This window comes from Heloderma suspectum, chromosome 3 (assembly GCF_057233095.1).
Source record: "Heloderma suspectum isolate Gila_16-S chromosome 3, 16-S_ref, whole genome shotgun sequence".
In the NCBI taxonomy this organism is placed as follows: Eukaryota; Metazoa; Chordata; class Lepidosauria; order Squamata; family Helodermatidae; genus Heloderma; species Heloderma suspectum.
This window is the reverse complement of record NC_139460.1, coordinates 183829822-183901910: the sequence shown is the minus strand read 5'-3', so window position 1 is coordinate 183901910 and position 72089 is coordinate 183829822.

The following is a 72089-nucleotide window of genomic DNA, read 5'->3' as shown; positions in this document are numbered from 1 at the left end:
CTTGATAGGGCATGCAGGAAGGTAAATAGGGAAATACCTAATGGATTATTAGGAAGGTAGGGGGAATATTTGCTTCATCCTGACATTAAATATTCATTGGGGAACCTCTATAACAGGGGTGGGCAACTTCGGGAGGTCCGGGAGCCACTTTCCACACCCTGGACCCATCCCCCCAGGCTGCACTCTGCCACCACCACCACACCACTGAAATCTGGTGGTGGTGGCAAAAAACTTGCAGTATGCCCCTGAATTTCAGCAGCAAACCACTACTGAAGCTTCAGGTGGTCAGGTTTAGCTTGAGAACAAGTTAAATTTGCCCTTTGGAAGCCTCCGTAACTGTTTGCTGCCAAAATTCAATGGTAAATGACCCATTTTTTGCCACAACCATGTTTCGTAGTGGCAGGGACAATGGGGGGCTGCACACAGCTTGCAGGCTGTGTGTTGCCTACCCCTGCTCTATATTCTGATGGAATACGATTTCTTTCTAAAAGCTGATTATGACATATATATGTATCCTGCCCTGGGATTGTAAGGTGAAGGGCGGGCAATAAAATTATATACAAAAAATCACCAAAGATATGCTTACTATTGAACATCATAGTACCTATAAATCTCTTGCTATCATCCCTTTTGGCCTCGAGATCCACACACCCAGGATATAGCCATCTCTGAAAGGGTGTCTCTCTCTTTAAGCTGTGAGATGAAGACACATGAAATGAATATGTGCCTTTTGTAATCCTTGATTGAACACTATCTACATAAAGTGGGAATCCTAAAAACAATATTACAACAAGAACTTCAAAACCAGGAAATGTGCCCAAATATGCCAGACTTTAGCTCTTAAAAAAAAAAGTATATTTACAACCAAACAAATTACTTTTCTGAGATCATTCAGAGAAAAAAGTTAAAACTCAAAAGGGATATCTTGTGTTACAATCTTCCTATGCTCCCTAATAATAGCAAGATTAGGAACTCCATCTTTAAACACATTTTTATACACACATTGAAGATAGTAAATCCTAAGAAATGTAAAAACAGAAGATGTAGATGACTTCAACGCAGTGAGACTACGCACCAAAAGTTCTCCCAAAAGTGGATCTAACAGGTGACAGAATTTCCCCTACAGAAATGAAACTGCTGTCTAAAGGCCTTCACTTCTGCCCTATACCTAGACAGCATGATCTGGCCCAAATAAATCCTGATGTTAAAGCATTTGAGAGAAGATGCAGGTTAAAAGAATATTTTCAAAATGATAACAAAACTCATATTTTGAGCCCATGTCGTACGCCTCTTTCACAATTTCTGCCCCAAAACACTTGGACTCCAAACCCAAATAGAAATCCAGTATTAGAAATCTTCCTTGAATCAGTTAAAAAAAAGAAATGATGAACACAAACCTGGAAGTGTCTTTTACAATCTAACAAGAGAGGAAAGAGAGGCCCTCAACCAACTTTGAATTAGAAATGACATAGTCATAAAACCTGCTGATAAAGGAGGAGCTGTTGTTGTGATGAAGACTGAGGATTATATTTCTGAAGGCCTGAGACAACTAAATGACAGCAGTATATACAAACCCCTTGATTGTGTTATCACAGCTAACCTAAATTTAAAAATTGGCAATGTAATCCATAAATTCCTGCATAAAAACTTACTGGACAGAGAAAATGCTGATCTTTTAATTAACCCCACACCTACAGCAGGACAATTCTACATGCTACCAAAGATCTATAAAAAACCCAACTGAAGACAACCTACTGTTTCATGCAACAACACTGTCACTGAAATAATTTCACTATATATTGATTCCATCATTCAACTGCTAGTCCATAAACTTCCTTTGTATATTAAGGTATATTATATCACTACAGATTTCCTTATGAAGATTGAAAGACTAAATCAGGAATGTTGGTTTGACAATCACACCATCATCACAACCTTCGATGTTACTTCTTTATACACCAACATACACCACAAAGATGGCTTCTCTGCCTTAACACACTTCTTAAACAGCAGAACCTCTAATGAACCCAGTATTGGAGTCTTAACATCCCTGGCTAAGTTTGTATTTACTTGTAACAATTTCATGTTCAGTGGCAATCACTATTTACAACCCCAAGGTACAGCAATGGGAACATGTATGGCCCCATCGTATGCCAATCTGTTTATGGGACAACTTGAAGAAACTGTCTGCAGAACTTTTTCCCACAAGCCTAGCATATAGTGGCATTACACAGATGACATTTTTGTCATCTGGGACTATAGAAGGGATAGCTTGGAGATTTTTAAGTTTATCAACACTGTCCACTCAAAAATAAAATTTACCAGTAACACCACAACTGAAAACCCAAAATTACTCTACCTAGATGTCCTCTTAACCATTGAAAACCATCAAATTGTCACAAACTTATATTGTAAACCTACAGATTCCCACCTGTACCTTAACTTCCAGCCATGTCATCCAAACCACCTAAAGGAGATATTATATATAGTTTGGCTCTTAGGATAAAATACATTTGTAATAACAAAAAAAAACTTAAGAAGATGTAACAAAGTTAAAGAACATCAACAATGTAGATACCCTAGTCATATCATTGACTACAACATCCATTGAGCATCAGTAATATCCAGGGGTACCTTTTTTGTGAAGGAAAGGCTAACTCTTTGAAAGAAAATCACATTCCATTTGTCGTGGACTACAATCCTGCTGCCCCTAATTACCACAAGATAATTAAAGATAGTAACCCTATTATATCCTATTGTGCTCATTTAACGGAAGCCATTAATTCTCCACCATACATCGCAATCAGAAAACCACCTAATCTGTGTAAATTGTTAGTTAAAACTGCACTTAAACAAGATATTTGCAACCCACGATCATACCATAGTAAATCAATATGTTGCACTACCTGCAGTTACCTCCAAGAAGCCACTTCTTTCAGGAGCACAGTTACTAACAAAACTGATTGCATTAGACAATCATTAACATGCACTTCTACTAATGCGGTTTATTTAACTGAATGCTAAAAAAATGGATGTTGTATGCAATATGTAGGGAAAACTGCAACAGACCTAAGAACAAGATTCTGTGACCACAGATCTGTGATTCTTACCAAAAAGCAGGAGCAGCCTGTTGCAAGACATTTTAACTCCCCGTCACATAATTATTTATTTATTTCGTTTCATTTCTAAACTGCCCAATAGCCAAAACTCTCTGGGTGGTTCACAAAAATTAAAACCTAGAAGCACACATAATCTCTTGGATTTACAGTTGCTTCCAATAGAACAAACAAAAAACAATGACGTGCTTGGCAAAAAGGAAAATGTCTGTATCTGTAGACTGAGAACTTTTAGTCCCAGTGGTCTTAATCTGGAGGACAATTCATAAGCATTATACCACTTATACCCCTGTTTTTTCTCCTAAGAAACTTTCATCTCCAGGTATTCCAAACTGCCACTCCTGATATCCATTTGACAGCACAGTTACTGATGAGGGCAGAAGCTGAAACTTCTAGCTTAAAATATATTTTTGAATATTCTGTTGTTTGTCTTTCTATCTTTCATACACACACACTTATTATTTATTACATTTTTATACTGCCCCACAGTCGAGGCTCTCTGGGGGGTTACCAAAGATTATATTCTTCAATGTCACCTGCAAAATTCTATCCTGAACAGGTGGGGCACGGGGGGCTTGACTCTCTTGGTGTGGAATGTGTGGCAAAGGTGAAATAATTACAGGAGCCCAGGTGAATACCTGGAGATACCTTCAAGGTGACTGGGGATTCCCGAGACTTGCCATTCAGGTCTGTGGGACCTGGGAATGGGGCTGAGGACCTTCTTTGGGGCCAATCTGCCTCACCCAGCCAGAACTGTGGGACCTGGAGGGGTAGTGATCCAGAAAGGTCTCCTTCAACACCTGTACAAGTTTGGCCAAGGGGAGGGTAGTATGGAGCCAGCTAACATCATGCCAAGGGCCAAGTGAGATGTGTCCTGAATGAGCAGTCAGAGTTCCCATGGTGCTTCTCTCTTCATATTCCTGCACAGGGTTAGGTTGTTGTTGGGTGGTGAGCCATTGCCCCTATACAGCTGCGCATTTGTGAATAACTGTGCATTTCAGATATTAAATTATCTGAAAATAAGTGCACCTGTACCTACAAAACTCTAAGAGGAGGCTGAGAAACTGAAGAGAGAAGCTGTGGCAGCCACAGCAAGCAACACTGTTGGGGCACCTTTTCATGGGGAATGGCGACCATCAGATGCAAAGGACACATTGTTCTTCCATCAACTCCTCAGAGTAGTGGGACAAGGGTGAGGACAGGGTAACTTAGCCTCCTTTTGGTGCACAGCCCCTTTGGGAGGGCTGGGGGAAAACCTCTGATTGATGGGTAAAAGCAGCCCAGTGCAGCTCAAGAGGCCAACACTAGGGATGGTGTGGGAGCCCGATTCAGTCTGGGAAACCAGCAGACATACTCCTGCCTGAACCCCAAAGCCCCTGCCCCTGCTTGTCCCCTCCCCGGCCATGCTTGGCGAATGGCCTGCACTCACCCGGCGGCCTTGTCAAGCTTTGTGGTCACCATTTTTTGAGAAATAAAATGGAGGTTGCAAAAATGCGCAAATTTGCACACACTTGCGTATGCGCGGGAATGCACATTTTCCCCAAAATGCATATTTTTGCACACACACTAATGTGTGCCTTTGCAAAAGTATGCATTTCGTGCATGAGAATATGCGCATTCACAAAAAGCGCATTTTGCGCATACAAAAACATGAGCATTTCTAGGACCGCCATTTTTATTTTTTTTTAAATGGCAACTGTGGAGCTCGATGAGGCCACTGGGGTGAGCGTGGGCTGCTTGCTGAGTGTGGGAGTGTGGGCTCGAGCAAGGTCCAGGGACTGGCAAGTGGGGTCAGGGGGTAGGTGGGCTTCCAGAGAACCCAGATGAGTTTGCACATCCCTATCTGACACACATTAATACAACAAGTACTATGCTTTGATGCCCGCCTTTATTGAGGGGAAAGACAAAGAGGAGAGGAGCATGGGAGAAAAGTGGGGCAGGGTGGGGTCCAGGGATGTTTTCCTGTGTCCTACCATTCCTTCCCCAAAGCGGCAAAGAGAGACAGACCACTGAAAGAGATTGGAGTGAAACTACCTGCAAAATAACTCTTTTTCTGTGCAGCTCTTCAGGTGCACATGTGTTTATCTGAGTTTGAACAAAAGGATCCTGAAACACCCCACTTGACCTTACCACCCCCACCCACCCCTAGCACAATAACAACGCCATATATTGGTGTGTGGCACAAAATTGCATTATAAACACAGATGATACAGCACGCATGGCTCAGCAAACACCTCCCACTTGAACCACAATTGCAACAGTATACATTGGTCCATGGCACAGAATTGTGTTATAAAAACAGAGAATACTGCACAGTACTCATTGATGTGTGACCACACAGCACCCATTGTCTTTCCAACAAATACCAGCGCAGTGATGTTTTGGAACTGAAAGAGCCTCCAGTGTAGACTCCACCAGAGTAAATGTTTCGGAATGGACAAACTATGCTACTTTTTTTTTAAGCTGAAGTAAGCAGCATGCCCCCCTCCCCCAACCATTTCACCTATTGCCACCAACCCCTAACCCCCCCCCCCCACATTTTGGGGCCAAAATGTTTTAATCAAAACATTTTGGCCAAGGGCATATGACTGAATAACCTTTGCTGAGCGAGTGATAGAGGGAATGCATTGTTGTTGGTTTTCAGGAACTCTTTAGGGATGGGTGAACAAGCGATTTTCATGATTGCTGAGATTCTCTGAATACCACCATGAGGCACTCTTTGCCTCGTTTCCCAGGTTCAATTATGCTCTGTTTTTGCTTTGTTCAAATGGGAAAAGTGCACATTTAGAGTGCATCCAAATGCACACTCCCCCCCCCCACAGAGTAAAGTACAAAAATGCACATTTTTGAAAAAAAGAAGCTTTTTTAGAATGCAAATGTAATTTTGGGGAAATGCAAGCCCCCCCCCCCCAGTGTGCCTGATCTCATTCATGTTCAGGATGGTGAATGAGACATGTTCACATAATTTACGGACATACAATTCTCATATATCCATAGAGTCTGATATCAATCCCTGGGAAAATTCTGCAGCATATTCTAAAGAAATCCATCTGTAAGCACTTTGAAAACAATGCAGTGATTACTCAAAGCCAAACTTGGATTTGTGATTTGCCCAGAACAAATCCTGCCAGATGAATCTGATCTCATTTTTTGATCAGGTCACCTCCCTTGTGGACTGTGGGGATGCTGTGGACATAATATACCTCGACTTCAGCAAAGCTTTCGACAAAGTGCCCCATGATATTCTGATGAGCAAACTAGCTCAAAGTGGGCTTGATGAAACAACGATCTGGTGGATCCATAGTTGGCTAGAGAATCGGACTCAAAGAGGATCTTCTTATCAATGGGATCTTCTCAAAATGGGGGGAGGTAACGAGTGGGGTACCGCAGGGCTCAGTCCTGAGCCCAGTGCTCTCCAACATTTTTATTAATGACTTGGAGGAGGAGGTGCAGGGAATGCTTATCAGATTTGGAGATGACACAAAATTGGGCGGGATAGCTAATACCTTGGAAGACAGAAACAAAATTCAAAGTAATCTTGATAGACCGGAGCACTGGGCTGAAAACAACAGAATGAAATTTAATAGGGATAAATGCCAAGTTCTGCACCTAGGAAAAAGAAACCAAATGCACAGTTACAACATGGGGTATACTTGGCTCAACAATACTGCAAGCGAGAATGATCTTGGAATTGTTGTAGATCACAAGCTGAATATGAGCCAACAATGCGGTGAACTCAGTGGCATGGAGCACTTTTTATCAGCTTAGGCTGGTATACCAACTGTTCGATTACAAGCTGAATATGAGCCAACAATGTGATGTGGCTGCAAAAAAGGCAAATGCTATTTTGGGCTGCATTAATAGAAGCATAGCTTCCAAATCCCGGGAAGTACTAGTTTGCCTCTACTCAGCACTGGTTAGGCCTCATCTGGAGTACTGTGTCCAGTTCTCGGCACCACACTTTAAGAAGGCTGCAGACAAATTGGAAAGGGTTCAGAGGAGGGCAACAAAGATGATCAGGGGACTGGAAACAAAGCCCTATGAAGAGAGACTGAAAGAACTGGGCCTGTTTAGCCTTGAGAAGAGAAGACTGAGGGGAGATATGATAGCACTCTTCAAGTACTTGAAAGGTTGTCACAGAGAAGAAGGCCAGGATCTCTTCTTGATCATCCCAGAGTGCAGGACACGGAATAATGGGCTCAAGTTACAGGAAGCCAGATTCCGGCTGAACATCAGGAAAAACATCCTGACTGTAAGAGCAATACGACAATGGAACCAATTACCTGGGGAGGTGGTGGGCTCTCCCACACTGGAGGCCTTCAAGACGAGGCTGGACAGCCATTTGTCAGGGATGCTGTGACTTGGATTCCTGCATTGAGCAGGGGGGTTGGACTCGATGGCCTTGTAGGCCCCTTCCAACCCTACTATTCTATGATTCTATGATTCTATGAACTATGCCCTTATCTGGACAGGGATAGCCTAGCTACAGTTATCCATGCTCTGATAACTTCTCGTCTGGATTACTGCAATGCGTTATACATGGGGCTGCCTTTGAAAATGGTCCGGAAACTTCAGCTGGTCCAAAATAGGGCAGCAAGATTGTTAACAGGGACTGGCCTGCGAGCTCATATTACACCAGTACTTTTCCAGCTGCACTGGCTGCCAGTCCATTTCCGGGCCCGATTCAAAGAGCTGGTGTTAACGTTCAAAGCCCTTAACGGCTTTGGGCCAGGTTACCTGAAGGATCGCCTCCTCCCATATGTGCCTGCCTGGACCTTAAGATCATCATCAGCGGCCTTTCTCCGTGAGCCTCTGCCAAAGGAAGTGAGGCGGCTGGCTGCTAGGAGGAGGGCTTTTTCTGCTGTGGCACCCGGGCTCTAGAATGAGCTCCCTAGTGAGGTTCGCCTGGCACCTATATTGTATTCTTTCCGGCGCCAGGTGAAGACCTTTTTATTTTCCCAGGCATTTTAGCATTTTAGCTTTCTAAATTTTTAGCTTTGCTGTTTTAAATCTGTATTTTAAACTCCTGCACTGCTGCTAGGTTTTATTGTGGTTGTATTGTTATATTGTGGTTTTAATGTTCTATATATTTTAAATTGTTTTATTGTGTGTTGTTTGGTTTTAATTTTGTGAACCGCACAGAGATCTTCGGCTATTGGGCAGTATAGAAATAAATAAATAAATAAATAAATGTGGCTGCAAAAAAGGCCAATGCTATTTTGGGCTGCATTAATAGACATACAGCTTCCAAATCTCATGAAGTACTAAGTCCCCCCTACTCAGCACTGGTTAGGCTTCATCTGGAGTGATGTGTCCAGTTCTGGGCACCACACTTTAAGAAGGATGCAGAGAAACTGGAGAGGGTTCAGAGGAGGGCAATGAAGATGATCAGGGGACTGGAAACAAAGCCCTATGCGGAGAGACTGAAAGAACTGGGCATGTTTAGAGGGGAGATATGATAACGCTCTTCAAGTACCTGAAAGCTTTCCACAGAGAGGAAGGCCAGGATCTCTTCTCGATCATCCCAGAGTGCACGACATGGAATAATGGGCTCAAGTTACAGCAAGCCAGATTCCACCTGAACATCAGGAAAAAATTCCAGACTGTTAGAGCAATATGACAATGGAACCAATTACCTAGGGAGGTGGTGGGCTCTCCCACACTGGAGGCGTTCAAGACGAGGCTGGACAGCCATTTGTCGTGGATGCTCTGACTTGGATTCCTGCATTGAGCAGGTGGTTGGACTCGATGGCCTTTCCAACCCTACTATTCTACGATTCTACAAATAATTACTGATTATTAGTTATTATTTATTCACTTATGCCATTGTAGTGTTTGCTTTCACTGCCTTCATTTCATGTTGGGTCTTGTGTCACAATAAACCATTTAATTCATTTCCATTATGATACTGAATCTGTGGTTTCTCTCAGTGGTTCAGCTTTGCCCAATGGGCTGTGATATAAGTCCCAGATTAAAATGTGGGGCTGCCTTTGAGAACTGTTTAGAAACAGTTAGAAACAGGGTAGAATAGGAACAAGCGAAGAGGATCTAAAGAGCCTCTTGTTGAGGGTGAAAGAGGAGAGTGCAAAAGCTGGTTTGAAACTCAACATTAAAAAAACTAAGATCATGGCATCTGGCCCCATCACTTCCTGGCATATAGAAGGGGAAGAAATGGAAGCAGTGACAGATTTTACTTTCTTGGGCTCCAAGATCACCGCAGACGGTGACTGTAGCCATGAAATTAAAAGACGCTTGCTTCTTGGGAGGAAAGCTATGGCCAACCTAGACAGCATAGTAAGAAGCAGAGACATCACCTTGCCGACAAAGGTCCGTCTAATCAAAGCTATGGTTTTCCCAGTAGTAATGTATGGCTGTGAGAGCTGGACTATAAGGAAGGCTGAGCGCCGAAGAATTGATGCTTTCGAACTGTGGTGCTGGAGAAGACTCTTACGAGTGCCCTGGACTGCAAGGAGGTCAAATCAGTCCATCCTAAAGGAAATCAACCCTGAGTGCTCATTGGAAGGACAGATAATGAAGCTGAAGCTCCAATATTTTGGCCACCTAATGCGAAGAGAAAACTCCCTGGAAAAGACCCTGATGCTGGGAAAGACTGAAGGCAAAAGGAGAAGGGGACGGCAGAGGATGAGATGGCTAGATAGCATCACGGATGCAATGAATATGAACTTGAGCATGCTCTGGGAGAGAGCGCAGGACAGGAAGGCCTGGCGTGCTATGGTCCATGGGGTCACGAAGAGTCGGACACGACTGAACGACTGAACAACAACAAGAATTGGAACAACTGGCAGTGCAGCATCTAGGTTGCTAACTGGTATGAGCATTAGGGAACATATCTTGCTAGTTCTTAAAGAACTACACTGGCTGCCAATTTGTTTCTGGACACAAGTCAAAGTGCTGGTCTTAAATTTTAAAGATCTTAAATTTTAAAATTTAAAGATGCAGCCACATCACATTGTTGGCTCATACTCGGCTTGTGATCTACAACAATTCCAAGATCCTTCTCGCTTGTAGTGTTGCTGAGCCAAGTATTGCCCATCTTGTAACTTGCATTTGGTTTCTTTTTCCTAAGGTGCAGAGCTTGGAATTTATCCCTGTTAAATTTAATTCTGTTGTTTTCTGCCCACTGCTCCAGCCTATCAAGATGTCTTCGAATTCTGTTTCTGTCTTCCAAAGTATTAGCTATCCCACCCAATTTTGTGTCATCTGCAAATTTGATCAGCATTCCCTGCACATGCTCCTCCAAGTCATTAATAAAAATGTTGAAGAGCACTGGGCCCATGACTGAGCCCTGTGGTACCCTGCTCATTGCTTCTCCCCAGTTTGAGAAGATCCCATTGATAAGCACTCCTGGAGTCCGATTCTGTAGCCAGCTGTGGATCCACCTGATAGCTGTTTTATGTAGCTCACTTTTAGCAGGTTTGCTCATCAGGATATCATGGGGCACTTTGTCAAAAGCTTTGCTGAAGTTGAGGTATATTATGTCTACAGCATTCCCACAGTCCACAAGGGAGGTGACCTGATCAAAAAATGAGATCAGATACATCTGGCAGGATTTGTTCTTGACAAATCCATGTTGGCTTCGTATAATTGCATTGTTTTCAAGGTGCTTACAGATGGATTGCTTTAGAATCTGCTCCAGCATTTTCCAGGGTATTGATGTCAGACTGACTGGTCTGTAGTTCCCAGGTTCCTCCTTTTTGCTCTTCTTGAAAATAGGGACAACATTAGCCCTCCTTCAGTCATCTGGCACTTCACCCATCCACCATGATTTCTCAAAGATAATAGACAGCGGTTCTGAGAGTTCTTCTGCCAGTTCCTTTATTACTCTAGGATACAGTTCATCTGGCCCTGGAGATTTGAACTCATTCAAAGTAATTAGGTGTTCCTTGACTATATGCCTATCGATCTCAAGCTGCAATCCTGCCCCTTCAGCCTGTACTTTGCCTTTGCCAGGGGGATCATAGACCCTCTTTTGGGAGAAGACTGAGCTGAAGTAGGAACTGAGCACGTCGGCCTTTTCTTTGTCATCTGTTATCATTTTGCCATCCTTATTTAATAGCTGAACCACCATTTCTTTCCTCTGCCTTTTACTATGCACGTATCTGAAGAAAGCCTTTTTGTTGCTTTTAGCATCCTCAGTTCATACTCGGCTTTAGCCATCCTGACACCATCCCTGCAATTCTGTGCTACCTGCCTGTACTCTTGCTTTGTAGCTTGGCCTTCCTTCCACTTGCTATTTGTGTCCTTTTTAGTTTTCAGGTCATCTCTAAGCTTTTTGTGAAGCCACATTGGCTTCTTCTGTTGTCTTCCGCCTTTTTTTCTTGTTGGAATTGTCTGTAATTGTGCCTTTAGAATTTCCTTTATTTAAAACTCCCACCCATCTTGGACTCCTTTTCTCATTAGAGTCACTTGCCATGGGACCTTACGTATCATTGTTCTGAGTTTATTAAAATCGGCTTTCCTAAAATCCAGGGTACGCGTTTGGCTACACTTGGCTTTTGCTTCCTTTAGAACCAAGAACTCAAGTATACCATGGTCACTTCCCGTAACTGCTACTTTATCCACCAGGTCATCTCTTTTGGTTAGGATCAAGTCAGGGATAGCTGATCCTCCAGTTCCTTCCTCCACTTTCTGTAGGAGTATCAGCAACACAAGTCAGGAAATTATTGGAGGGGCTATGTTTTGCAGAATTTGTCTCCAAACAAATATCGGGGAAATTGAAGTCCCCCATTTCTAGTACTTCTTTGAAACACTGGCAATTTGCTTTTCAAAAGTGTCATCCTCATCTTCTCCTTGATTGGGTGGCCGGTAGTAGACTCTGACCACCAGGTTCCTTTTATTCTTTGCTCCATTTATTTTGATCCAGATGCTCTCGATGGGGTTACCAAGCTCATCCTCCTGTATTTCTGTGCAGAGATAAGTATTTTTCACACACAGTGCAACCCCACCTCCCTTTCTGTTCCTTCTGTTCTTGTTGAACAAGTTATATCCTTCCATTGCTGTATTTCAGTCATGAGAGTCATCCCACCAAGTCTCAGTTATACCTATCAAGTCATAATTTCCCTCCTGTATTAAGAGTTCAAGTTCGTTCTGTTTGTTTCCCATACTCTGGGCATTAGTATATAGACATTGAAGACCATGTGCTTCATAGTCTGACTTTTTTCCTACATGTGTCTGAAGACTATTATTGGACACTATTAGAGCTGTTCTATCCGTTGCGGTGCATGAGCCTTTGTCCATTGTTACCCCCAACTTCACGTCTCCCTTCCCCGTAGCATTCAGTTTAAAGCCCTCCTGATGAAGTTCTTCATGCTGTGTCCAAACACATTCTTCCCAGCCCTTGTGAGTTGCAACCCATCCCTTGCCAACACAGTCAGTATAAATATTACTGAGCTAGATGGACCAGTTGTCTGACTCAGTGTAAGACAGCTTCCTATGTCCATTCAGCAAGCTTAATCCCTGATGATCTTCAGAAAGGGACTGATAATACTGCTGCTCTCCTCAGCTTTTGATATGACTCAATGCTGCTGCTGTTTTTATCCTGGAAGCATTTATTTGTTTTAATTGTTGTAATTGATTTAACTGCTCATTTTTACTGTTTTTACTATGATTTTTAGCCACCTCATGAACCAGTATGATTAAGTGGCAGGATGAATACCCAAGAATGCCATTTTGGACCTTTTAGAATGTGCACCGGTCTTCAGCTGAATCTGGAAAGTGGGTGGGGTGTTCTTCCAGATTCATTTATTTATCGTATGGCACATTTACAGTGCATTACAATAAAAACACAGAGCATAATAAATATGAAATGTGAAATATAAAATTCTTCCAGACACTACTGGTGCTTGAGTCACCACCCTTCTGAACCTGATGAACGATGGTCAGTATGGAAGCACTGTACTAGGGTGGAGAGCAGCCGGTATAAAACAGCTCAGTGGACAAGATTGCAGTTTCCACACTGGCAAAGTGACCCCAAATGTTAACATTGATCTGTCTTTGCACGTGTGTGTGTAAGTTGTGGAAATGTGCATCACATACCCTTTCTCCCACCATTCCAGCCCCTACCCCCACCTCTACAAAGGAGATCATTGTGGACATGGGTCTCTCTTCCTGTGCACTGAGTTGATATTGCAGTGAAATGAGGAGAGGTAAAGCTGCTGCGTTGAAATGTGTTTTGAAGAATCAGCGAATGCATCTGAGCAGCCCCTTTCCCATCCTGCACTAACAAATGAAGCTCCTTGTGCCGTCAAAGTAAGATTGATCGCTCCTCTGGCATTTCATATTCAGTGTTCTGAATATGGAGGGAGGGGTGCGTTCCCCAGGGATGCCAACCTTGCTACTTCGCTGTTTGTCTCTAGAGAGCTGCTGAAGGCCTGGCAGTGGAGGCTCAGTGGAGAACTCTTCCTCTTCTGACTTCATCAACATTTAGTCTCTCATTTCAGATCTTGGCAGATGGAATTCTGTCTGCCAGCCAGGATGGATGACCCAGCCGCACCTCCTTCTTGGCTCCTCATCAGAGGCACTGAAATTGTTTTCAAAATTAAAATAAAAATAGTCCAGTTTTTATGGACACTGGAACCTGTGATATATTTTACTTAAGAATTTTGCAGAGAAAAGAATGGGGAAAAAATCAAAAATAAAAATCCCAAAGCTGATGTTTTCCAATTAGGTCTGAAGCTCTGCGCTTAACGAATGGGAAGCAGGGCCAGACAATTTCCCTTTGTGTTTCACTCCTGCTCTTTCTTTTTTCATAACATTCAGGCTGTGGGCTGTGGGAATGAGCAACCAAAGAAGTAGTTTGCGAGGAAAACAGGATAAGCTTATAGGTGTGTGTTGGTCTGATTCAGAAATGGTGTTATGTTTCAGTTATGTTGTGCTCAATCCTCTTACCCTGCTTTCCCCATATGAGCCAGCCCCTCATCAACCTGAAAAAAAAAGGCTGGGGTGGATAGTATGCAAATGACCCAAAGTTTATAAAGTAGGTGGGTTGGATGTGGGGTATCAATAGTATGACAGGCAGAGTTGAAGAATCCCACTGAAATGCATTGCGGTGCATTTTATTAGCTGAGGGCTTAGTCCCATGCAGTGTCTCACATGACCACTAGGGGCACTGTATGCACGTTCCAAGCATCACCAGTAGGGGGAGCCCACAGGCTTAGGCCTGTGAACCCAAATGGCGGATGGTGCACAAAATGGCCACCATGCTTTGGACTTCTGAATCCAAGTTGGTGCACAGGCCTACTGTTTAGGGAAGCTGAGGGAGACATGATAGAAGTGTACAAGATTATGCATAGTGTGGAGAAAGTGGATAGGGAGACATTTTTCTCCCTCTCTCATAATACTAGAACCCAGGATCATCCCATGAAGCTGAATGGTGGTAGCAAGAGCAAGAAGCTCCCCAACATGCATCACTTTACACTTGCTTACATTGGGGTGGGTTAGGGTATTTTTAGAAATATGATGTTTTTAATGTAGAATTTTATTGTTTTTATTATTGTACATCGCCCAGAGTGGCTGGGTGGCCAGCCAGATGGGTGATTAATAAATTTAATAAGTAAATAAATAAATAAATTGAACCACATTTGCAATTTTGATGCCTATTCACCCAGTTTGGAGATATCTTTTTGGAGCTCTTCTCAACCCCTTTTTGTTTTAGCCACCCTAAATAATTTGGAGTCATCAGCAATCTTGGCCACCTCACCGTTCACTCATAATTCCAGATCATTTATGAACAAGTTAAAAAGCACTGATCCCAATTCTAATCCCTGTAGGACCCCACTGTTAACATCCCTCCATTGGGAGAATTTACCATTTATTCCTATGTGCTGCTTTCTGTTCTTTAACCAGTTACCTATCTATGAAAGGATCTCTCCTCTTATTCCATGACTGGTAAGATTTCTCAGGAGTTGTTAGTGAGGGATTTTGACAAAAGCGTTTCAGAAGTCCAAGTAAGCTTTGTCTACCAGAACGCTCCTGTCCACTTATTTATTGATGCACACAGTGCCAGTGCACACACTTGCACCACTACCCCCTATTGCCACCCTGTCACCCCCACTGCTGTCTCCTATCCCCCATCACTACCACCACACATCCCACCACCACCCCCATTTGCCACATCTCACCCACCCTGTCCCCACCCTATTGTCATCGCTTGAGCTCTCTGAAGAGTCGCCTCCGCCACTTTCACTGGCAGACATGGCTCTACTGAGATCCCACCCACCTGCCCTCTGGCTTGCTCAGAGCAATGTAGAAGGCAGGGGGCTGCTCTGGAGAGCCTCACTGGCAAATGCCACAACAGGAGAGCAGCAGTTCTTAGCTGGCCCTGCCCTCAAAGTCTCTACATGGTTAATAAGACAGGACATAACTTTGTGGAAGTCAAGTTGATTCTTTTTCTGCAGGAATTGTCATTCTGTGTGCTTGATAATTTTATCTTTAATAACACTTTCTACCAATTGGAATGGATATTAAGCTAACCAGTCTGTAATTGCCCAGACCCATTCTCCCTGGATCCCTTTTTAAATGTGGTGCTACATTGTCCACTTTCCAATCCTCTGGTACAGAGGCTGATCCTAGGGACATGTTACATAATTCTGTTGGAACATCATTTTCCCATTTGAGTTCTTTAAGAACTCCATCATGGATACCATCAAAACCTTGCCTATGAACAGTGTCCTTTACTGATTAAATTAAGAGGGGCAGCCCCCATGGAACTCTGAATACATGTATCTGGAACTCCATGAGGTCAACTCCTCTTACTTTAATCCCAGCCAGACCTTTAAACGTAGTAAACATAGTCCAGTCTTCAAATGTTCACACCAGAAAAATAGATCAACTGGTTTCAGGACCACCTGGGCACCTCTCATGTCACCTTTTATTTTGTATACTTCTATCTGACTGTGTCCCAGATGCATGGCTTTGTCACTGGAGGTGAGCTGCTTTATCACTGTGGGTCTTCATACTTGGTGACTCGCATTTTTATCCTACTCAGGTTCAACACCTGAACATGGCTATTGAGGGATCAATTCCTTTCTGGGATTCTTGCTGATATTAGAGTCTAGGACTTTTGATAAGCAAATTGTAGATTGGCTATCTCTGCTTGTGAGCTTTCAATTGGTATCTCATTGGCCACTGTATGAGACAGAGTTCTGGACAAGATGGACCTTTGTATGATGCAGCATGGGAAGTTCTTATATTGTGACCAGCTGGCTCCCTCACATGTCTCTGAAGATCTCATGCATCAGTCTTGGAACATATTTTCAATGCCAGCTTTGCAAAATGTGAGATGGCTACAAAGGAGAGAGGCATCTGAGAATGTGCAAAGTTCATATTCCTTCCCATTATGTAACAGCCATCTCCCCCCTCCCAAGCTGGAATTGGGGTCAAAGATTTGAGGTGAAATTATAAAGTTTCCAGATAGGTTTGAGACACAACATTTCTCTGCAGTGCCAGGCGAAGTCATTTGGTGTCTGAAGCAGAGCCCTTGTCCATGCACCCCCTCCCATCAGGGCCAACACCTTAGTAAGTCTTGCTGCACCATTCAGAACCAATTCCTGCCTCCACCCATCCTTCCTTCTGCCTTCCCATCAACTTTGCCACCTGAAGCAGGCTGCTTTGTGCTGACTAGCCCTGCCTCTCAGGTTAGAAATTTATTTATTTATTTATTCATTCATTCATTCATTCATTTCATTTCTATACCGCCCAATAGCCGAAGCTCTCTGGGCGGTTCACAAAAATTAAAACCAAACAGCACACAATAAAACAATTTAAAATATATAGAACATTAAAACCACAATATAACAATACAACCACAATAAAACCTAGCAGCAGTGCAGGAGTTTAAAATACAGATTTAAAACAGCAAAGCTAAAAGTTTAGAAAGCTAAAATGCTAAAATGCCTGGGAAAATAAAAAGGTCTTCATCTGGCGCCAAAAGGAATACAATGTAGGTGCCAGGCAAACCTCACTAGGGAGCTCATTCCAGAGCCGGGGTGCCACAGCAGAAAAAGCCCTTCTAGTAGCCACCCGCCTCACTTCCTTTGGCAGGGGCTCACGGAGAAGGGCTGATGATGATGATCTTAAGGTCCGGGCAGGCACATATGGGAGGAGGCGATCCTTCAGATAACCTGGCCCCAAGCCATTAAGGGCTTTGAATGTTAATACCAGCACTTTGAATCGGGCCCAGAAATGGACTGGCAGCCAGTGCAGCTGGAAAAGTACTGGCGTAATATGAGCTCACAGGCCAGTCCCTGTTAACAATCTTGCTGCCCTATTTTGGATCAGCTGAAGTTTCCGGACCGTTTTCAAAGGCAGCCCCATGTATAACGCATTGCAGTAATCCAGACGAGAAGTTATCAGAGCATGGATAACTGTCACTAGGCTATCTCTGTCCAGATAAGGGCGTAGTTGGTATACCAGCCTAAGCTGATAAAAAGTGCTCCATGCCACTGAGTTCACCTGTGCCTCAAGTGACAGTTCTGGATCCAAGAGCACCCCCAAACTACGAACGTGATCCTTTAGGGCGAGTGCAACCCCCTCCAGAATAGGTTGAATATCACCTAGCACTGTATATCTGTGAAAGTATCTATCGAGGCTTCCCTAGTGGGGGACACATCAGACAGATATTAATGTGGGGTATGTTGCTGTTTCAGACATCCCCCGTCCCAAATTATTAGTGCTCCCCACTGGGACAAAACTATGAATGTTCTTTATGGGCTGGATTTCACTGTCTTGTAACAACTACATTTGCTTGGTGGGTTAAAGAAGGAGATATATTCCTTCTCTCTGTCTCTCTCTCTCTCTCTGTCTCTCACACACACACATACGCACATACACACAAATGCTCGAACAATCCAGGGTGACCAGGGGGAAAAAAGGATGATGTGACCGTGCACATAGTTTTTCCATCAAAGCTGGTGGAAATTGTAACAGACAGATCAAGTGTCGTCCTGTTTCTGTGTCAGGGAGTTTTGCCGATTCCTTGAACCATGCAAGAGAGGGGTCAGGCAGTGAAAAGGAGGTGGTGGGGGTGGAGGGATGACCAATTCAATAGTGCTATGACATGATCACTGATCTATTTAGGTTCACTGGTTTTTACCTCCAGAAGATCCAAAAGGTTGGAAAGTCATAAGGTGTTATCAACCTGCAACAGGGTAAAGGTAATAGGGGATGAAGCCACAGTGCTTATCAATGGGATCTTCTCAAACTGGAGAGAGGTAACGAGTGGGGTACCACAGGGCCCTTGGGCCCAGTGCTCTTCAACATTTTTATTAATGACTTGGAGGAGGAGGTGCAGGGAATGCTGATCAAATTTTAGGGATGTATGAAAGTCACTTACCTTTTCGAAGGGTGACATTCGCGGTGGCGGGGAGGCGCTCCGTCCCTCCCCCCAAAATTCTCTCCGGCCAGCTCCGCTCTGCGGAGATTCCACAGAGCCGCCGGCCGGGGCCACCCGCAGACGGACATCCAGCCGCTGGGCAGCCTGCAGGGACGCAAATGGCGGCGGCCATAGCCGCCGCCATTTGCGTCCCTGTATTTTGCCATGATAGGCTATGTAAGTATTTACGTAGCCTATCACGGCAAAACAACAACAACAACAGCAAATGCAAATGGCAGCGGCTCCGGCGGCCGCCATTTGCATTCCCTTTTTTTTCGCCATTTTAGCCTACTTAAATATTTACGTAGGCTATTATGGAAAAAAAAGAAAGAACGCAAATGGCGGCCACTACGCCATTTGTGTTCCTTTTTTGTTGTTGTTACCATAATAGCCTACGTAAATATTTACGTAGGCTAAAACGGCAAAAAGGAACGCAAATGGTGGCGGCCGTAGCTGCCGCCATTTGCGTTTCCTTAGTTTTGCCGTGATAGGCTATGTAAATACTTACATAGCCTATCATGGCTTCCACAGGGACACAAATGGCGCAGCCGCCATTCGCAAGTCAGTGCGAACGGCAGCAGGTAGGTGCTCCATTCCGGGCCCATTTCACGGGGTGGGGGGCGGGGGGGGCTTTGTTCTGCCACGGATTTCGGGGGGCCGAATGCACTGGCATTCGGCCTCACCGAGATCCATGGCGGAATTCTCTGACATCCCTATCAAATTTGCAGATGACACAAAATTGGGTGGGATGGCAATACCTGGAAGATAGAAACAAAATTCAAAGAGATCTTGATAGGCTGGAGTGCAGGGCAGAAAATAACAGAATGAAATTTTTGTGAACCGCCCAGAGAGCTTCGGCTATTGGGCGGTATAGAAATGAAATAAATAAAATAAATAAATAAATAAATAATAGGGATAAATAAATTCCAAGTTCTGCACCTAGGAAAAAGAAACCAAAGGCACAGTTACAACATGGGGGATAGTTGGCTCAACAATACTACAAGCAAGAAGGATCTTGGAATCGTTGTAGATCACAAGCTGATTATGAGCCAACAATGTGACGTGGCTGCAAAAAAGGTAAATGCTATTTTGGGCTGCATTAATAGAACCATTGCTTCCAAATCCCGTGAAGTACTAGTTCCCCTCTACTCAGCACTGGTTAGGCCTCATCTGGAGTACTGTGTCCAGTTCTGGGCACCACACTTTAAGAAGGAAGTAGACAAACTCAGAGGAGGGCAATGAAGATGATCAGGGGACTGGAAACAAAGCCTTATGAGGAGAGACTAGGAATGTTGGCGAATTCCGCATGAATTTTAAATGGGATCGAATTCTGACAAATCCAGTCTGCCGAATCCTCCTCGGAATGGAGCAGCCCAGATGACCTGGACTGGAGCTCACGTGGACCCCCCTTTTTTTTTGTCCGCCAAATGGTGGATTTTACAAAAATAATTATGAAAAGAAATCCGTAAATCGGAAATGGAGGAAGAAGAACGCGAATGGTTTTACCTTTTTTATGAGGCATTTTCCCTGTGACCCGAGGCTTTCTTTCGCTGGGGCTGAGTCTTGAAGTCCACGGAAATCCTCCGTCTTTTCTGTTTATTGTCTGTGGAGGTGAGGTCAGGTGAGGTGAGGTCAGTTGAGCTCAGGTCAGGTCCGGTGAGGTCAGGTGAGGTGAGGTCAGGACAGGTCAGGTCAAGTCAGGTCAGGGGAGGTCAGGAAAGGTCCGGTGAGGTCAGGTCAGGTCTGGTGAGGTGAGGTGAGGTCAGGACAGGTCTGGTGAGGTCAGGTGAGGTCAGGTGACCGGAAGTTACGTGGGGAATCCCCTCGAAGGGCTTTACGCTTTTTACGAAAATAAATAGGTATTTTCCCTATGACCCGAGGCTTACGGAGACCGATGGTGGGTGCGCGGAAAGGATTTTTCGGCGGTACTTATGGAATTATTTATGTAAGTTCGGGGAGCCAGAAAAAAACGGAATCCGGGGCTTGCGGACGGCAGAACAGGGTGGCCCTCGGCTCTGCGGAATCCTCGCAGAGCGGAACTGCTCCGCACGGATTCTAGGGGGGAGGAACGGATCACCTCCCCCCCCCATGGATTCCCCACTGGAACGGACAGTGGGGAATCCGAACATCCCTAGGAGAGACTGAAAGAACTGGGCCTGTTTAGCCTTGAGGAGAGAAGACTGAGGGGAGTTAGGATAGTGCTGTTCAAGTAATTGAACAGTTGTCACAGAGAGGAAGGCCAGGATCTCTTCTTGATCATCCCAAAGTGCTGGACACGGAATAATGGGCTCAAGTTAGAGGAAGCCAGATTCCGTCAGAACATCAGGAAAAACGTCCTGTTAGAGCAATAAGACCATAGATCCAATTACCTAGGGAGGTTGTGGGCTCTCCTACACTGGAGGCATTCAACATGAACCTGGACTGCCACTTGTCAGGGATGCCTTGACTTGGATTCCTGCACTGAGCAGGGGGTTGGACTCGATGGTCTTATAGGACCCTTCCAATCCTACTATTCTATGATTCTATGATTCCATGATCCTTTGGGACCACCGAAAAAGAAGGGCCAGGCACTATCTTCTATGAATGATGGCCTGTAGAGGGGAGCTGGAGGCAATATGTATGCTCTGATAACTACTAACAGGTACTGGAAGAAGCCATTTACATTTTGCTATGATCAAAGCTACTTGGGCTTTCAGGGTCCCAAAATGCTGTTGCTTTGGGGCTAGAATTGTCTGTCTATTACACAGTTCCTTCTGTACCTGTGCACAGCTTACTCAACCTGTACATCATATATAGAAAAGAAAAGGCAGCATGGCACCTGGAATTTGGCATGGGCCAGGGGCCTGAAGACACCCCCCCATGCTTTTTGTAAGAGCTCCCTGGGGTGGCCTTCAGTGCCCCCTAAGGTTGCTGAAAATGCCACTGCCCATGCTGGACTGAATAGCCGTGGACTGACGAAGCACGAAGAGAGGCTCGTGGACAAGTTTGTTTGTTTGTTTGTTTGTTTGTTTGTTTTAAATTCAGACTTCCACCCAACTTCCACCCTGCACTCCAGAATCCCATTTTGCCACTAGACTATATAGAAGCTGGTATGTTCCAGGGTTTCAATCATCTGGGATAGCTTGAGGAATATTGTAAGCAGCCCCATACATGATGATATGGCTTCCTGAAATTGTGCTCTAGATTCTTGCTGAGCTTCTTGATTTAGGCTCATCTGGATGAAATCTGTATTATTTTTGTTTTCTCCTGCTATGAAATGAGACTATGCTTCTGGCATTCTTGGAAGATCATTTTGGGGTTAATCTTATTCATATACAGGTGTTGATGCACTTTTCTTTCAATATGGAGTCATTGGAGTTAGGTGGTGGAAGCCTTGTGTTCTTTTGGGCTGTGATTTCCCATAATTATTTGCTAATAATAACAAGTTATAACGGAGATGTTATCTCATCATATTCTGATCTTATGAAAGGATTGCTGTTTCATCAAAGGATGAAGTGTGGCTGTTCTTATAGCATCTCTCAGAGCTACTAACTTCCCCTACCCATCCAAACTGGCTCCCTGTAGGCACCACTTCTTACACTCTTCACACAGTGGAAACAATTTACCAAAAGGCAAAATGTGGCCATCTTGAGAGGGGAGGGAGCACCCCTTCTCCCTCCCCGCCACTCTATATTTGGTATGTGTGTGTAATTCTAAAAATGTGGGGCCTTGCCTTTCTTCATAAATTCACAGCTAACACAGCTAAAAAAAATGCTACAAATAATTCTTTAAAAATAAAAAATTGCAATAGCATTATCAAAAATAACGTACAAATTCGCTACAAGAATGCAATAAAATTACTTATAACCAACCACTAAAAACTGCTTATGATGCCTTCTAAAAATCTGCAATGCCAGACTCTGGTGAGCTACCCTGGGGAAGAGATTAACAATACTGGGGCTGGAGAACAGAAGACCCAGCTATGAATCCTTGTTGATTTATACATTATGTAGATGGAAACTGAAGCCAACTCTCCACAGAAGATTTTAAGAGGCAAAAAAGTTCACATGGGAAGAGACTTTCTAAAGGTCCCAGGTTATGCATGTTGAGATAGATCAATATGAACTCCTGGATTTGGCCCAGGGAGTCATGAGGTGACAAGAGCATAAATGTTGCTTCTAGGACCTAGTCTCCAGAAAAACTTATCCTCAGTTAACTAAATGAATATAACTTGACTGCAGTTGTGGACACAGAAACCACCTGAGATTCTAGGGGTAATGTTTCATCCACAAGAACAACCAGTTCAATTATGTACCTGATTTACCAGGGGAGGAACTCCTCCCCTACCAATGATTGGTAACCTCTTGTCTAATGACCACCAGCAGCCATATTATCTGTTTTTTTTCTGGATTCAGATGTCTTTTCTGGATTCAATCCCATTTTCTACAGCTGCCTTATGACAGCAATATTCTTATGAGCAAATAGTTCAGGTTGTTTGTGTAATATGTACTCCTTTAAAGAGGAGCGATTAGCCCTGTTCCTTAACTTTAGAACCACTTCTTGTGAGAACAGGAGTTAAGGGAGGGGTATGCTACACCAAAGTAACAGTTCCTGAGGACATGCCTTGCAGCTGCAATTTAGAACAGGATGAATTTTGTGCTAGGTTGAGGGAGGGGCGTGTGCCCTGACCTCTCCTCCTAGACCCGTGTGTTCCCATCTGAAGGTCTGGCGTATCCACTCTCGCTACTTAATGATAGTGACATTACCCATCCGCCCAGCATCATGGGGCCTTTGTCTTCATTCAAGCAGAAATGAAGTTCTCTTGGGCGCACTTATCAATCACTGCAGAGCTCCAGCTGTTCAGGAGGGTTTGGATCGACTTCAGCAGCCGCGCTTACAAATTGTCTCTGAATAGCACCGAGCTGAGACCCCCCTTTTTGTCATTGTCTTCCAACAAATGTTTTTTGTGGCAGCTTTTTGCAGACATTGCCGGCTGCCTTCTGCTGCAGTGATTGAAAACAGGCCTGCTTTGCATTCTCCTGCTGGAGCCTGGGGTTCAGGGAGTTCTCCCCAAGTGCCACTCTGCCTGCACGGTGTGCCAAAGACAATTACATGCATAGTTTTGCTGATTGCATTAAAATCATTAGAATGAAAGATTCTGAAAATTGTACATTACAGGGAGAAATTAGAAAAAGCTTCTGAGACAGACAATGCAGTCCCCAAAGCGAGTGCCACACAATTAGCTTAACGTGTTACATACTCGCAGCTTAAGAGAAGTTCCTGTAACAAATGACCTTATTGTTGTTCCCTTTCTGCCCTCTGCATTATCTTCATCCCACTATCCCTTTATTGACTTTTCCTAATTCCCCTCCTTTCTAACCACAGCTTCCAGTACAGTACACAGAAATAACAATTTCCTTTCTTTCTTAGCATACACTGAATTTTGACATTCTGGATAATCTTATCTCACCCTAGATAAGTTTATCTAGGACCATTCAAGGGTCCTGGGGTAACACTTCATCTTAACAGCAACCATGTCTGGTGGATTATACTGAGAGAGAGCGGGGGGGGGGGGAACCTGCCCAAGGCCACAACCCAGTGGACTTTGATAGCTGAGTGGGGATTTGAAGCTGGGTATTCCATGTCAAAGCTCAACACTCCACTCACTACATATCACATTTAAGCAATTTAGAGGATGAGATCTTCTGTGATGCTAAAAAGATGAAACATATATGACCTCTAAATGTGAATATTTCCTTTCTGAGTTGCAGAAAATGCAAGTTTGGAAGAATATTTTTGTCACTTGTGTTATCCTGACTATATATATACAGTCTTATTTTAACAGCTGACGGAAAGGACTGAGTGCATAATGAAGCTTAACTTTATTTGCACGCAGTGCTAACTTTATGGGGAATCGCAAAAATTAGCATCACCTAGAAGCAGCTCCTGTGGAAAAAAATGGGCAGAATGTTGCTACAGATAGTTGATCCGAACAATGAGTTTTGTTCTTTTGTTGGTTTGCAAAATAATTATAAGTTTAGTTATTATTCGCGTCTGGCTTTTCTGTTAAAATAATTGCCAAAATGGCTTACAGTAAAAATACAATATAATAAATAACAACAATAAAATATAAATAATTGAAAGAGAACAAAAATAATAAAACATGAAGAATAAAATATTAGTTGTAACCCTCAAGAGGCTGCAAATACTAAAACGTCATCAAGAACATCATAAACATAACAGATTGAAAACTAGACTAAATTAAAAAAGAAAGAAACTTTCATCATCCATGAAAAGATAGGAGGGGAGGGATCCTGGCAAATCTGCATGGGGAAGGAATTCCATAGGCATGGTGCTACCACCAATAAGTTCTGCCTTTCATCTTCTCTATTTATTACAGCCTGTCTTTTGTCTTTGGCTGCCAAATCTCATGTAAAGATGGAACTGAGAGCTCGGCCTCTTAGTTCAATCTCAAACGACAGGCATAACTGAAGCCAGATCCATATTTTCCAGGAAGGACCACAGCTAGCAAATCAGCTGAAGCTGGTAAAAGGTACTACTGGCCACTGCTGCTGCCAGGGCCAGTACATCCAGGGCTGCAGTCTGGACTGAAGATGCTGGACCACCTACTAGAGACAACGCAGGCAGCCTTTTTCCAGTCTATTCTTGGTCTTCCTAAATGTGTTTCAGCTTACTATTGGAGTTTGGATTCCAATCAGTGAGATCCAGGGCCTGGCTTTGAACCACTGGATTGGGCTATAGTACAAAAAGCCATAGGGTTTTCGGTCAACAACATAATGGGGCTGTTTGCATGACACAACGGTCCACCATGAGCTGTTGTACGGCTGGCGTTTTGCATGTCCAACACCTGCTCAGGGGTTGTTGTGTTGTGCGAACCCTGTGAGCATGAGTTATGCAAGGGTTAAAGAACTGGCACATAACCCACGGTCTGTTTTAGGGTTCTGTGATGGTTGTTTAACCCTTATTTAAGCCTCACATGACCCATGCTTGATGGGTTCACACAACACAACAACTCATGATGAGCCACAGTGTGTCATCTGAACCTGGTCATTGATTTCTTCATGGATGTTTCTTCATGGAAGAAACTGCTTTGGAATAAAATATATGTACTGGGGTTTTCCCCTGTGATTTTGATAATGAAGGAGGCTAAACATGCTAAAACTTTACTCAAAGAGTTAGGGATATAAACCTCCAAATTATGCAGTCTCTAGCAAATAAAACCTGCTCCCCTTTATTTGTGGGTATGAATCCAAATTATGGCATGGGATTAAAATGGCAAAATATTTAGAACTGTCAAATTTTACTAAATATAGGTGTACTTTAACACCAACAAGGTTCAGTGTTTCACTTTCTGTACCAGGGAAATTTCAGAATATTCCTTGTGGGATTAGAGATGTTGAGTCTGTTACACAGCTTATTATATTAATCATTTTATACAGAGATTAGACCAAAATTATTGTTAGATATAAGGAAGCCTTTAAATTAACGAATTGGATGTTATGTTTCTGTAATTAACAGATATCAGATCAAGGTTTTTGAAAAAAAATGTTACCCAATGTAAATTAAGATTGAAGGGATGCTGATTTAATGTTCTAAATTTGGTTTTAGTTGCATTTATGCTCCTTTATGACTATAATAATGTTATGATTGACTATATCCAGGGAAAATGAAGGATCAAGGAATATCCCCAAAGTTTCACCTGCTGCTTTAAGGGGAGGGCAACCCACAGATTGAAAAGTCGTCTTAACTGGCCAAGTTTCATGGAAAGGCAGAATAAATACTTTTAATCAAGCCATCAATATTCATTGACTTTCATCTTTGTCTTTTCCAGAAATTTTCATACCAAGCTGGAAGAAAGAGACAAGACACAAGAGCTGGATTGAACAATGGGGCCACATTTATTTAATCTTAACAAAATGATCTGCAGAGAGGCTGAATATGTGGGGTTAACTAAACCCAGGGTCTATTCAAGCAAGCCCAACCCTGCCCAGAGTGCTGGTCCCACCCTCTCTCTAAGGCCACAGCTTTGTGAGTGTAGAGGGTGGCCTTTCTGAGCCCTTCCAACCCAATGCCTCACAACTCTGATTGAATGAGGCAGATGAGACCTAAAGACCATCCATACCTTGCTTCTCGGTAGGGATGTCAGAGAATTCTGCCATGGATCTCAGTGAGGCCAAATACCAGTGCATTCGGCCCCCTGAAATCTGTGGCAGAACGGCCTGCCACCCCCCCGCCCCTCCGCAGATCCCCCCCGGGACGAGACTTACCTGGGGTGGATCTTCCGGGCGGCAGCGGCTCCAACAGCGGCTTCGGCGGCGGCAGTGGCCGGTCTTCCGACCGGCTGCCACTGCCACCATTTCCAGGCTTGTGGGGAAAAAAAAAAGACATGATAGGCTACGTAAAGATTTACATAGCCTATCATGGCTAAGTTTAAAAAAAAAGAAAAAAAAGACGTGATAGGCTATGTAAATCTTTACGTAGCCTATCATGGTTGGGGGTGGGTTTAAAAAACAAACAAAACGCGTACACAAATGGCGGCGGCTACAGCCGCCGCCATTTGCATTCCTTCTTGTTACCGTCTTAATCTACGTAAATATTTACATAGACTATGACGGCGAAAATCAAGGGGAACGCAAATAGCGTAGCGGGCACTATTTACGTCCCCTTTTGATTCGCCGTTTTAGCCTACGTAAAGATTTATGTAGGCTAAAATGGGGAATGAAAAAGGGACGCAAATAGCGCCTGCTACGCTATTTGCGTTCCCCTTGATTTTCTCCGTCATAGTCTACATAAATATTTATGTAGATTAAGACGGCCAAAAAGAAGGAACGCCGCTGCCATTTGCGTATGCAGTTTTTTGTTTTTGTTGTTGTTTTACCCAGAGCCCTCCATGGCCGGAAATCCGGCTGCGGACGGCTCTGGCCGGGCCAGGCCGGGCCTGGCCGGCTGCTCCGCAGAGCTGCCGCGGAGCTCAGCCGACCGTTCGAGGATTCCGGGGGGTGGAATGGAGACGCCTCCCCCCCCACCATCAACATAATCCGTGAAAGGTAAGTCAGTTTCGTACATCCCTACTTCTCTGTCCCACTGCCCTACAGTGGCAGGTCTTGGAAATGGCCAATTACCTTAAAGGTGCCTCAGGGTGCTCACGTGATCATGTCCCCTATCCTGGCCCAACCTGAACATTTTAGGGAGCAGTTTCTTCTCCATCGAATTGAATGAGAATGGAGAAAAAAAATGGCAGACAAATTTTCAGCACAACACTACTTTGCATGCAGAATATCCCAGGTTCAAACCTTGGCACATCCAGGTAGGGCTAGAAAAACTCTTGCCTGAAACCCTGGAGAGCCATTGCTGCCAGTCAGTGTTGACAATACTGGGCTAGATGGACCAAGGGTTTGACTCAGTCTAAGGCAGAGCTTCCTATGTTCACAATGATCCGTGCTACAGAAGAGGGACAGGAATACTTAGTTCCTGCCCCTCCCCCCTTGCAGAGGATGAAATCCTGCAACCTCCACTGGAGATCCCACAAGGAAATGCCACTGCCGTCATCTGACATAGGAATGCCATGGCGCCTATAAAGTACATAAGAACATAAGAAGAGCCATGCTGGATCAGACCAAGGGTCCATCTAGTCCAGCATTCTGTTCACACAGTGGCCAACCAGCTGTCAACCAGGAAACCATAAGCAAAGCATGAGTGCAACAGCACCCTCCCACCCATGTTCCCCAGCAACTGGTGTACATAGGTTCACTGCCTCTGGTACTGGAGGTAGCACATAGCCATCAAGACTAGTAGCCATTGATAGCCTTTTCCTCCAGGAATTTGTCTAACCCCCCTTTAAAGCCATCCAAACTGGCAGCCAACACTACTTCCTGTGGTAGCGAATTCCATAGTTTAACTATGCGCTGTGTGAAGAAGTACTTCCTTTTAGCTGTCCTGAATCTCCCAGCAATCAGCTTCATGGGATGACCCCAGGTTCTAGTATTTTGAGAGAGGGAGAAAAATGTCTCTCTATCCACATTCTCCACACCATGCATAATTTTGTACACCTGTATCATGTCTCCCCTCATCCTCCTTTTTTTCCAAGCTAAACAATCTCAGCTGTTGTAACCTTCTCTCATAAAGGAAATGCTTCAGCCCCTTGATCATTTTAGTTGCCCTTTTCTCCACCTTTTCCAGCTCCACAATATCTTTTTTTAGGTGTGGTACCAGAACTGTACACAGTATTCCCAGTGTGGTCGCACCATGGATTTGTACAGGGGCAGTATGATGTTGGCAGTTTTATTCTTAATTCCTTTTCTAATTATGCCTAACATGGAGTTTGCCTTTTTTACAGTGGCTGCACACTGGGTTGACATCTTCACTGAGATGCCCACCACAACCCCAAGATCTCTTTCCTGGTCGGTCACCGCTAGCGCCAGTGCATTTGGCTCCCCGAAATCCGTGGCGGAACGAAGCCCCCCCCCCCATGAAAGGCGCATGAAATGGAGCACTTATCTGCTGCCGTTCGCACTGCTTTGCGAATGGCGGCCGTGTCTGCAGCCGCCATTCGCTTCTTCATTATAGCCATGATAGGCTACATAAATAATTACGTAGCCTATCACGGCCATGATAGGCTACGTAAGTATTTACGTAGCCTATCACGGGGGGGGGGGGAAGGGAATGCAAATGGTGTAGTGGCCGCCATTTGCATTCCTTTTTTTTTTTTGGCCGTAATAGCCTACGTAAATATTTACGTAGGCTAAAATGGCAAAAAAAAGGGAACGCAAATGGCGGCCACCGTAGCCGTCGCCATTTGCGTTCGCTGTTCTCCCCCCCCCCCCGTGATAGGCTACGGAAATACTTACGTAGCCTATCACGGCCTCTGCAGGGACACAAATGGCATCCCTGCGTTGGCAGTGATAGTCTACGTAATTATTTATGTAGCCTATCACGGCTATAATGAAGAAGCGAATGCAAATACCATTCACAAAGCAGCGTGAATGGTAGCAGGTAAGTGGTCCGTTTCACATGCCTTTTGTGGGGGGGGGGGCAGGGGCTTTGTTCCGCCATGGATTTCGGAGGGCCGAATGCACTGGCATTCGGCCTCACCGAGATCCGTGGCAGAATTCTCTGACATCCCTATTAGGGATGTACGAAAGTGACTTACCTGTTCACAGATTATGTTTATGGGGGAGGGGAGGCGTTCTGTCCCTCCCCTGGAATCCTTGATGGGGGGGAGGCGCTCTGTTCCTCCCCCCCGGAATCCTCGAATGGCCGGCTGTGCTCCGCGGCAGCTCCACGGAACAGCCAGCCAGGCCCAGCCAGGCCAGAGCCGTCTGCAGCCAGATTTCCGGCCGCCGAGGGCTCTGGGTAAAAAAAAAACACAAAAAAACCCACGTACGCAAATGGCAGCGGCTATGGCGGCCGCCATTTGCGTTCCTCCTTTTTCGCCGTCTGAATCTACGTAAATATTTACGTAGACTATGACGGCAAAAATAAAGGGGAATGCAAATAGCATAGCGGGTGCTATTTGCGTCCCTTTTTGATTCCCCGTTTTAGCCTATGTAAATCTTTATGTAGCCTATCACGTCTTTTTTTTTTTTTTTTTACCAAGACTGCAAATGGCGGCGGCGGCAGCCAGTCAGAAGACCAGCTGCCACCGCCGCCGCTGCTGCCGCCCAGAAGATTTGCCCCTGGTAAATCTCGTCCCAGGGGGGGGATCTGCGGGGGCGCGGGGGGGGCAGGCCATTCCGCCACAGATTTCAGGGGGCCGAATGCACTGGCATTCGGCCTCACCGAGATCTGTGGCGGAATTCTCTGCCATGAGTGCCATCCCTAATCCCTATTGCATTTAAATTTTATGCGGCATCAACCACCACAGCGTGATTCCATGCTGAGAATCCTTCTATGCTTATCTTTGCACACTTTCACTTCGCAGCGTTCATTTTTTTAAATGTCATATTTATTTCCCAAGAATTATTTTTAGATTTATATGTGGTTGATCACTACAGGGGAAAATGTCAGAATGAAGGACTTATTAGAAGACTGAAAAGCAAAACAAAGATCAAATTACTCTATGGAAGTAATGTTGGCCAAAAGGATTTTTACCGTCATTTGCCTAATATTGTTGAGTTTGCTGAAGAATATTAACAGTAGGGATGTCAGACAATTCCGCCACAGACTCCAGTGAGGCTGGATTCTAAGGAATGGAAGATTGTCTTCTGGAATCCGTGGCAGAACGGCCTCCCCCCCGCCACCCTGCGGAATCCCCCCGGGACGAAGCCTACCTGGCGGCGGATGCGGCGGCTCCGGCAGCTTCAGTGACAGCGGATGCGGCAGCAGCAGCCATTTGCTCCCCCGCCTTTTGCCGCGATAGGCTATGTAAACACTTACGTAGCCTATCACAGCTTACTGCAAGGATGCAAATGGCAGCCGCTACAACGGCTGCCATTTGCGGCCGCAGCAGCCCAGCAGCAGCTGGAACTCTGGCTGTGGCCGGCCCTGGCTGGCGGCTCTGTGGAGCCACTGCGGAGTGGAGCCGGCCAGCGAGGATTCCGGGGGGAGGGACGGAGCACCTCCCCCCCCCACGGATTGACCAGCACGGAGCCAGGTAGGGATTTTGTACATCCCTAATTAACAGAGACTTTAATGTAGTCATGAATTTTAAAGAGGATAGATATTTTTTTAATCACAACATACAGGTGCATCATCAAAAGACCATCACCCCCCCCTCCATACCTAGTAGTACTAATACATGCCAGCATACAATCTAAAACACAAAGGAGGAGTGGGGAGGGACAGAGGCAAATAAGGAGAACTGGAGTAGGCATAAGCAAATTTTGGGCCAACAATTACCCTGAGAGAGAGAGAGAGAGGGGGGGGGGATCTAAGGCAGGGGCATGCAACCTTTTTGGCCTTGAGGGATGTATGCGATCATGGCTAGAAGACTGGGGGCTGCATGTGCAAACACACACACTTTTACATACACACCCCAGCAGACAGGTATGGGGAAATTTAATCCTCTTTCTGCCTGCTGACCAGGATGGTGGCAGGGGTTTAAATCCCTCATGCATGCACCTTCTGCCAGCCATGAGTGGTTCATCCTCTCTTTGTTCCTTGGGCTTCTGCTGCTGGTGGCAGAAATGAAGGCAGCTGGTTGGATGTGTCTTGTGCTACAGGAGTCCAGAGTAACCAGGTCTGCTTTTTCAGGAGCAGAGGGGGAAATCATATGGGAAGAATTGCTGATAAACTGGCAGTAGAAGTTGGCAAACCCCTAAAACCTTTAGACTATCCATAGATGGTGAACAGATCATGATGGCTGTCACTTTCTGGGGATCGTTCCAAAGGCCACTGGGAGAAATGATGTACCCCAAGAATTCCAGCTTCTCCTGCACATTTCTCCAATTTTGCATAGAGCTGGTGCTTATGTAGTCACTCCAGGAGTAAGTGGGTATGCTGACTATGTTTCCCATGGCTCTCTGAGAAAGCCAAGTTGTTATCCAGATATTCCACCACAAACTGATATACAAAGTCTCTGACCACATTGCTGACAAAGTGCTGGAAATCTGCAGAGGCATTGTATAGGCCAAATGGCATTATGAAGAATTCAAAGTGGCTATAATGAATATGGAACATGGTCTTCCATTCATCTGTTTCCTAGATACACACCAGGGCCATGCTTCCACAGTATCGGCTTAACCTCGCTTGCGATTTTGTTGTGGTGTTTCCCCAATGGGATCTGCTCCTTTTCCAACCCACACAGTGCTCAAAGCCAGGCTTATTATTGGTGTTGCCTAGGGCTCTGTGTTGTTTCCATGTAGCTTAAATCAAATTATTTTCCTGATGGCTGGGTGGAGTCTGGGCTGAGTGTGGGTGGGGTCTGCTTAGCTCATCCATGTTCCCACCTCCTCCTCTTGCTGATTCCCCCTCCCTCCACCCCCTGCTGCACCGCTCCTGTTACCCTGCTCCAGTAAGTCTCTCCTCTGCCTTCCAAGCCCCTTTTTTCCCTTAAAAAGGGGTTTAAAGTGCAATCGCACATTAACAAAAAGGTGGAAAGCAGTAAAGCCATCATTATTGCCTTTGGTCTCACCCACAGCTGTGGCTGAAGAGGGTGAGGTAGCAGCTGTGGGACAGAAAGGCAGTTAAAGCACTGGTGGAAGGGTGGTATTGCTAATGGGGAACCTGTCTCATGTGAAGCTCATTGCCTCCAAGTGCGTCAGAGTTTCAAGCAGAGGCCGTGAGCATCCACTCACCTTGTGGTTGGTCAGGCTGGGTGTCCCCCTCTTCAGAGTCTGCTATTCCTGCATGTAAGGCAAGATAGAAATGAGGAGCAGCAGGCTTACAGGGGTGGGGGGTGGGGTGGGGTGGGGTGGAGGTGCTGGCCAAATGCTTGAGTGGTCTACTCATTCATATGTTCTTTGACTGGGGGCTGGGGCAAGGTATTCCTCCACATTAACAGTCTGGAGGTCGTGAGTGAAGAGCTCCTCCGATCCTTTGGCCAGAGGTGCTATAGGGAAGCAGCCAGAGCACCTGGCATGTGGTGAATGGGGATGTGCTGCAGACACGCTTGAACTGTATTGTAGTTTCCCCTCTAAGGATGCTATGGAGCTCCTTCTAGAAGGGTCAGGTTGCTGCATTGCTCCCAGAATAGGCGTTGTGTGTAACTACCCTTCTATATTCAAGCCACAGCACTTTGGTCTTTGTCCTGCACTCTACAGCACTGTGCCCCGGAAGGACATTTGGTGGGCTATCTGCTCATAGAAATCTATGTTCCAGTGGCTAGAGCGAAGCTGTTCCTGGACCTTCTGCTCCCTCAAATGTCCAGTAGATCCATCACCTCCTGATACCTCCATGACACCCCACACCCTTTGCTGGCAGACTCTGCCAAAGCCATGGGGTCCTTACACCAGCCCTGGGGTTGAAAGAAATTGCATTGTTAGAGTCATTAACCCAAGGGGACTGGAGACTTTGGGGAAGCTCTATGAATTCTGGGAATTTCTGGAAGAGAGGAATTTCCCTGCTCTTCCTTTGCTGTATTGCTGTAGGAAAGTGGGGCAGAATTTGGGGGTTCTAAAATGGTGCCACAGTTTCTCTGTATGTTCTAAAGGCACAGGCAGTAGTGCTCCTAAGCTCCTCTAGCCCCTCTGAACTCAAGAATACCAATAAGTAATTCTGGATCACGTTAAATACAATATCCAGAAGAAGCACTTAGGTGCTTTAATGATAGATGGACCTAGTCACCTAGCACAATATAGTATTAGTTTTGGGGTCCTGGAGCTCCGTATAGGCACAATATCAATGCAAACAAAGTGAATATGGAGCGGGATTCATAGGTGCCTAGTGCCATTGAAAATTACACACCTGGGAGTTGTTCTTTCGCATTCGCGATAGGTTGCTAAAGCGCTATTTCGCGTTAGCGCCTTAGTGTGTAATACAAAAACCGGGCTATGATGCTTGTGGCATCATTTCTCAGGTCCAAAGGACCCAAAAGAATATTACCCATGGATCCTCCCCACATGGATGCTTGGCACCCTAGTTCTGGGGAAGCGATCGCTTACCTGAGATAAACCTGTTTTTCAGAGTGTGGTGGGAGTACTTGCTTGCCTGCGATAGCATGCTTATACACGCTAAGTGATCTAGCACTTATTTTCAATGTGTGTTTTTTTAAGTTGGTCCCTTGGTACCCTGCTCCAAAATGGTGGTGAAACTTCTGGAAAACAGGGAGGGAAAGGGTTGTGTCAGTGAGGTCATGGGCAGGTGAGCGACACCCCCCCATGGGCAGGACTATGATATTGAAGTGAGTGCTGGTAGTGGAACATCCCCCCCCCCCCCCCGAGGACCGTAATCAAGCCTGAGTAAAGAGGAAAAGTTGGACTATAACCAGTCTCAGAAGAACTGGTTTTTCCATAATAAACTACAGGGTGGCTGCTGGATTGCCACGACGTCATGTATCCCTAATGACCTCCACATGCAGCCAGTTTGGAGTAAATTGCTGGTGGAAACACATCCCAGGTGATAGGCCCCATGCATGTACAGATTGCTGGAATAGGGATGGCAGGGGTCCATGCCAAGAAAAAGGTGCACCTAAGAGTTAATTTCTTGGAGTTTTCAAGATATAATTGCAAGGGTCACCCCTGCAGAGCTAATTAACTGGCCTGGATGCATGCAAAAAGCCCTGGGTGCAAACCAGAGTCACAAGCGTGGGGAATGTTTCCTAACAATCAGGTGGAGCCAAAGAAGTTTGCTTCTTAACCTGGGCTTCTTGTACATGAAAAGTTCAGTTTTATTCAGGATGTTGAGGGCATTTTCTAATCAAGTAAAGTCTGCTTTGGCAAACCTTCACTTAGTTATTCAGCCGCTCAATCTAACACAGATTAGTAAACCATCAGGCTCCTTATAGCCATTCAGAGGGTTCAGCCATTCAAAGAGCAGCAAGGCCAGGCCCCCAGTTTCAGTTGGGCTGGTGCTTAGCTTGGCACACAGCAGCAAAATGGCCAGTATAACCACAAGTAGAGACAGAATTCATTTTTCCACCACTGTCATTTCTCTATCTCCATGATGTGGACCTGGGCACCATCCACCTGCATGAGTTCCAAGTTAATGGCAGGGTCTCAGGAATGGAGTGCATGGGCTAGAAAGAAAAGGATGTTCTCCCTCTTTCTTGGCCTTTTCTGCCAGATCATTGTTGATCTGGATGCAGAGTTCAATGAATTTTTCTAATGCAGTGGGGGCTGTCACTCATGCTAGTTCATCTTTGATGGCAGAGTTCAGGCAAGAATGGGAATGGAAGCACTGAACAGCCTAATTCCAGGCTGTATCAGCTATTAGACAGCAGAACTCAGCAACATACTGGGACTCAGGATCGCCTATCCCTGCCCCAGTGTAGGGCTTATAGAGCCATCACTGTCACATGAATCTGATTGGTCACCAGAAACATTAGTCAGGCTACTCACAAAGTCATCCAAATTCTTGAGCTACAGTTCCCAGAGACTGAGGATGCCATGACACCACCCCTATCAGGAGACCTGGGGGAGCCTGGGCCCTCAGGAGAGAGGATCTTGGGTCTATCCCTACAGAAAGAGGGGAGGTCTGATTCAGAGGCTGAGCGACACCCCAGTCCCAGAGAGCGTTGTCCTTAACAGACAAATCAGCAGAGCTCCTTTACAGAGAAGTACCTGACTCCAAAGAAAGTCTCCTTAAGAAAAGGGAACTCCTCAGGAGCAAGGCTCATAACGTACTGCAGCTGAGGCTCTGCTAATACAAGTCTGTATTATCAATTCAGCCTGCTGAAAACAATGCCATTTCTTGGTATCTTCTTTCACAGACCTTGACTCATGTTTGGAACTCTGTGTTATCCACCTTTGGACTTGTCTGATGCTGCCTTCTGGACTTTGATTCTGCTTGACTGATATCATGAGTGTTCAATGTTGGCTACTCTTCTGACTCTCTGGAAAATCTATGTTTGCCTGGTAAAATTGTGCTTGACTTTTGCTTCTTGATTTCTCTGTTGTAAACAACTCTGTTTTGCATAGTAAAAAACTAAAAATAGTTGGAGTAGGCCCTTCACATTCCAGTGGAAATACCATGTGATCTTCCTGAATGCCTCTATCATGTTGTGAGTGGTGCTGATGTAGCTGGGAGTAGCCTTGTCCAAGGTCATCTTGCATTATCAGGTGGAACATGTCAGCAATGCAGTAGATACTCATAACCTACTTTTCCCACATCACCTTCAGCACATTTGTCCCACCATCAGTGAACATGTAACCGTGGGTGAGCTGTTGCCCAACAAGCCACCCATGCACCATGCCTGCGGGATTTCAGCTGCCTTCACCTCTACATGGAGGAGGACTCACCTATACCCTGCCTTCTGTGTCCTACTACTGCTGCCTGGAAATGCCGTGCCATTGGGATGGAAAACACAGAAATTACAGGCAACAGAAGAAAAGCTAACTATTTCAAATTGAGAGTTAACTTTTCTTTTGTTGACTGTAATTTCTGTGATTATTTCAAATGGGAATGAAAATGAATTGGAATGGCAAAAACCAGCAAAATTTCATACTGAAATGAACACAATTTTAATATATGAAAATGAAATGAATTATAGTAACAAAAAGAAATGGAGAAACAAAATAATGGGGGGGGGAATTGCACATCCCTAATTTTTCCTGCTGTTATATTAATCGCATTTCTACTTGCTTCTCTGAAATGTCTGGCTGGAGGATGGTGTCTCTTTCTTAAAGAATCCCACAAAAATTGAGTGGATCATCTGTCTTCCTAACTCTTCCTGTTCTCTGTCTTCATTTTCGTTTACTTTGGATAATGTTTAAAGATGAGTTGAAAGTGAAAGTTTTTGTGCATGTTTTTGACAGTGTCAAAAGGTCTGGTTGGCTACATAGGTTCAGTTCGTTTTTATTGTTTTAGTCATAACAATGTGCAACAAAGCCCAAAGTGTTGGCTGCATACCAATGGGCCTGTACATCCTCCTCTTTCACCACTTTCTTGGCTGGGCACAGCAGGGAGTGGGTCATCAGCTGCTTGAAGGAGAAAAATGGGCTAGGCCTGGGCCTAAAATTTAGGTGCTATTTCAGCGCTGTGGGTGGGAAGCATTTTGTAGGAGGAGAAGTATGGCAGGAAAGGCAGGTGCAATTTCAGGGACCGTTGAGCTGTGCAGGAATTTTAGTTTCCTTCTGTAAGAGGCCATATTTGGCAGTTTGGGCCTTTAATTTGGCCTTTGAGGTACAAATCCTGGTATAAACTCCCAATTAATTTCCCATCATGGGCTGAGAGCAGCTTACACCACTTTTTAAAATTATTCATAATTCTTTCACTGAGGGGGGTCACAATCTAAGGAAATTAAATGGTTAGAGGATAAAAGAAGCCAAATGAAATAAAAAATGATATTGTAGACATAACAGGTGTTAAAAATTAGGGCTATGCAAGGACCCCCCCGATCTGACTCAGAAGCCGCTGCGTGGCTTTGGAGGTAGGCCCAATTCGGCTGGGCTGATTCGCCCCCCCAACCCGACTTGGCTCCCAAGTGGGGTTCGGCCATCTGAATCCTGCTTCAGGCCCTCTGACGCCCCCGCACAAACTCCCAGCTATTTACCTGGACTGCCTCTGCCTTCTCCGCCGCCGCCACTACTACTGCCACCGCCTCTGCCACCTCTACTGCCACCACGATCACTGCCGTCGCCGCCATCATCGCCACCTGCCGCGGCCAGCTCCTGAGCCCTGGATGTGCATCAGCTGTTGCTACAGGGAGTCATCCAGGGCTCAGGAGCTGGCAGCAGGGGGCAGCAATGATGGCAGCATTGGTGATAGCAGCAATGGTGGTGGTAGTGGTGGCGATTCCTGTGAGTCACCTCAGGTGAGGAGCTGGAGGCGCTGGGGTGCCGACTCACTGAGTGCTTCAGAGAGCCCCGAGCCGCTTTGGGTGACTTCATGCCCCCTCCGCTTCACCTTGGAAGGGGCCCGAAATGGCTTGAAGTGGCCTGCTTCAACTCGGGGTTTGGGCCTCGGGCCACAGCAGCGCACAGCCCTATTAAACATCCATAACACCCATACAACCCTATAACCAAAGGTCATCCAAAGGACTGTGTTTTTTGTAGGCAGCAACCTATTAAATACCTATTTTTAAAGAGGTGCTGCAGAGTACGGTGGGCTGGGTGAGGAGCAGAAGTCAGTCCCAGGTGTGGCTGAACAAAATAAACTAACTCATACAGGTAGTTTTGGAGAATACTCTTTCAATTTGAGTTTGGGGGTTCTCCCTTTTCTTAACTCACTTTCTTGTACTTATAGAGGATTGCTTTGCTTTAGTGCAGACTCCCCCAACTTTTCCTTCTCTGAGTTATTTAAAAACAAACACAACTACAAGTAATTTGAGTAAAGAAATGTCTTTTTCTTTATATATAGGACGGGGTAGTTGCCCATGCCCTCCCCACTAATTTGATCTTTTAATTTGGACATCTTCTTAGGGGTCAAGGGTCACTGAGACCTTCCCCCCTGGCATGGTAGCAGCATGCCAGAGAGGGAAGTGCTGGAGATCCCATTGCCCTGCTTCCTTTTTCTTTCATTATAGCTAGAATATCACTGCTGCTGCCACTCCTGTCACAAAGCTCAAGGATTTAACAGGAAGGGGGAGGAGGTGCAGTGAATTCATATTTCTTCTCTTGCTTCCCTCAGAATTTCTCAGATTTCACATAAGCAGAAACCCCCAACTGTGCCTCGACACAGTTCAAACTAAACCTCAAACTGCACCTTAAGGCAAAACCCAGCAGAAGCTTATGGATGTACATGTAAGAAGGCCCCACATGACTCAGTCCACTGGGGCTGAAGAGAGCACTTGGGCCGATGTCTTCTGTGGGGGTTGTGGCAGATCATGATGACTCTATAGCAGGGGTGAGGAGCCTTCTTCAGTTCAAGGGCTGAATTCCAATTTTGGAAAGGTCTTGGGAGCCGCATTCCATCTGTGGGTGGGTGCCAAAGCAAAGTGGATAGGGCTAAAAAAGTGGGAAGGGCCAAAATGAGAATATTACTGATTTTAAGCCTACTCAGAAGTAAGCAGGGCAAGACTTTTGCGTGTCTTCTTAGAAGTAAGCAGGACTGACTCACTCAGCAGCACTTTCAAATAGCAGCCCAAGAACCACTCACTGCAGGTCTACTCACAAGTAAGCAAGAAAAATCTCTGCATGTCTACTGATAAGTAAGAAAGAATAAATCACTCAACAGACCTTTCAAATAGCCCAAAAACCAAGCCTCTGCATGGCTACTCAGAAGTAAGCAGGACTGAATCACTCAGCAGCACTTTCAAATAGCATCTAAAAACCAAAGGCACATTTCCACGCTATTGGCTTCACTTTGTTTGCAACTTTGTTGTGATTAGGGATGTACAAAAGTCACTTACCTTTTCGTAGCTTGGATTCGCGGTGCGGGGGAGGCGCTCCGTCCCTCCCCCCAGAATCTTCCCTGGGCTGGCTCCGCAGAGCTGCCGGCCAGGGCCGTCCGCAGCTGGAGTTCCAGCCACGGACGGGCTGCTGCGGATGCAAATGGAGGCCGCTATTGCGGCCGCCATTTGTGTCCTGTGAAGCTGCTGTGATAGGCTATGTAAGTATTTACGTAGCCTATCACGGCAAGCCAAAACCCCCCAAAACACAGTGTATGCAAATGGCGGCAGCTACGGCGGCCGGCATTTGCGTTCCCTATTTTTAGCCGTTTTAGGCTACATAAATATTTACGTAGGCTATTACGGCTGAAAAAAGGGGAACACAAATAGCGTAGTGGGTGCCATTTACGTTCCTTCCCCCCCCCCCATTTTAGCCTACGTAAATATTTACGTAGGCTATTATGGCGGGAAAAAAAGGGACGCAAATATTTACGTAGCCTATCACGCAAATATTTACGTAGCCTATAAGTGTTTACGTAGCCTATCACGGCTATGATGAAGAAGCGGGTTTTTTGTTTGTTTGTATCACTCAGCCGTGATAGGCTATGTAAACATTTACGTAGCCTATCACGGCTGACTGCAGGGATGCAAACGGCGATGGCTACGGCCGCTGCCATTTGTGGCCCGGCCGGCCAGGATTCGGGGTGGAGGGACGGAGCGCCTCCCCCCCGGCCAGAATTTTGGGGGGAGGGACGGAGCGCCTTCCCCCCACCACGAATCAAATTTCAATACAGGTAAGGGACTTTCGTACTTTCTTCCTAAGGCAATTTATCGGAGCCTCTGTAATCCTGCTTGGTCGCTTAATTGCACTTAAGGAATTGGGCTTTAACGTGTGCCATTTCAATTGAGAAGGAACCTCTGAAAATTCTGATGTGGGCATTCAAAGGCAAGCCTCATTCAGCACAATGGGAGAAAACACCCCTTGACTGGGGTCATGGGCTGTGTTCTAGTGCTTATTTTCTATGATGTTTTAAAAGTTTCACCCTCAGCATCCTGCTCCAAAATGGCAATGAAACTTCTGGAAAACAGGGGAGGGAAAGGGTTGGGTCACTGAGGTCAGAGCGACACACCCACAAAGGCTGGGCTACATGCCCCATGGGCAGGACTATGGTACCGAACCCAGTGTGCTTGTGGAAACAGGTCAGTAATGGATAGGGATGGCAGAGAATTCCGCCACGGATCACCGTGAGGCCGAATGCCAGTGCATTCGGCCCCCCGAAATCTGTGGTGGAACGGCCTGCCCCCTGCCTGCCCACCCGCGGATCCCCCCCCAGATGAGACTTACCTGGGGCGGATCTTCCGGGTGGCTGCAGCGGCGGCGGCGGCAGCGGTGGCTGGTCTTCCGACTGGCTGCCGCAGCCACCATTTCCAGGCTTGTAAAAAAAAAAAAAAGACGTGATAGGCTACGTAAAGATTTACGTAGCCTATCATGGCTAGGTTTATAAAAAAAAACACGACGTGAATCTTTACGTAGCCTATCATGGTTGGGTGGGTTTAAAAAAACAAACAAACCCGAGTACGCAAATGGCGGTGGCTACGGCCGCCGCCATTTGCGTTCCTTATTTTTGCAGTCTTAATCTACGTAAATATTTACGTAGACTATGACGGCGAAAATAAAGGGGAACGCAACTAGCATAGCAGGCACTATTTGCATCCCTTTTTGATTTGACGTTTTAGCCTACGTAAATATTTACGTTGGCTAAAATGGTGAATCAAAAAGGGACGGAAATGGCGCCCGCTACGCTATTTGCATTCCCCTTTATTTTTGCCGTCATAGTCTACATAAATATTTACGTAGATTAAGATGGCAAAAGTAAGGAATGCAAATGGCGGCGGCCATAGCTGCCGCCATTTGCGTATGCGGTTTTTTGTTTTTGTTTTTTACCCAGAGCCCTCTGCGGCCGGAAATCCGGCTGCGGACGGCTCTGGCCTGGCCGGGCCTGGCCGGATGCTCTGCGGAGCTGCTGTGGAGCACAGCCGGCCGCGGAGGATTCCAGGGGGGAAGGAACAGAGCGCCTCCCCCCCCGGCGAGGATTCCAGGGGGAGGGACGGAATGCCTTCCCCCCCACCATCAACATAATCCGTGAAAGGTAAGTGACTTTTGTACATCCCTAGTAATGGAGCCCAAGTAAGCTGGAAAAGTCGGACTATAAGCAGTCTCAGAAGAAGCGGTTTTTCTGCGATAAAATGTGGGGCTGGTGCTAGGGATGTATGAAACACCTACCTGGTTCCGCACTGGGGCATCTGCAGTGGGGGGGAGGCGCTCCGTCCCTCCCCCCCCTGGAATCCTCCCCGGCTGGCTCCACTCTGCAGCAGGTCCGCGGAGCCGCCGGCCAGGGCCAGCCGCAGCTGGAGTTCCGGCCACAGCTGGGCTGCTGCGGCCGCCATTTGCATCCTTCCAGGCTGCCGTGATAGGCTATGTACGTACTTATGTAGCCTATCATGGCAAAGAGCGGGGATGCAAACGGCGGCCACTACGCCGTTTGCGCCCCTGCTCTTTGCCGTGATAGGCTAGGTAAGTGTTTACGTAGCCTATCACGGTAAAGGCAGCTACGCAAATGGTGGCCACTACGCCATTTGCATGGCTGTCTTTATTGTGATAGGCTACGTAAATACTTTTTATACATAGTATAAAATACGTAAATATTTGCGTCCTTCCAGGCTTCCGTGATAGGCTACGTAAATACTTACATAGCCTATCACGGCAAAGAGCAGGGGCGCAAACAGCGTAGCGGCGGCTGTTTGCGCCCCTGCTGTTTGCCGTGATAGGCTACATAAATACTTATGTAGCCTATCATGGCAGCCTGGAAGGATGCAAATGGTGGCCACTACGACGGCCACCATTTGCAGCCGCAGCAGCCGGCCGAGAGACCAGCTGCCGCCACCGGAGCCGCCGCCTCCACCCCAGGTAAGCTTCGTCCCAGGGGGATTCCGCGGGGTGGCGGGGGGTGGGAGGCCGTTCTGCCATGGGTTTCAGGGGGCCGAGTGCCAGTGCATTTGGCCTTACTGAAATCCGTGGTGGAATTCTCCGCCATCCCTAGCTGGTGCTAAATGGCCATGACATCATGGAAACACAGAGAGCTCACCACGCAGCCAGGTTGGAGTAAATCACTGGTGGAAACACAGCCCAAGCCTCTGAATGTCTGCTCAGAAGTAACCTCAGAAGTAAGCAGCACTGAATGACTCAGTAACTTCCTCCCCAGGTTCCACCCCTCCCCTGCAGGGAAAAACTCTTATCTCTGATGAGAGATAATAGCTTTTTTTTTTTTTTGCTGAACTGCACATGGCTGCTGATCATGCCCTGTCACATTAGGCAATGGGACTGTCTTCCAGGGAGAGCAACTGGGAGAAACACTCCCTCTTAAAGTTTAAATAAAGAATTTGAGGTTCTCTCTGCCTCTATGGAAGTCTGGAAGAAGGAGCCCAGGCTGTTTTGTTCTCCAGTAGGCACTGCTGTGGGCACTCTGAGCAGCAGAGCAGCACTCTTGGCTGGTAGCTCTCTTGGCAGAGCTTCCTCTCTGCTCTCTTCCTCAGAGGAGGGAAGGGAGGGGGAAAATGCCAAAAGGAAAAAGAAGCCAGCACGCTGCTCAGGGAGAAAGAGAGCAAGCCCAGCAGCCCCTTTCTCACTGTCCAGATTGCTTGGCTTCTGTGCTGTGTGGTGAGGGCAACACACTTCCCACCATGTAGCACACAAGCCGTGTGTGTGTGTGTGTGTGTGTGTGTGTAAGAGAGAGAGAGAGAGAGAGAGAGAGAGAGAATTGTGTGTATGTGTGAGTGAGTGATTGGCGTGTGTGTGCCTGGGGGTATGTGCACGTATGTAGAGATGCTCTGCATGCTCTGCTCTCTACCCCACCAGTGCCACTGGGAACCAGCTGCCGCTGTCTTGTCCATTGTCTTTATATATACATTGAATGGAGCATTGTTGACTACTTCAGGAGAGGTTCTGAACTCTCAGAACCGCTGTCTATTCTCTTTGAGAAATCATGGAGGACAGGGGAAGTGCCAGATGACTGGAGGAGGGCTAATGTTGTACCTATCTTCAAAAAGGGTAAAAAGGAGGAACCTGGGAATGACATCAATCCCTGGGAACATTTTGGAGCAGATGATAAAGCAATCCATCTGGAAGCACCTTGAAAACAATGCCGTGATTACTCGAAGCCAACATGGATTTGTCAAAAACAAGTCCTGCCAGATGAATCTGATCTCATTTTTTGATCAAGTCACCTCCCTTGAGGACCGTGGGAATGCTGTAGACATCATATACCTCGACTTCAGCAAAGCTTTCGACAAAGTGCCCCATGATATCCTGCTGAGCTTCAAGTGGGCTAGATGAAACAATGATCTGGTGGATCCAGAGTTGGCTACAGAATCGGACTCAAAGAGTGCTTATCAATGGGACCTTCTCAAACTGGGGAGAGGTAAAGAGTGGGGTACCGCAGGGCTCAGTCCTGGGCCCAGTGCTCTTCAACATTTGTATTAACGACTTGGAGGAGGAGGTACAGGGAATGCTGATCCAATTTGCAGACAAATTTCAAAATTGGGCGGGATAGCTAATACTTTGGAAGACAGAAACAAAATTCAAAGTGATCTGGATAGACTGGAGCGCTGGGCAGAAAACAACAGAATGAAATTTAATAGGGATAAATGCCAAGTTCTGCACCTAGGAAAAAGAAACCAAATGCACAGTTACAAGATGGGGGATACGTGGCTCAACAACACTACAAGCAAAAAGGATCTTGGAATTGTTGTCGATCACAAGCTGAATATGAGCCAACAATGTGATGTGGCTGCAAAAAAGGCAAATGCTATGTTGGGCTGCATTAATAGGAGCATAGCTTCCAAATCCCGGGAAGTACTAGTCCCCCTCTACTCAGCACTGGTTAGGCCTCAACTGGAGTACTGTGTGCAGTTCTGGGCACCACACTTTGAGAAGGATGCAGACAAACTGGAGAGGGTTCGGAGAAGGGCAACAAAGATGATCAGAGGACTGGAAACAAAGCCCTATGAAGAGAGACTGAAAGAACTGGGAGTGTTTAGCCTTGGGAAGAGAAGACTGAGGGGAGATATGATAGCGCTCTTCAAGTACTTGAAAGGTTGTCACAGAGAAGAAGGCCAGGATCTCTTCTTGATCATCCCAGAGTGCAGGACACGGAATAATGGGCTCAAGTTACAGGAAGCCAGATTCCGGCTGAACATCAGGAAAAACATCCTGACTGTTCGAGCAATATGACAATGGAACCAATGACCTAGGGAGGTAGTGTGCTCTCCCACACTGGAGGCATTCAAGACGAGGCTGGACAGCCATCTATCAGGGATGCTCTTGGATTCCTGCATTGAGCAGGGGGTTGGACTCGATGGCTTTGTAGGCCCCTTCCAACCCTACTATTCTATGATTCTATGATTCTAGGTCTTACCATAACAAAATAACATATCACCACCTTTGGGAACTCCTAGCTGCCAGTCCATAGAAACACCTTTTCTTTTATCTATCAAGTTCAAGGCGCTCAGGGTGGCATACATGGGGCTTTTCACATTTTATCATCCCAACACTCCTGTGACGTAGGTTAGGTTAAGAGGCAGTGGCTGGCCAAATATGACTACATGAGCTTCATGGCCAAATGGGGATTTAAAATCAAGGTCTTTGTTTTTGTTTAATATTTTCATTATTTTTTCCAAAGAAATTAATTACAACCACAACAACAATTTTAAAAAGAACAAAATATAATGGAGTTTATCAACAATCTATTTCATTTAGGTCAGTGGTAGATTTGTCATATAGTAACACTGAAATAAGTTAATTAAGAGTCAGCATTATTCTATGAGCCTTTCCCTAATGTTCCATGGGTCTTGGGTAGTTTATAGTTTAGTCTCTTCTATTTCTGGATGTAATAAAACAGTAACATGTTTCTATAAAGTTGCCAACATCTTTATTTCCTCTTGCTGATTTTAATTGTTTAGTCAGTTTCTCTACTAATGCAATGCTCCAAATAAGGTTGTGCCAACGTTCCACCAAGGTTGCTGTGTTTGATTTCCAACACATGGCTATAATTTGTCTGACTGCCACTCTTAGAAAGTAAAAACCTCCCTGTGTGGTACATCTTTGTTTGGCCCATCAAAGATTAGCAACAATACATGATTTGATTCACAGTATATGGTATGATTAAGTATTTTACTACATTCATTATAGATCTTTATCCAGAGCTTTTTTTATAACTTTACACTCCCACACTCCCACCACATGTGGAAAAATAATCCCATTTCCCACCACTCTCACCACCAATAACAATACCCCTATTCAGGCATTAAACCTGTGTAGGAAGTAAACATGTGAGGAGAAGGAGCGCTGTAGTCTCACCTTGCCCCCCTCCTGGCTTGTTTCTGTCACCCTGTACTTGTGGTCATGCTGTTCTTAACATTTATCCACATTTTTTTGACCATTCTCATTCAATCTGATAGAAAATAAACTGCTTTTGAAAAGAAATTCAAAGGAGAATAAATTTCGGAGAAATCCTCATGGGTTGGGTTTGAAGTTTTTGTGCTTACTTTACTTATGAGATGGCCATGGAGCTTAATTTACTTATGAGATGGCCATGGAGTGTACAGAGATTCACTGTACAATAATATCTGTGGCAGCCTGTAGCCTCCTCAGCTTCCCGCACTTCAGTTAAAGCAACCATGAGGAAGACATCATGAGGTAATTCATCCCATGGGGCTTTTCCAGTTCAGGAACAGCAGGTGGCCTGGGAGGCTGCAATGGAAAGATGTGTAACAGAGAAAACATACACAACACCCTCAGCCACCTTGCAGTGATTAGCTACCTCGCACCTCAAAAACCAAAAGAAATTAAAAATTCTCCCTCAGAAAAGTGGAAGCCTTAACGTAGTTGATGCTGTTGCCACTAGCAGAAGCAGTGCAATCAACCAAAAACCCTTAGGAAAAAAGAAAAAAACCCTGTGCTACAACCCCCGCCAACAGTAAGCCCTGTCTGTGAGAAACTGTTGGAAAATTTCTCCCCCCCAGGAGAAATTCGGCAAAATTGTTCCCCAGTTTCTCTGCCCACAAATAGCCTGGTGAATTTTGAGAGGCCATTTGTGCACAGCTCTAACTTGTGGAGTACAACACTCTGAAGAGGAAAGCCTCTTGTATCCATGTATCCTCTTGTATGCTCTCACATCCCTGTGAGCAGGGGGTATGGCTTTTCCAGCATTCTGGCTCTCATGAGGGGGCTCCCCTCTTCGGACTGTTGCCCTCCGAACAGTACAGGGTGACAGAAACACGTGAGGAAGGGGGCAGGGCTAGAGCATTCCCTCTGCTTGAATGCTCTATTCCCTGAATATATTGTTAAAAGTACTACTGGTGATAAGTACTATCTGTGGATAGTTTTCAACACATTTTCACTTATGTTGGCTGACACCAATCTGAATGGCTGATTCTTCCAAATAGTTTCCCAATGCTTCAAAACAATGTTTTCTCCAATATCTCCCCTCCCGCCACCCCCGACTTCTTTAAGACAGTTTAGTTTTCTTACTGATTCTACTGTTAACACTTAATAAATTTTTGAAACCATTCATTTAAGTTTTGGATAAAGTATTACATTCTCAAAATGCATGCTTGGTTCTTGACCATTGATTAGTACTAAAATCTATCAGTTTATGTGGAAGGGGCATGTTATATGTTGACATCTCCCAATTGTTCTTTTATTTGCCTTCCTGTCTTAGGGTTTGCAGATTATGTATTATGTATATATATGTCTTGAGACTGGGATGGGGAAGATAGTTTTTTATACATTTTTTCCTAAATGGATAACACGAGATGCAGAAAGAGGTTCTCAATCATGTCTGTTCATTTAATTTAATTTGGGGCACAATCCTATGCACATTTAGATACAAAAAAGTCCTACAACTCCCAGCATTCCCCAGCCAGCCATGTTGGCTGAGGAATGCTTGGAGCTGTAGGACTTTTTTCTGTCTAAACATGCATAGGATTGTGCCCTTAATGTATTAGAAAGGATATGCCATGCACTATATTTACTGTAGTTTTCATATATGCCATTTGAATCCAAGGTCTTTCTTTATTTTTATTAATAATTTCCATCTACTGTGTAATCTTTAAGAAGAACAAAACAAACAAACGTGTGTCTACTGAGAAATAGGCCCCACTGAATTCAGTGGACTCACTCCCAGGTAAGTGTGAATAAGATTGCAGCCTAACAGCACAATCCTATACATGTCTACTCAGATGTAGGACCCACTGATGGGGAACCTCTGCTGACTGTGTTAGACCTGTGCACCAGAGGTTCTCCTCCCCTGCTTTATACCGTATTCAGTAAAGTGGAATTGATGGTCTTTGCCATTGTCCAATGTGGGTGCCTCTTCTTTCTAGGAGTTTTCTTTTGATCTTCAAATGCTGTGACCAACCCTTGAGATTCTTCAGCTCTGATCTCATTTTCTTCTTCCTCATCGGAGCCTATTTCTTCATCTTTAAAGTCACAATTAAAGAGTGCTAAGATTATTATTACTTTTGTACTTCACTGTGTGTTGTTTTCCATGAATCACATCATCTTGCATTATGATTTATTATGAAGAGAAATCCCAAATCGTTGCTTGGTATGACAGCAAAAAGACTTCCTTCTTTACAATGTTTCTATGGTAAATCTTGAAAGAGCATAATTTCCCCCTTCGTATTCCATATTTTCAGATTGTCTTGTTGTTGTTGGCTCACATTCAGCTTGTGATCTACAACAATTCCAAGATCCTTCTCACTTGTAGTGTTGTTGAGCCATGTATCCCATCTTGTAACTGTGCATTTGGTTCCTTTTTCAAAGTCACCCGTGATTGGCTACGTAACGATTTACGTAGCCTATCACGGCTGACTTTGGAAATCTAGCCATGATAGGCTACGTAAATCGTTACGTAGCCTTTCACGTGTGTGGTTTTTTTTTTTTTTTACATTCACTTTGTAATGGCGGCGGCGGCGGCAGCCGGTCGGAAGACCGGCCCCCGCCCCGCCGAACTGCCGCCGAACCGCCGCCGGGACCCGCCGCCGAGAGGGATATTCGAGGGAGGTAAGTCCCATCCCGGGGGGGGCGGGGGGCGGAGAATTTCACCGCCAATTTCGAGGGGCCGAATGCGTTGGCATTCAGCCTCCCCGAGATTCGTGGAGAAATTCTCCGCCATCCCTAGGGATTGGTGTCAGACTGACTGGTCTGTAGTTCCCAGGTTCCTCCTTTTTACCCTTTTTGAAGACAGGAACAACATTAGCCCTCCTCCAGTCATCTGGCACTTCCCCCGTCCTCCATGATTTCTCAAAGAGAATAGACAGCGGTTCTGAGAGTTCTTCTGCCAGTTCCTTTATTACTCTAGGATGCAGTTCATCTGGCCCTGGAGATTTGAACTCATTCAAAGTAATTAGGTGTTCCTTGACCATATGCCTATCAATCTCAAGCTGCAATCCTGCCCCTTCAGCCTGCACTTCGCCTTTGCCAGGGGGCTCATAGACCCTCTTTTGGGAGAAGACTGAGCCAAAGTAGGAATTGAGCACCTCTGCCTTTTCTTTGTCATCTGTTATCGTTTTGCCATCCTTAATAGGATGAACAACCATTTCTTTCCTCTGTCTTTTACTATGCACGTAGCTGAAGAAAGCCTTTTTGTTGTTTTTAGCATCCCTCGCTAACCTCAGCGAGGTTCTCCATCGCATCTCTCACCCAGCCTTTCCCAACTTTGTGCCCTCCAGATGTGTTGGACTGCAAATCCTATCATCCCCCCATCCCAGCCAGCATGGCCAATATGGTACCTGGAGCTGATGGGAGGTGTCATCCAGCAAATATGGAGGGTACCAGGTTGGGGAAGGCTGCAGCCTGCTGCGTTTCTTCTTGGCTGTCCCTGCAGAGGATGAGGGTCTAAAGTGCACATTACCAGCAACCCTGATGACCTTTAAATAAATTTGTTAAGTAAAGCAGCTTTTCTCTTCTTCTCCCTCTCTTTCACACACACACTATTTCCTTCATATATCTGTTTTGCGCTTACCTGAGAGTAAGCCCCATGGCCATAAGGCTTTATTCTATCCATATGATAGGGTGACTATTTTATCTGAGGTAGAAAAAAATACATCGTCACTGTTGTCCATATTCGATGTATTATTTATTTAATTAAATGATTGGATGTATAGTCTACTTTATCCCAAAGGCCCAGGGCTGATAACAATATGCTAATCTTTCCCTGTTGCGGGTCACGAAAAGACAGTTTGAATAAAATATGTCATCAGCTGCTTCCGGAAGATGCAGGCTTTGGTGTTCACAAAATCACAATATATCTGGGACTTTACAGACAATCATAAGCAAAACAGTCAGGTCTCTGCCCCTAGAAGCTTACAATCTAAATTGAAATTTAACTGTAATTTGTAATCTAAAGTTACATAGCTGTTTGAAACTTAATTTTTGATTATACAAGCTATGATGATGATGATGTTCACAGAATCATAGAATAGTAGGGTTGTAAGGGGCCTATAAGACCATCGAGTCCAACCCCCTGCTCAATCCAGGAATCCAACTCAGAGCAGAGATGCCTGTCTAGCCTCATCTTGAATGCCTTCAGTGTGGGAGAGCCCATCACCTCCCTAGGTAATTGGTTCCATTGTCATATTGCTCTAACAGTCAGGAAGTTTTTCCTGATGTTCAGCCGGAATCTGGCTTCATGTAACTTGAGTCCATTATTCCGTGTCCTGCATTCTGGCATGACCGAGAAGAGATCCTGGCCTTCCTCTCTGTGACAACCTTTCAAGTACTTGAAGAGCACTATCATATCTCCCCTCAGTCTTCTCTTCTCAAGGCTAAACACTCCCAGTTCTTTCAGTCTCTCCTCATAGGGCTTTGTTTCCAGGTCCCTGATCATCTTTGTTGCCCTCCTCAGAACCCCCTCCAGCTTGTCTGCATCCTTCTTAAAGTGCGGTGCCCGGAACTGGAGACAGGACAGGACTCCGGATGAGGCCAAACTAGTGCTGAGTAGAGGGGAACTAGTACTTCCCGGGATTTGGAAGCTATGCTTCTATTAATGCAGCCCAAAGATCATTTGCTTTTTTTGCGGCCACATCACATTGTTGGCTCATATTCAGCTTGTGATCGACAACAATGCCAAGATCGTTCTCGCTTGTAGTGTTGTTGAGCCACATAACCCCCATCTTGTAACTGTGCATTTGGTTTCTTTTTCCTAGATGCAGAACTTGTCATTTATCCCTATTAAATTTCATTCTGTTGTTTTTAGCCGAACAGTTGTTTTCAGCTCCAGTCTATCAAGACCACTTTGAATTCTGTTTCTGTCTTCCTCTTCCAAGGTATTAGCTATCCTGCCCAATTTTGTGTCATCTGCAGATTTGATCAGCATTCCCTGCACCTCCTCCTCCTCCATGTCATTCATAAAAATGTTGAAGAGCACTGGGCCAATGACTGAGCCTTGTGGTACCCTGCTTGTTACCTCTCCCCAGTTTGAGGAGATCCCATTGATACGCACTCTTGGAGTCCGATTCTGTAGCCAACTGTGGATCCACCGGATCATTGTTTCATGTAGTCCACTTTGAGCTCATTTGCTCATCAGGATATCATGGGGCACTTTGTCGAAAGCTTTCCTGAAGTCAGGGTATATTATGTCTACAGCATTCCCACGGTCCACAAGGGAGGTGACTTGATAAAAAAATGAGATCAGATTCATCTGGCAGGACTTGTTTTTGACAAATCCATGTTGGCTTTGAGTAATCACTGCATTGTTTTCATGGTGCTTCCAGATGGATTCCTTTATCATCTGCTCCAGAATTTTCCCAGGGAGTGATGTCAGACTGACTGGTCTGTAGTTCCCAGGTTCCCCCTTTTTACCCTTTTTGAAGATAGGGACAACATTAGCCCTCCTCCAGTCATCTGGCACTTCACCCGTCCACCATGATTTCTCAAAGAGAATAGACAGCGGTTCTCAGAGTTCTTCTGCCAGTTCCTTTATTACTCTAGGATGCAGTTCATCTGGCCCTGGAGATTTGAACTCATTCAAAGTAATTAGGTGTTCCTATCGATCACAAGCTGCAGTCCTGCCCCTTCAGCCTGTACTTCGCCTTTGCCAGTTCTCCTTCTTCCTTACACCTTTTAGATATGGTGTGCCTTTAGAAGTAAGGGTGTGGAGATGTGAATGGCCTAGACCCTTGTCCTCCTCTTGAACATATGCTCCCATTGTTTTGTACCTTTTATTAAAACACACACATAAAGCTGAGGTTTGTTTATGGTGGAGGGGACTCATTACTTCATCACCCTTAAAACTCCTCATGCTTAAACTTGTTCTTGGCAGTTCTCCAAACTATACCCCAGTTGAGCCACGTATCCCCCATCTTGTAACTGTGGATTTGGTTTCTTTTTCCTAGATGCAGAACTTGGCATTTATCCCTATTAAATTTCATTGTGTTGTTTTCAGCCCCACACTTGTTTTCAGCTCCAGTCTATCCAGATCACTTTGAATTCTGTTTCTGTCTTCCTCTTCCAAGGTATTAGCTATCCTGCCCAATTTTGTGTCATCTGCAGATTTGATCAGCACTCCCTGCACCTCCTCCTCCTCCATGTCATTCATAAAAATGTTGAAGAGCACTGGGCCAATGACTGAGCCTTGTGGTACCCTGCTCGTTACCTTTAGCCAGTTTGAGAAGATCCCATTGATAAGCACTCTTTGAGTCCGATTCTGTAGCCAACTGTGGATCCACCAGATCGTTGTTTCATGTAGTCCACTTTGAGCTAGTTTTCTCATCAGGAGATCATGGGGCACTTTGTCGAAAGCTTTGCTGAAGTCAAGTTATATTATGTCCACAGCATTCACACAGACCACAAGGGAGGTGACTTGATGATAAGATGAGATCAGATACATCTGGCAGGATTTGTTCTTGACAAATCCATGTTGGCTTCGAGTAATCACTGCATTGTTTTCAAGGATTTCATGGATTGCTTTATCATCTGCTCCAGAATTTTCCCAGGGATTGATGTCAGACTGACTGGTCTGTAGTTCTCAGGTTCCTGCTTTTTACCCTTTTTGAAGATAGGGACATTAGCCCTCCTCCAATCATCTGGCACTTCACCTTTCCTCCATGATTGCCCAAAGATAATAGACAGTGGTTCTGAAAGTTCTTCTGCCAGTTCCTTTATTACTCTAGGATGCAGTTCATCTGGCCCTGGAGATCTGAACTCATTCAAAGTAATTAGGTGTTCCTTGTAGGGATGTACGAAAATCACTTACCTTTCGGGGATTATGCTGATGGTGGGGGGGGAGGCGCTCCCCCTCTCCCACCCCGGAATCCTGGCCAGCTGTGCTCCACAGCGATTCTGCGGAGCCGCCAGCCGGCTCCGCCAGCAGCCGGACATCTGGCTGCTGGCTAGCAGAGACGCAAATGGCGGCGGCCGTAGCTGCTGCTGTTTGCGTCCCTGCAGTCAGCCGTGATAGGCTACGTAAATGTTTACGTAGCCTATCATGGCTGACTTAAAAAACAAAACAAAAAACACGCGTACGCAAATGGCAGCGGCCATGGCTGCCGCCATTTGCATTCCTTATTTTGGCACGTCTTAGTCTACTTAAACATTTACGTAGACTAAGACAGCGAAAATAGGGGGAACGCAAATAGCGTAGCGTCTACGCTATTTGCATTCCCCTTATTTTCCCCATCTTAGTCTATGTAAATGTTTATGTAGACTAAGACGTGCCAAAATAAGGAATGCAAATGGCGGCGGCCATGGCCGCCGCCATTTGCATACGTGCATTGGTTTGTTTGTTTTTTTAAAGTCAGCCGTGATAGGCTACGTAAACATTTATGTAGCCTATCACGGTTTTTTGTAAAAACCTAGCCGTGATAGGCTACATAAATCTTTACGTAGCCTATCACGTTTCGTTTTTTTTCTAACTGGAAATGGTGGCAGCGGCAGCCGGTCGGAAGACCGGCCACTGCAGCCGCTGCTGCCGAACCACCGCTGCAGCCGCTGCCACCGCCAGGAAGATCCGCCCAAGGTAAGTCTCGTCCCGGGGGGGGGGCGGGGGGGTAGCAGGCCATTCCGCCACCGATTTTGGGGGGCCGAATGCGCTGGCATTTGGCCTCCCCGAGATCCGTGGCGGAACTTTTGTACATCCCTATTTCCTTGACCATATGCCTATCGATCTCAAGCTGCAATCTTGCCCCTTCAGCCTGTACCTCGCCTTTGCCAGGGGGTTCATAGACCCTCTTTTGGGAGAAGACTGAGCCAAAGGAGGAATTGAGCATGTCTGCCTTTTCTTTGTCATCTGTTATCATTTTGCCATCCTTATTTAATAGCTGAACCACCATTTCTTTCCTTTTTTTATTATTAAATTTATTAATCGCCCATCTGGCTGGTCACCCAGCCACTCTGGGCAATGTACAACATACCATAAAACAATTTAAAACAATAAAATTCTACCATAATTTTTTTTTTAAATATCCTAACCCACCCCAAATGCCTGCCTGAACAACCACGTTTTTAATGCACAACGGACGCTCATTAAAGAGGGGGCATGACGGAGTTCCCTAGGGAGGTAGTTCCACAGAGTGGGGGCCACCACAGAAAAGGCCCTCTCCCTCGTCCCCACCAGTCTAGCTGTCCTGGCTGATGGGACAGAGAGAAGTCCATCCGAGGCTGATCTTGTTAAGCGGCCTGTCTGGTGTTGCTGGAGGCGCTCCTTAAGATAGGCTGGGCCGGAGCCATATAGGGTTTTAAAGGTCAAAACCAACACCTTGAATTTGGCCCGGAAAACAACTGGTAACCAGTGCAACTCCTTCAGCACTGGAGTGATGTGATCTCGCCGGCGGCTGCCTTTAATCAGGCGAGCCGCCGCGTTCTGTACCAGCTGCAGCTTCCGAACCGTCTTCAAGGATAACCCCACATAGAGCGCATTACAGTAGTCTAAACGAGAGGAGACCAGGGCATGTACTACCGATGGGAGCAGATGTTCGGGAAGGAAGGGGCGCAGCCGCCGTATCAGATGGAGTTGATACAGCGCTGTCCGGCTCACAGCTGATACCTGAGCCTCCATGGACAGCTGGGAGTCCAAAATGACCCCCAGGCTGCGGACCTGGTCTTTCAAGGGTAGCCGTACCCCATTCAACACCAGGTCAACATCCCCCAGCCTCCTCTTGTCTCCCACCAAAAGTACCTCGGTCTTGTCAGGGTTGAGCTTCAGCTTATTCCTCCCCATCCAGCCACTCACCGTCTCCAGACATTTGGACAGGGATTCTACGGCCAACCTTGGTGAAGATTTGAATGAGAGGTAGAGCTGCGTGTCATCCGCATATTGATGACACTGCATCCCAAACCTCCTGATGATAGCCCCCAGCGGCTTCACATAGATGTTAAATAGCATCGGGGAGAGGATGGAACCCTGTGGCACCCCACAAGTAAGTGGCCATGGGTCCGAAACCTCCTCTCCCAGTGCTACCCTCTGGTACCTGCCGGAGAGGAAGGACCGGAACCACCGCAATACAGTGTCTCCAATGCCCAACCCCTCCAGGCGGTCCAGGAGGATACCGTGGTCAACGGTATCAAAAGCCGCTGAGAGGTCGAGGAGAACAAGGAAGGAGCATTCACCCCTATCCAGAGCCCTCCTCATATCATCCACCAAGGCGACCAAGGCCGTTTCTGTCCCATGCCCAGGCCTGAAGCCCGATTGAAATGGGTCTAGATAATCAGTTTCTTCCAAGTGTGCCTTCAACTGCACCGCCACCACCCGCTCAATCACCTTGCCCAAAAATGGCAGATTTGAGACTGGGTGAAAGTTGTTCAGAACTTGAGGATCCAAGGAGGGCTTCTTAAGAGCGGTCTTATCACTGCCTCCTTGAGGGCTGATGGCATCACTCCCTCCTCAAGGGAGGCATTCACCACCGCCTTGATCCCCTCACCCAGTCTCTCTCTGCAGCTCATAATGAGCCAAGATGGGCAAGGATCAAGTAAGCAGGTGGTCGGCCTTACAGATGAAAGCACCTTGTCCACTTCATCAGGAGGAAGAAGCTGGAACCGATCCCACAAAACCGGTTTGCCACAGGCCGCCTCTTGCTCACTAACAGTATCCACAGCGTGCAGAGTAACACACCTAATCTGATCAATTTTATCTGCAAAGTGCCTTGCCAAAGCCCCACAGGAGGCCTTAGAATGCTCCAGTGGTTCCGGAGCCACAGTACCGACCAGGCTCCGGACCACTTGGAACAGCCTCCTGGGACAGCACTCTGCAGACGTGATGGAGGCAGCGTAATATTCCTTTTTTGCTGCCTTCACCGCCACGTGATAGGCTGAAGATACAGCTCTAGCCCGTGTCTGATCGTCTTTGGAGCGAGACCTCCGCCACCGGCGCTCTAGCCATCTCACCTCCTGTTTCAGAGCTTGTAACCGCGGATTGAACCATGGTGCAGTCCGAGCCCTGTTCAGGGGGAGAGGGCGTTTCGGAGCCACCCGATCTAATGCCCCAGTGATTGCGGCATTCCAGCCACCCACCAGGGTCTCGACCGAGTGGCCGTTGGCATGCCCCAGAGAATCCCCAAGTGCGTTCAGGAATCCATTTGGATCCATAAGACGCCTGGGGCGGACCATTTTAATGGGTCCTCCACCCCTGCGGAGGGGTTGTGGAACCGAGAAGTCCAGCGTCACCAGATGATCTGACCATGACAAGGGGGGGGTGGATATACCCCCGACTTCCAGATCACTCCCCGCTTCTCCAGAAACAAACACAAGGGCTAGTGCATGACCTGCTACATGGGTGGGCCCAGTTAGAATATGGTGCAGCTCCCAGGAGGCCATGGTCTCCATGAAGTCCTGAGGTGCTCCTGTGAGGATGGCCTCCGAATGTACGTTGAAGTCCCCCAACACCAGTAAGTTAGGGGACTGTACACGCACATCAGAGACCCCCTCAAGCACCTCGGCCAGGGAGTCAGTCGTGCAGCGGGGTGGACAGTACACGAGCAGAATCCCCAGACTGCCCTTCGGGCCCAACCTCCAGTACATGCACTCAGCAACCTTGGTCTCCCGGAGAGGGGGTCTGGTGAAGACCAAGGACTCTCGGTAGGTAACAGCCACTCCCCCTCCCCGATCCCCAGCCCTCGGCTGCTGTGCATACGACAATCCAGCTGGACACATGGCTGCAAGGGTTGGAGCAGCAGCCTCGGCCAGTCAGGTCTCCGTAATACATGCCAGGTCTGCACCCTCATCCAGGATCATGTCATGGATGAGGGAGGTTTTCTGGGTAACAGACCTGGCATTGCAGAGCAGCAAACGAAGGCCAGAAGATGGCGTCACGCCTCCCCCAGCCATCCTTTGGCTCTGGACAGGCCCGGAGCAGGGGACAGATACTACACATCTCTCCCTTGTTCCCCTTACCTGGCATGGCCTGCCCCTAGCGCTCCGCCAGCGCCTGCCGCCCAGCCTCGGTATGTTCTGGCCCCCAACACTCCCCCCACTGCCTCCATCAGGTGGACACATGCCCCCTCGCTCCCGCCTATCAGGCAGGCTACCCACCCCTAAAAACACAACAAAATCCCCCCCAACAAAATAAAACAAACAAACAAAACAATTAAAATCCCCTTAAAAATGCCAGGCAGGAGTCCACAGGGAAGGCCTGGTGGTGGTGGTGGTGGTGGCGGCGGCAGCAGCAGCAGCAGCAGGCCCAGCAGCAGCAACCACGCCTCTTCCCCGGTGGTGGTGGTGGTGGTGGCTTCTCCTGCAGGCCCTACCTCTCCCAGGCCACCTCAGCCAGCCAGCTTATGTAGCCCCTCCAGGGAGGGGCAGGTGGAGCAGCACAGCTGGCTCGGTACCTGGGGGCCTGGTCCTGCAGGGACTGGCGGTCTGCCAGGCAGAAGTCCACAGGGAAGGCCTGGTGGTGGTGGCAGCGGCGGCGGCAGCAGGCCCAGCAGCAGCAAGCACGCCTCTTCCCCAGTGGTGGTGGTGGTGGCTTCTCCTGCAGGACCTGGCTCTCCCAGGCCACCTCAGCCAGCCAGCTTATGTAGCCCCTCCAGGGAGGGGCAGGTGGAGTAGCACAGCTGGCTTGGTACCTGGGGGCCTGGTCCTGCAGGAACTGGCGGTCTGCCAGGCAGAAGTCCACAGAGAAGGCCTGGTGGTGGTGGCAGCGGCGGCAGCAGCAGGCCCAGCAGCAGCAAGCACGCCTCTTCCCCGGTGGTGGTGGTGGTGGCTTCTCTTGCAGGCCCTGGCTCTCCTCTATCTTTTACTATGCATGTATCTGAAGAAAGCCTTTTTATTGCTTTTAGCATCCCTCGCTAACCTCAACTCATTCTCAGCTTTAGCCATCCTGATGCCATCTTTGCAATTCTGTGCTAACTGCCTGTACTGTTTGTGAAGACTATTATTTGACGCTATTAGAGCTGTTCTCTCCATTGTGGTGCATGAGCCTTCGTCCATTGTTACCCCCAACTTCACGTCTCCCTTCCCCGTAGCATTCAGTTTAAAGCCCTCCTGAAAGTTCTTCATGCTGTGGCAAAACACATTCTTCCCATCCTTTGTGAGGTGCAACCCATCTCTTGCCAACAGTGCATCTTCCAGGAAGTATAGCCCGTGGACCCAGAATCCAAATCTCTTTCTTCGGCACCACCTTCATAGCCAGTCATTCACCCGGAGTATTTTTTTCCCCCTTTCTATCCCTCTTCTAACTACTGGAAGGATGGATGAGAAAACTTTCTGGGCCCCAAAGTTCTTGAGTTTCCTTCCCAAAGCTTCAAAGTCTAGGGGTGGACGAAAGTCACTTACCTGTCCTCGAAGGACGTTCGCGGTGGGGGGGAGGCGCTTCGCTGGTCCCCCCGTGAAGTTCAGGCCGGGGGGGGAGTCTTCCCACCTTACCCCGGCCGAAATTCAGGCTGGGTGGGAGGCTTCCCGCCTTGCCCCGGCCGAAATTCAGGCCGGGGAGGAGGCTTCCCGCCTCGCCCGGCCGCGAACGCGAAAGTTTAAAAAAAAAAACCACAAACGCCCCCTGATAGGCTACGTGACGATTCACGTAGCCTATCACGGCTAGATCTGCAAAGTCAGCCGTGATAGGCTACGTCAATCGTCACGTAGCCTATCACGGGTGACTTTAAAAAAAAAAAAAGCGCGTACGCTAATGGCGGCCCCCATAGGGAGCCGCCATTCGCGTTCCTTATTTAGTCGCTGTATTCTACGTAAATGTTTAGGTAGACTACAGCGACCAAATAAGGAACGGGAATGGCGGCTCCCTATGGGGGCCGCCATTATCCGTACACACTTTTTTTTTTTTTTTTTTAAGTCACCCGTGATAGGCTACGTGACGATTGACGTAGCCTATCACGGCTGACTTTGCAAATCTAGCCGTGATAGGCTACGTGAATCGTCACGTAGCCTATCAGGGGGCTTTTTTTTTTTTTCTTTCATTGCAATGGCGGCGGCGGCAGCCGGTCGAAAGACCGGCTGCCGCTCCCGCCCCGCTTGAACACCCGCCGAACCGCTGGCTGGACCCGCTGCCGGGAGGGACATTCGGTGAAGGTAAGTCCCGTCCCGGGGGGGGGGGCGCGGGGGGCAGGGGGGGTTCAGAGGATTTCTCCCCGAAACTTGTTCGGGGGGCCGAACACGTTGGCGCTCGGCCCCCCGAAGTTTCGGGGAGAAATTCTCCGCCAACCCTATCAAAGTCTGATGTGATTTCTTCATAGCTCCACTTGGCAGTATCATTTGTTCCCACATGGATGAGAAGAAAGGGATACCTGTCAGTGGACTTTATGAGTGCAGGCAACCCTTCAGTCACGTCTCTAATCCATCCTCCCAGGAGACAGCATACCTGGTGAGTCCATTGGTCTTCGTAACATACTTGGGTTTCGATTCCATGCAGCAAGGTGTATCCCATTACTACTACTCTTCTCTTCTTGTAGCTGTAGGCCTTGGTTTCATCACCTCTGCTTGGCTGACCTTCAGCCTCTTGCTCGCTCTCATGCAGGTTCCCCTGCAATTCTTCCTCTGCAGGCTGTCCTCCATTCTCATCCTCAACTACCTGGAAACAGTTCCCTAGTTCTACTGCCTCCACTGGTGCTGAGTGTCTCCTAGTTCTTCTGCTCCTATCACCCTTTTCCAAGGAGTATCCTCTCTCCTCGCTTCTGTTCTTCGCTTTGCTGCTATAGTTCCACTGTTCTGTCCAAGAACTCTTCATGTTCTCTTACTCCCTGGAGGGTCAACAATCGCCACTCCAGTCCTCTTACTTTTTCTTCCAGCAGCGTGATCAACTTGCACTTGTTGCAGGTGTAGGCCATGTTATTTTCAGGCAAGAAAACAAACATGGCACATACCTTGCAGGTCACCACCACTGGAGAGTCTTGTCCTTCCATAGTCCCTTTTCCCTTTTTGTGTCTAGCTTCCTGGTTGTTCTAGAGTAGCCTGTGCCTGGTACTCTACTCACTGCAGGTTAAAAACAGAATCCCATTGGTACAGAAGTGTGTGTAACAAGACAAATAATTTTTTAAAAAAACGTTAGGGGCCTCCCCCTTGACCTCCCCTGCCAAACTCCCCTGGCCAACTCCTGTTTGCTCCCCCTGTTTGCTTGCTCTGATCGCTTGCTCTCTGGGAGCTTGCTTGCTTCTGTAGTCCCTAGACCAGTTGGAGCAGCTTCCTCTGCTCTGCTCAGCTGGGAGGCGGGAAACAGACTGTTTCTGCTGTTAGTTCTGTTTTTAGTCTTTTAATCTGGACTGCTATTTCTGTTAGAAGGTCACAGCCCTCTCTAGATAGTTTAGGGTTGTTACGCATGATGTTGGAGTTGTGATGGCAAGAGACCACCAAAGTTTCACCAAAGGGTTACAAAAATATAATAGCAGGGGTCACCCAGGGTGGAGAGCTAACCAACTCCCCTGGATACGCTCAGATAACACAACCTACTAGCACGGCAGAGCCAGAGAATGCTTTTTTGTGGTGGTGGTGGTGGTTCTTCTTGTACATAAAAATAGACCCCAGCTCTTTCAGCATTTGTGTGTGCCTTTTTCAGCCAAGTAAAGTTTGCTTTGCCAAACCTTACCTTTGTGGTCTCAGTTATTCAGCCACACACACCAGAGCCATTGGGACATCCTTCTTTGGCTGATAGGCCCAGGATAGAGACAGTTTTTATGGTGAGAATACATTTTTAGGATTCTTTCTTGCTGCATAAGGTTCTCTGTGGCATTTTCAGGCTTCATTTCAGGCTTCTTTCCATTCAGGCATTTTCAGCCTTCTTTCTTGTTGCGTAAAGTACTGTTGCATTTTCAGGCTTTTCAGGCATTTTCAGGCTTCTTTCTTGTTGCGTAAGGTACTCTGGCATTTTCAGGCTTCTTTTCAGGCTTCTTTCTTTTCAGGCCTTTTCAGGCTTCTTTCTTGTTGTATAAGGTATTCTGTGGCATGACCTGTTGTATTCTCTTTAAAATGCTTATTTTGGTGTGACTTGGGTTGCTGTTTAGCTGAGATTTGCTGCAGTGATGTCAGAAGCTTTGAGCTTTTCTGCCATTTCTTTACAGTGTCATCATCACCCCCAAATCAAGGTCTTTCTAGTACTAATTCAGGTAATTCAGTACATCATGCAGCCTCTCTTGCAACCCTGATCAAAGCCCCATCCTGCAAGGTCCCATGCTGATATGACTAAAACATGTAGGAAGAAAGCCAGACTATAAAGCACATGGTCATCGATGTCTATATGGGAAACAAACAAAATGTGAACTCTTCATACAGGAGGGAAATTAAGTACAGGCTGAAGGGGCAGGACTGCAGCTTGTGATCGATAGGAACACCTAATTACTTTGAATGAGTTCAAATCTCCAGGGCCAGATGAACTGCATCCTAGAGTAATAAAGGAACTGGCAGAAGAACTCTCAGAACCACTGTCTATTATCTTTGAGAAATCATGGAGGATGGGTGAAATGCCAGATGATTGGAGGAGGGCTAATGTTGTCCCTATCTTCAAAAAAGGCAAAAAGGAGGAACCTGGGAACTACAGACCAGTCAGTCTGACATCAATCCCTGGGAAAATTCTGGAGCAGATGATAAAGCAATCCATCTGGAAGCACCTTGAAAACAATGCAGTGATCACTCGAAGCCAATATGGATTTGTCAAGAACAAATACTGCCAGACTAATCTCATTTTTTGATCAAGTAACCTCCCTTGTGGACTGTGGGAAGAGCCTCGTGTGGCGCAGAGTGGTAGGTGGCAGTATTGCAACCGGAACTCTCCCCACGACCTGAGTTTGATCCCAGCGGAAGCTGGGTCTCGGGTAGCCGGCTCAGGTCAACTCAGCCCTCCATCCTTCCGAGGTCGGTAAAATGAGGACCCAGCTTGCTGGGGGAAAGGTAGTCACGACTGGGGAAGGCAATGGCAAACCACCCCGCTATAGTCTGCCATGAAAACGTCAGTGCAAGTGGCGTCCTTCTAGGGGTCAGTAATGACCCGGTGTTTGCACAGGAGGAACCTTTCCTTTCCAAAAATTGGGCAGGATAGCTAATACCCTGGAAGAAAGAAACAGAATTCAAAGTCATCTTGATAGACTGGAGTGCTGGGCAGAAAACAACAGAATGAAATTTGACAGGGATAAATGCCAAGTTCTGCACCTAGGGCAAAGAAACCAAATGCACAGTTACAAGATGGGGGATACGTGGCTCAGCAATACTACAAGCGAGAATGATATTGGAATTGTTGTAGATCACAAGCTGAATAGGAGCCAACAATGTGATGTGGCTGCAAAAAAGTCAAATGCTATTTTGGGCTGCATTAATAGAAGTATAGCTTCCAAATCCCATGAAATCCTAATTCCACCCTACTCAGCACTGGTTAGGCCTCATCTGGAGTACTGTGTCCAGTTCTGGGCACCACACTTTAAGAAGGATGCAGACAAGCTGGAGAGGGTTCAGAGGAGGGCAACAAAGATGATGAGGGGACTGGAAACAAAGCCCAATGAGAAGAGACTGAAAGAACTGGGCATTTTTAGCCTTGAGAAGAGAAGCCTGAGGGGAGATATGATAGCACTCTTCAAGTACTTGAAAGGTTGTCACAGAGAGGAAGGCCAGGATTTCTTCTCATTCGTCCCAGAATGCTTTGACTTGGGTTCCTGCATTGAGCAGGGGGTTGGACTTGATGGTCGTGTAGGCCCCTTCCAACCCTACTATTCTATGATCCTATGATTCTATGAAAATCTCATGACAGACAGTACGAAAGACCAAGTCAGTTGTGAAACTATTCACAATATTTGTGAATATTGTGGGGCCATGTGAGTATTCATGGCAATATCAACTAACAGTGTCCCCCAATATAAAATAATACTGTGTGATGGGAAAGTTAGAGAAGTTTGCTACTAAATGGGATTGGATATCATGAGGGACAATGCATGTGATGGTCTGCAGCCCATCTTTGTGTGTGGCATTGGTTTATAAGGCTACCACATAAATGATTGCTAGGATCATCTTTTCTTGGAGGACTTCATTGGAACTCAGTTTTCTAAGACAGTTTATTGTGTCACACGTCTTTAGTTTGTTTATATCTACATTCTTTCCACCTATATATTTTCTTTGTATGTATGTCCTAGGAGGTTCCCTATCTTTACCTAGTCTTTTTATACATTCATTCTGCACCTGGCATCTTAGATTTTGTTTGTCTTCTCTTTGTCTGTATCCAAACTTTATCTGTCTTCCTTCCCTGCAAAAACTCTAGTCCAAGGTTCATGGAGATCTCCCTGGATGTTCTCAGGCTCTGGACCAAGCCTAAGCAAGGAAGCACACGTGCGCTGGTATGAGTGAGCTGCACAAGGGAGGCGTCCTGTGGCAGGATCACTTCTGAGGAAAGATGGTGCTTTCCTGGGGGTGGAAAATGGAATTGTCATCATGGAATGAATGAATTGTGCAGTTTCTCTTTTGTAACCCAGAGAATAATTAAGATAGATGGGTAGATGAATTAGCTGTCCTGCAAGGTCAAAAGTGGATTGCCTTATTACTCTATTATTTTACCGTTGTGCAGCTATCACCACTAACACCTTTTTCATGATATTTTGTACATCCATACAAAAAAGGGGGGGGGGAGAGAGAGAGATACAAATTGATCGTTTGCCACTGAAATCAGTCTTCGTCATTGCCGGCAGTGCTTGGATTAATGGGATTGAAGGCTGCTGGAGGTTCAGCCAGAAAGACGGGCGGAAAAACAAGAGAAATTGGTTTGTACCCTTGGGAATGGGATTGATGTGGCTCTCACCGAGCTGTTGCTGTTGCTACTGCCACCACTGCTCTAAAGATGAAGTTTGGCAGTGGGAGAAGAATTATGCTATACCTGAGGCTGGAAGAATATTTTCTTGACTCAAACTAGTGCCAAGAACCTTAAGAACGGCCAGTTTTCTGAAAAGAACCCTTTTCCTCCTTTTTCTTCTCACATGGAATTTTAGTCAGCCTTTGGCTTGGATAGAAACTTGAATGCTTGGCCTTGGTTCTGTAAGTGAGTCTGTTGCAAGAACATAAGAAGAGCTCTGCTGGATCAGACCATATAGTCCAGAATCTCCAGTGGCCAACCAGATGTCTTCTGGAAGCCCACAAGCAGGGCATGAAGGTAATGGCCTGAAATGCCCACCACATTCTTTCTGTCCTTGAGTGAATCTTCACATTCTAATTCATGTTCCTCTTCCCTTTGTCAATTTGTACTCCACAGTATTAGTACTTGGTACTTCACTTTGTAACTTTAATCAGGACATCCTAAGTTGACATAGTTCAGGAGCCCCCAAACTGTCAGAGTTTGCAGCCATTGTCTCTATGTTGTATAATTCAACTTTATGTCCTGAGATCAGAAAGTTACCTATGAGCTCTTACGCATGTGTATGATCTATTAAGGCCACTGGTAGCCATTGTGCTATTCACTTACTATATTGATTTGCAGCTATAATTCTGAATCCTTTGGTTACCTAATGGAGGTTCTCTGGTAGGTGAAGGTAACACTTGCCCCTTCATGGGACCCTCTCTCCAGTGGCACCTTGTTTATGAAAAGCCTTCCCCGGGGAGGCCTCTCCCACCGCAAAGAGGGCTCTTTTGTAGAGTGTCAGGAGCGCCCTAGCTACCTCTTGCAGTCCCCACCAATAGCCAACTCAGGACACAGACGATGAGGAATTCTTTCCAAGACTTTATTCCTTTATTACCGAAATTCAGGCCGGGGAGAAGTGCCCCGTCTCCCCGGCCGCGAACTTCAAAAGAAAAGTTAAAAAAAAAAAAGCCCCTGTGATAGGCTACGTAACGATTTACGTAGCCTATCACGGCTAGATCTGCAATCGTCACGTAGCCTATCACGGGTGACTTTGAAAAAAAAAAAAGCGCGTACGGCTAATGGCGGCCCCCATAGGGAGCCACCATTCGCGTTCCTTATTTGGTCCCTGTAGTCTACGTAAAGATTTATGTAGACTACGGCGAAAATAAGGGAAACGCTATTTGCGTTGCCCTTATTTTCGCCGTAGTCTACGTAAATCTTTACGTAGACTACAGGGACCAAATAAGGAACGCGAATGGCGGCTCCCTATGGGGGCCGCCATTAGCCGTATGCGCTTTTTTTTTTTAAGTCACCCGTGATAGGCTACGTGACGATTCACGTAGCCTATCACGGCTGACTTTGCAAATCTAGCCGTGATAGGCTACGTGAATCGTCACGTAGCTTATCAGGGGACTTTTTTTTTTTTTCTTTGATTGCAATGGCGGGGGCGGCAGCCGGTCGAAAGACCGGCTGCCGCTCCCGCCCCGCTCGAACACCGGACGAACCGCCAGCCGGACCCGCCGCCAGGAGGGACATTCAGGGAAGGTAAGTCCCGTCCCGGGGGGGGTGCGGGGTGTGGGGGGGTGCGGAGGATTTCTCCCCGAAACTTGTTCGGGGGGCCGAACACGTTGGCGCTCGGCCCCCCGAAGTTTCGGGGAGAAATTCTCCGCCATCCCTAGGAAAGAGCTAATTTGATTCTGTGAAATGCGGATTTTGCCCAAATAGCTTCACAAAGGGTTTCCATTTAGATTGGCCCTGGGAGTATCGAATGCTTTCCACCCATACCACTTCCCCTATTGAAATTGCCCCTAAGCTGACATTAAACCCACCGGGGAAAACAGTCAGTTTCCTGTAATGTAAAGGGCGGATAATTTCTCCCCGAACAACCTTCGGAGGACCGAATGCGTTGGCACTCGGCCCCCCGAAGTTTCGGGGAGAAATTCTCCCCCATCCCTATAAGGAGGTCCGTGAGAGGAGATGTCAGCCGAGCAAGGCTGGGCAGGAACTTTCTCTAAAAATTAGCAGAAAACGTTGCAAGTCCTTCTTGGTGGATGGAGCCTGCCAGGAGAGGACAGCCTGGACCTTTGCAGGATCCATCCTGATACCGTCAGCTGAGATAATGTAGCCAAGATTGTCCAAAGAGGTTAGGTCAAACGCACATTTCTCCAGCTTAGCATAAAGATGGTGCTCGTGGAGGCACTGGAGGACGGAGGAGACATGGCGCGGATGGGCGTGGGGGTCCTCAGAAAATATAAGTAAATCACTGAGATACACAATGAGGAAAGTGTCCAAATAGTCCCAGAAGATGGCATTCATAAAACGCGAAAACGTGGGGAGGGCGCAGGCGAGCCCAAACGGCATCACTAGGTATTCATACGCTCCATACCAGGTGCCGAAACAGGTCTTCCACTCATCCCCCTCCCGGATGCGAATCAGATTGTAGGCGCCACACAGGTCCAACTTTGTGAAAATCTTGGCTTGCCCCAGGCGCTCCAGCATCTCAGGTATGAGGGGGAGGGGGTACTTGTCGGGGATCGAGACCGAATTCAAAGCTCTGAAATTGTGCACAGGGCAGAGTTCGCCCAATTTCTTGTGCACAAACATGGTAGGGGCGCAGGCGGGGGAGGAGGAGGGGCGAAGGAAGCTATGTCTGAGGTTTGTGTCTAAAAAATCCTGCAGAGCTCGAAGCTCCGGCTCCGACATCGAATACAGCCGGCCAGTGGGGATGGTCACTCCAGGAATGAGGTTAATGGCACAGTCAAAAGGGCGGTGGGGGGGGGGAGCTGGTCGGCCTCCTTCTTGTCGAAAACATCCCGAAAAGCTGCATACTTCTCTGGGAGGATCACGGTAGCTGAAGAACTGCCAGAAGCTGACAAAGAGGGGGAGGAAAGGGTTAAGGCCTGGACTGAGACTGGCGCCCCGGTCGGGAGGCAATGCTCCCGGCAGTAGGAAGACACAAACTCCACTTGCTGAAGCCCCCAAGAAATCTGAGGATTATGCTTAGAGAGCCAGGAAACACCTAGCATGATTGGGTATTGGGGAACCTTGGCCAAGTGAAACTGAATCTGCTCAATGTGGGACTGGGCGTGCAGAGTGAGTGGAGCTGTAATTCGGGTCACCGCGCCTGAAGAAAGAGGACGCCCATCGATGGTCTCCACTGCCAAGGGGGCAGGAAGAGGCAGAGTAGGAATCTTGTGGAAGAGAGTGAACGTTTCATCCATGAAGCTGGTCATAGTCCCAGAGTCCACTAAAGCTAGGGCCTCCACCTCACCCCACTGGGAGGAGCAGAGGTGAACATGCAATAGCAGATGGGAGGGTGGGGGGGTTGCTGAAGGCACCCACCTGGTGGGGAACCGACCCCCACACTAGAGATCCCCAACAGGCTTGGGGGGCAGCCTAGTCAGGCCTGGGGATGAGGAGGAGGAGGAGGAAAGAGAGGAGGGGGAGGCAGTGGGGCTACGGGTCTAATGTGGAAGGTTTTGGCGAAATGTCCCAGCTTTCCACACTGAAAGCATCGGCGCTCCATGCACCACCGCTCTAGTTCCTCCGGCGGCAGCAGGGCTCGGATAGCTCCCAGCTGCATCAGGGTCTCCTCTGCCCCCACCGCAGGGGCGGGGGGTGGGGGGAGGAAATGTGGGGGAATGGGAGGAGGGAAATCTCAGCCCCCGGCGCACCTCCAGCTGACTATCTATCTGGAGGCAGGTCTGGATGAGGTCCTCCAAAGTAGGCGGGCTAGGCGTGCGTGCCAACTCATCCAAGATCTCATCGTTCAAACCATCCAAAAACTGAGCCACCAGCACGGCATCATTCCACTGTAAATCCTGCATCAGCAAGCGAAAAGTTGTCGCGTAGCTGGAAACTGAGTCCTTGCCCTGCCTGAGGCGGCGAATCTCCCAAGAAGCCGTCTGTGTGCGCAGGGGGTCACCGAAAAAATTGGCCATCGCTGTCATGAAACCTTGATAGTCCCCGAGCAGGGGGTCATTAGTGAGAAGAAGTCCTGAAGCCCATTTAGCTGCCACACCTGAAAGTAGGTTAATGATGAAGCCTACACAAACCTGTTCTGTCAGAAAATTCTCAGGTCGTAGGCGCATGTACAGCTCCGATTGGGCCTGGAAAATCTGAAAAAGTCCTTTCTCACCTGAAAACTTCTCTGGCAGAGCCACCGGGCACTTGCGGCAGGGGGGAACCGGAGGTGGTGGGGGTTGAACCGCAGCTTGCAGACTCTGTTTTTGTTTTTTTTTACACACACGTGGTAGGCTACGTAAGTTTTTACATACCCTAAAACGTCTGGGTAAAAAAAAAAAAAAAAGGTGTACGCAAATGGCGGCGGCTACAGCCACCGCCGTTTGCGTACACTTTTTTTTTTACCCAGACGTTTTAGGCTACATAAAAACTTATGTAGCCTATCACGTGTGTGTAAAAAACAAAACAAAAAAACTGCCGCCGCCGTCATTTACGTTCCTTATTTTGGGTCGTCTTAGTCTACGTAAATAATTACGTAGACCAAGATGGCGAAAATAAGGGGAACGCAAATAGCGTCCGCTACACTATTTGCGTTCCCCTTATTTTCGCCGTCTTAGTCTACGTTAATATTTACATAGATTAAGACGTCAAAAATAAGGAATGCAAATGGTGGCGGCTGTAAGGGTGGACACTGAACCCATAGAATCCCAGAGTAGTTCTGATTCTGAGGAAGAGCAGTCGCTTCTGGGAGAGGAGTGCGCTCCTCTTTCCCAGGGCCAACAGCTGACGGAGATTCCTCCCACCAGCATTCCTAGCTTAGATAGCAGTCCAGGGAGTGACAGAGCGTGGGTAGCAGACTTGGTGGACGCGTGACGCCGATGCAGAGAGCGGCGCCAAATGGAGGGCGCAGAAAGGAGGCGTAGGCTGCGCCCAGAGGATCCAAGGGAAAAGGGGAGGGACTCTCCCTAGTCCTTAAATTCAGGGGTCTGCCAGTAATTCCCTTTCAAACGGGGACCAACTGTTCCAACTTAGGGCATAGGTACTGTGCTGCTCAGATCTAGTTGCTAACGGTAGAGTTGTTAAGTTGTAAAAGAAGAATAAATCTTTGAAAGAAATCCCTTTGTCTGTGTCTGGACTTGGCTACTGGATTAGACTGAGAGAGGCCTCCAAGGAGCCCTTGACAGTGGCCGTAGCCACCGCCATCATCGTACACGGTTTGTTTGTGTTTTCTCCAGAGCCCTCCGTGGCCGGAAATCCGGCTGCGGACGGCTCTGGCCTGGCTGGGCCTGGCCGGCTGCTCCGCGGAGCTGCCGCGGAGCACAGCCAGCCATGGAGGATTCTGGGGGGGAGGAACGGAGCGCCTCCCCCCCGTCCAGGATTCCGGGGGGAGGGACGGAATGCCTCCACCCCCACCATAAACATAATCCGCGAACAGGTAAGTGATTTTTGTACATCCCTAGACTTTATTCCTTTACTTTATGACTCTTTCAGAATACTAGTCGCTAGCGCCAAAGCAAGGAACAGCACTGGGGAAAGATAGCTGAGTAGCCTAAGCTCCAGGTAAGGCAGTTGGTCCCCGTTTGAAGGAGAATCATGGGAAGACCCTGAACTTATGGGCTAGGGAGAGATCCTCCCTCTTTCCCTTGGGTCCTCGGGACGTGACCGTTGTTTGCGGGCCAAACGCGCGCTACGCCTCCTTTCCGCACCCTCCATCTGTCGTCGCTCCCTGCATCTGCGCCGAACGTCCAGCAAGCCCCCCTCCAGCGCTCTCTCATTGCCAGGGTCACTATCTATTCCAGGAATGCTGGCAGGAGGAATCTCTGCCAGCTGCTGTGCCTGTGAGAGATGAGCGAGCTCCTCTCCCACGGATTGCTGTTCCTCCTCAGAATCAGAACTGCTCTGGGGCTCTATTGGCTCAGTTTCCACCCTGACATAGAGGAGGCAGCAGGCAGCAGCCTCTGGCCATGGGAGTGGCAGTTACAGTAGTGAAAGATGCAAGGGAGGGCATCTTGCTAGACACTGGCATTCCTGAAGTGGTGGAGGTGCTGGCACAGGAGGGGGATATCTTTTGCAGCCAGGGGTACTGCCAGGCCCATAGGGCTCAATTCTGCATAAAATCTGCACGTGCTAATGTATATCCATATTTGCAAATTTAGAAATTATTATGAGGTCTTATTTAAATGTCACCAGTAGCAAAGCCAGCCAGTTAATTTCTCATTCAAATCATCTCAAATAAAATAAATTCTTCAATTACTTTGCACCCTGAGCAAGATCATCTCAAACTTTTTTTTTAAATAAGCTTAATTGCCATGCAGGGGAAGATGTGTGTGTGTGTGTGTGTGTGTGTGTGTGTGTGTGTAAAATGCAGCACATGGGAAGCAGAGATTTGCAATCCTCCTTGAAAATTACCCCCTGTATGGCAATTAAAATGAGAAAAAAAAAACTTCCATTGGCACCAATGGACATGCAGAGCTCTGTAGAATAGATGTGGGGCCCTGGGAAATAGATTCAGGCTGGGTCCTCATGGGCCCAGACCTAGCAGTGCTCCTGTTTTCAGCCTGCCTCCCCCTGACGCACTCACACTAAGCCCCGTTGGTGGTGTTACCCCACCACTCAGGATTTGTGGGAGAACTTTGTTCTCCAAATGTGGGGTGATGAGCAGTGGATTGCCAATTTCCAGATGACACGGGGGACCCTCCTTGAAATAGCAGAGGTCCTCTGGTCAGCATTGGAAAGGGAAAGCACAACCATGAGGGAGCGAAGCCCAATTGTGAAGAGGGTGGCAATCTGTGTATGGCCCCTAGCAAATCAGTGTGTCTACAGGGAGGGAGCTCATCAATTCGGAGTGGGCAGAGCAATTGCGTGCAAAGTCGTGATTAAGGCCTGCCTGGCCATGGAGCACCTGCTGCTGAGAGGATGGTTAGGCTTGGTAATGCAGGTCAGGTAAACTGGGGAGGATGGGTGGGGATGGTTGGGGGGGAACCAAGCACTGCATATGGGAGTGGTGTGCAAGTGGATGGTGGATGGAGGGAGAGGCAGCCTAGGTCTGGGTGGGTAGGGTGGCTGAACCACTGGGCCTACCACTGGGCAAAGGGCATAGAAACAGGGGATGCTTGGTGGGATGAGCCAGACACTCTATCATGGAGCAGTCATGGGGAGGGTGGGGTGTGGATGATGAGTGGAAGGAGAGCCATGCTCAGGGTAACAATGCAACCAGAAGAGGGCTGGGCAGGGATGATGGCTGGCAGCCTACCTCTAGGTAGGAGGTCAGAATCTCATGGGTGGGCATGCTGGTTGGAGTGAGCCGAACCTGGGAAAATGGTGATGCCAAGGGCTGGGTGGCCTGTGGATGATGGGTTAGGGGCAAGGGTAAGTCTGGGTATGGTGGTGAGGAGAAGGGGGGGCAACTCTACTTAGGAGGGGAAAGCTAGGGTAGGGGTGCAAGCAGTTCTCCAGAGTGTTCATGCACATACTTTGTTTCAGATAATGGAAGATTTCGGAGTGTTGGGGTTCCCTCAGATGACTGTGGCCTAGATGGTTGTCCCATGCTGATCATTTCTCCGACACACCAGGGCGACAACTTCATTAACTGGAAGTGGGGTGGAGTGGAAATAACCATGATGCTTTCATGTTCCATAACTCCGCCCTCTTTAAAACAATGTATAATCTCTCTAATAGTGCACTTGTTTAGCTTTCCCAGCTCCAAACTGCGCATATTTGAATATGCACATTTTTTTAACTTCCTGTTTTACGCAGAAATCAAAGGCACAAAAATGCTGGTGCTCACCAAACGGGTTCCCACTGAGCACTGGGGAATTCACTGAACATGTGGGTGGCTCGAGCACAGGTTTGGGGGGATGCGAGCAGGGGCACTGCTTCAGCGAGTGCCTGGAGAACCTGAACTAGGGCGAGTTCTTACATCCCTACTCCCAACTCCTCTAGCTGTAAATAGTTCACATCTGTATATAGCCCCTTCGCTCCAGTTCAGCTCATAGCTGAAGGCTTTTGTACCCCCCCTTACTACTACCCCATCTGGAAACCATCCCCGCCCCCATGAACTCGACCAAATCACCTTCCCCATAACCCATTCCTCCTGTACTACCTCCATCCTTAAATTTGCAAAAGAAATCTTTATTTTTCAAACACAAAAAACATTTTCTCTAATAATGTTTCATGTGTTCCCTCATATTTTGGGGTGCTGCCTGGGACATGAATGGGCAAATGGTGGCAGGCTATGGAATTTCTGTGGCTTCTACACCCAGTGCTGTTCTCTGTGGTGGGGCAGAGCAGCCTTCTGCGGGGGTGGGATGCATGCTGTGGGGGTCCAGCGGCTGAGGGGCCAGGCAGATTAAGTGGTGGATGGAGGTCCAGCGAAGGCAGGGAGAGTGAGATGGGTGCATTCTCCACTATGAGAGCCAGTGTAGTGTAGTGGTGAGAGTGACGGACTGGGAGCC